The 72,089-nt window shown below is 42.0% G+C and overlaps 1 protein-coding gene across 5 annotated transcripts; it reads right to left on the reverse strand.

Annotated features, from left to right (window-relative positions):
- Nucleotides 1–6,730: 6,730 nt before the first annotated feature.
- Nucleotides 6,731–42,753, reverse strand: HMGN3 (high mobility group nucleosomal binding domain 3). 5 transcript variants are annotated; one of them, XM_070376231.1, is made up of 7 exons: nucleotides 42,590–42,753; nucleotides 19,246–19,296; nucleotides 13,375–13,404; nucleotides 10,077–10,127; nucleotides 7,762–7,878; nucleotides 7,542–7,641; nucleotides 6,731–7,214 (listed from the first exon to the last, which is right to left on the reverse strand). In XM_070376231.1, exons 1-7 carry the CDS (start codon nucleotides 42,602–42,604, stop codon nucleotides 7,201–7,203), a joined length of 378 nt encoding a protein of 125 aa, XP_070232332.1. In that variant the 5' UTR covers nucleotides 42,605–42,753; the 3' UTR covers nucleotides 6,731–7,200. The 5 variants fall into 5 exon arrangements, with proteins under 5 accessions (XP_070232332.1, XP_005897018.1, XP_070232333.1 ...); XM_005896956.2 differs by lacking the exon at nucleotides 7,542–7,641; XM_070376230.1 differs by lacking the exon at nucleotides 6,731–7,214 and having other exon boundaries at nucleotides 7,226–7,641.
- Between the last annotated feature and the right edge of the window lie 29,336 nt (nucleotides 42,754–72,089).

Raw genomic sequence — 72,089 nt, forward strand, 5'->3', positions numbered from 1 at the left:
AGAATCCGCCTGCAATGCAGGAGACTTAAGGGAGGTGGGTTCGATCTTTGGGTCAGGAAGATCCCCTGGAGAAGGGCATAGCAACTCACTCCAGTGTTTTTGCCTAGAGAATCCCACGGACGGAGGAGCCTGGCAGGCTACAATCCAAAGTATCGCAAAGAGTCAGATACAGCTGAAGCGACTGAGCAGGTACCCACAAGGATACAGTTCTTAGCTCAACAACAAGAAAGTACTTTGTAATAGAGCTGTTTGAGTGATAATGTCAAGACTGAAGGAACTCAGTAAGTCTAAGAAACTCTTTGTCATGTTGTAAAGGGGATTTAAACCTCCTTGGAAGGGAGTAAGATGATCTCAGGGGTTCTTCCCGTCTTCAGAGTTGATAACCTGGCTTCAAGCAACTCAATGAGACCCATCAACCTAGGTCTATTTATCTCTATGTGAATATTTCCTGTTAAATTATTAAGCAATTTGTAATCTAGAAAGAAAGATATTACACAGAACATGGTGTAATTTTTGTAGAAAAGTGAAGTTGGGTCTAAATTAAAAGAAAATGTGAGCACACAGGTCAAACTAGTATTGTCCCAAGAATAGTACCACAACCAAAAACGATGTTCCTAAAGCTATGATGTGCCTCCGTGCGTGCATGCTAAGTTGCTTCAGTCGTGTCTGACTCTTTGCAACCCCACGGACTGTAGCCTGCCAGGCTCCTCTGTCCATGGGATTCTCCAGGCAAGAACACTGGAGTGGGATGCCATGCCCTCCTCCAGGGGATCTCCCCAACCCAGAGATTGAACCCATGTCTCCTATGTCTCCTGCATTGGCAGACAGGTTCTTTACCATTAGCGTCACCTGGGAAGTCCCAAACTGGATTTTAAAAGGCTTTAGTTTAAATACAAACAACCCTCCTGCAACTCAGGAGACCCCAGTTCAATTCCTGGGTCGGGAAGATCTGCTGGAGAAGGGATAGGCTACCCACTCCAGTATTCTTGGGCTTCCCTGGTGGCTCAGCTGGTAAAGAATCCACTTGCAATGTGGGAAACATGGGTTCGATCCTTGGGTTGGGAAGATCTCCTGGAGAAGGGAAAGGCTACCCACTCCAGTATTCTGGCCTGGAGAATTCTGTGGACTGTATAGTCCATGGGGTCATGACTGAGCGACTTTCACACAAAATAAAGATGATTTAATTTTTGCACTAATTCCAAGGAATATGAGCCTGAATTGTGGTTTATATGTTTGGGTTACACTGTCCAATTAGCTTAATTTGGAGACACATAGAGCAATGATAACATCCTGAGCTTGATTCTTCTCTTGTTTATTGAAGACCACACTGAGTTCACCAAGTATTTACTCTGCCTTTACATATGTCACAAAGGTGAAAGAGACAATGGTCACTGTGCCCCAGGGACTAACATCTCACCTGCTGCATGGTTTGACTCCTAATACTTCCTGAACATCTATTTTGTATCATTTCACACTTTTAACACCCAATCAAGGGTACTATTTTTATCCTCATTTATAGACAGGAACTCTAAGATATGCAGAGTATAGACAGACTAAGTAACCTGTCCATGATTATACGGAGAGTGAGAAATAAAGACAGGATTTCAACCTAGGCAGTCTGGTTTCAGAGTTTACAAGTTTAACCAGTATTATATTGCCTTTGACACGAAGCACAGTTTTTCCTTTCGCACACCGAGACTGACCACCTATGACAGACATACCTGACATATGCACCAGCCCACACCTACAAGGCCCATTCGTATTCATCCAATTTCCATTCAGTTGGCATTTATGGAAAATCCACTGCATTTTAGGCACTGCATTACCTGATTTCATAGAAACTATCTCATTCACCACTAACAGCTTTGTCGAACAGATATGATCTCTATTTTAGGGATGAGAAACTGAGCAGAAGTTAAATGACCTGGCTGGCTTCACAAAGGTGAGCAATGGTGACCTCCTTAAGTCCTGTGCTTTTAGTAGCTTCATAAATGTCATTTTTAATGGTGTACAGTCAGTGGATTTTAGTACAGTTACAAGGATGTACAACCATTTTAAAATTCCAGAACCTTTTCATTATCTCCCCCGAAGGAAACTGTTTCCATTATCAGTCAGTTCCCACTCTCCCCTCCCACCACCTACCATGAGTCTATTTTCTGTCATTATAAATTTGTCAATTTGGACATTTGGCAGGCATGAAATCATATAACTGTTTTTTTGTGACAGCCTTCTTCCACTGAGCGGATGTTTTCAAGGTTCATCCTTGTGACAGTATGTATCAGTACCTCATCCTTTTACATGGTTGAATAATATTCCACCGTGAGGCACATTTTGTTCATTCATTCATCAGTGAATGGACATCTACACTGCTTCCACTTTGGGGAAAATAAAAAATACTGCTATAAACATATCATGCATCAGTTTTTGAGTGAATATGCTTTCAGTTTTCTTGGGTATATACAGAACTCCTGGGTCATTTGGTAACTCTTCCACTTTCTGAGGAGCTTCCAAACTGTTCCCCAAAGATGCTGCACCATTTTACGTTCCCACCAGCAACAAATGAAGGCTTCAATTTCACCAGGTGCTCTCCAACACTTCAATTTTTTAAAAGTTATCCTAGTGACTGTATTGTCTCCTTATGAGTTTGACTTGCATTTCCCTAATTATTTTGAGCATTCCTTCATTTAAATCTTGGCTATTGATACATATTGCTGGAGAAGTGTCTATTCAACTCCTTTGCCCATTTGAAATTTTAAAATTGTTTATTGTTGGGTTTTAAATTTTTATTATATGTTCTGGATAATAGGTACTTATCAGATTTATTATTTGTAAAAATTTTCACCCATTCTGTGGATTATACCTTTACTTTCTTGACGTTTTAAATTCTGATGTACAATTTATCTAGTTTTTTATTTGGTTGCTGTGCTTTGGATTTCATACTTAAGAAACTACTGCCTAACCAAGGTCATGAAGCTTACTCATAAATATAATCCTAAAACCGGCTTTCACCTTCTCTTCTCATACAGGAGACAGATGTATAATCCCATATTCCCTTTGCAGTTTTAAAAGAGCCTGAACCTCTACTTGGCACTGGATAAAAAGGCTCATTTTTACTGAGGCATAGGAGCATCATATTAATATATTTAAAGAATTCACAAATTTTCTCCCAAATTAATTTATGAAAAGTGCTTATTACAGGGTAGTAAATAAATTGTGGCTACTTATAATTATTATCTTAATCATTATAATTATTGAAAGATATTTTATGTCAGTGTTCTGGATAAAATAATAGAAAATAATAAAAGTTCAGAGCTCACAATTAAGAGAGAGGCATTCAAAGAGATACATTAGCATAGGTGACAGCTAAAAATTGAGATGGCCTCCTTGTATCTGCTGCGATTGGAAACCTGAAGGACAGCATTTGTAGCTCTAGCTGAGAAAAACATCTCCTAAAATTTGAGGAAGGAAAAAAACTTCCGTTTCATAAACCTGTTTCAAACTCCTTAATCATTTTAACGTCCACCAAAGATGTTATAAAACAGTTCACCTGCTGTTGGGCTGATGTATCTTGACTTTTCAGTTCACACGATCTTTTCACAGAACATAAAAATGAGAATTACAGAGCCACTTGCTTCTCAAAGCCCACTTATTCCACTACAATCCATGGGCCGGCCTCAGGGAGAATTTTAGGACTACCACTTACGACTGGACAAGCAGTGCACCGCTCAACCTTAAGGCCATGCCATTTGACTCAAAGTCACTGTGGATCCAAAGAGTTATGATTTTCCAGCAGGTTAGGCAGACAAGTGGGCTTTCCAGGTGGCTCAGTGCTAAAGAATCTGCCTGCCAGTGCAGGAGATGCAAGAGACACAGGTTCTATACCTAGATCGGGAAATGGCAACCCACTCCAGCACTCTTGGCTGGGAAAATGGGTTGCCATTTTCCCTGGACTAGGAACTGGTGACCCACGCCAGTATTCTTTCCTGGGAAATCCCATGGACAGGGGAGCCTGGTGAGAGTCTGTGGGGTGGCAAAGAGCTGGACACAACTGAGCACCGCACAGCAGAACACAAGCAGACGAGCATTTTGGAGAACACATATTTTTCTAACTTGTGTACATTCACTGAAGGGGTAAGCAATGTGGCAGTGGATGGGATTCCCAAACCTTCATTGCATCTGCTGGCAGCGCACTCATACCCTTGGCAGCATATCCTTAGGTCTTCAAGTTCTTGGGGAGCAACGCAGGCTTCCTGTGTTATTTTGGTAGCTGTCTGCTCTATAGTATTCCCTTGCTTTGTCAATGTGGCAGTAATAATACCCATTAACTTTAAGAGACGTATACCAATGGCCTACAGAACCCCTGATCTTTGTGTGTTTGAATAAAAAGTAATGAAAGCAGTGGCCATGGCAAATAAGGATTTAAAACACACTGATTTCCCAAGAGAAAAATATCACAATTCATAGAAGACATTAAAGTGATGTTAAACATAGGAAAAGCTGTTTTACTAGTAATAAGTTTAAAAATTAAAACAGTACAGCATATTTTTCATTTATGAGACTAACCAAAATAAGGGTGTTGACAAATGCAGGAAGAAATGGCATTTATATGCTGTTGATGGAAGTGGATAGGGACCACTTTTTTGGCAATGGTGAGAACATGGAATGTATATTCCATTTGATTCAGACATTCCACTTCTAGGAAATTATTTGAGTTGAAATATGTAAGTAGGCAAAACTTTGTGTACAAGAATGTTTACTGCAGTATTACTGGCGATACTGCACTGTTAGAGATAATCTTTGTATCCAATACAATTTATTGGTTGAATTAAATTCAAAATAGAATGTGTAGTATGACTCCTTTTAAAATTATATGCACATATGTACACATGCGCACACAAGTGCTTGTATCTGCACATATACACAGTAAAACAGAGACAATGATGGGACAGTGACTATCTCTGGGAGATATGAAGGGGGAAAGGAGGAGTTTGACTTTATATATCTTTGTAATGTTATTTTTAAAAAGATCACCAGCAGCACTTTAGAAATTAAATGTAAACCTATGAAGTTTATACTTCACTTCGGAACTGGAAGCTAGCCAGAAATATACTTCAACTGTGTATTAACTGCATGATGAAAATATTTTTGTCAAGTGATCATAGGATACCAGCTATTTTCCTTTGGGGTAAAAGTTCTTGGCATATCTAACACTCATCAGTCAAGGTACATTTCATAATCAGAAACCAAATAAACTATATATGAGATTATCCTCCATATAATACAGTTCCTATCTGCAGGAGATTAATGCCAAACTTGGGACAATGACACAGGTGTAAATTCTGAGGAGGGAGCTTGTTTTTGTTGATAAGAGAAAAGCATGGAAAGCCCTAGGAACAACAGCCTTTGTGCAAGAGTCCCAGAGCAGCACAGGCAATAACTATTCTCCATTTCTTCATCTAAGAAGAATCCGCAGATTTCAGCTTTTCTGGGGTGTTCATGCATTTACCCAACTTCTCAGGAATGCAAACAAACAAATTTGCATTTAGAAAACAGCTCTTCTGCATATCCTTCCAGAAACAAAAAGACATTGCTATGGCCCGAATGCTTGTGTCCTCCCAAAGTTCCTATGCTGAAATTCCAACTCTCAAAGATGCTGGCAGTAGGAGGTGAGGCTTAACTCATGAGGCTGGAGCCCCTATGAATGTCATCAGTGCTTCTAAAAGAGAGATCCCCAGCCCCTTGCCCCATGTGTGGACACAGTGAGAAGTCTCAGATCTGAGCGGGCCTCACTCGATCCTGCTGGCACTTGACCTCAGACTTCCAGCCTCCAGAACTGTGAGAAAGAGATTTCTGCTGTTTATAAGCCACCCAGTCAGTGGTATTTTGCTACAGCAGCTTGAGCAGACTCAGACGGATGCTATTCAAAGGACCAGGTTCATGTCCGGATTGTTCTCTTTCCCAAGGGCGTGGAGTAGGTCACATACTCTCCTACTTCTTAGCCTACAGAGTGCTCTAATACTACCTAAGCCAACATCTTTCCCAAAAGTGGTCACTTGGGAAAAGAGCATTCGAAACTGTGAAATTCTCAACAAATGGGAAAGTATTTTAATATGAATGTAACTTAGTATTGGCTTCTCAGGTGGCACTACTGGTAAAGAGCCTGCCTGTCGATATAGGATATCTAAGTGACGTGGGTTCCATTCCTGTGTTAGGAAGATCCCCTGGACCAGAAAATGACAACCCATTCCAGTGTTCTTGCCTGGAGAATCCACAGGGACAGAGGAGCCTGGTGGGCTATCGTCCATAGGGTCACAGAGTTGGACACGACTGAAGCAACTTGGCACAACACAGCACAACTTAGTATTATTTTGAAACTGGGAACATTTTCAAGGATGAGGCTGAGTTTATGGTTTTTCACTAGTTCTGGTTTAGCAGAATGCCATTCTATTTATAAGGATTTCAACAAAATAATGTTGCATTAAGTTTTATTATATGGTTGACTATTGCTGGCCACTTCTGGTATAAAGGTTATTAGAAATAATTCTACACTGGCACTCATAGATGATTCTATTAAAATAACATTTTTAAAGGCCATAAAATTAAGAAACAACCCTATATGAATTATTAGAGGGACCATCATGAGACAGACTGTACAAATTCTTTCCATCTTCTGCAGCAAGAAAATAAAACAATGCCTAAATTTAGCAAAGACACTACTAAGAGGCAGGTATTTTGCAGGCAGGAAAACCTTTTATTTTAAACCACAAATAATCAGCAGGTGGCCACAACTATCCATGTTTCATTAAAATCACATAAAACCTAGGTACAAAAGCACCACTGATTATTGCTCTAGAAAAACGGCATGAAAAAATCCAAATACGCACAGTAAAAGCACCACAGGATGCACAGGACTAAATTTTTAAAGCGAGTGCATGGAATACTGAAATCAATTTTACAGACAGCTTCCAATATTAAACTGGTATTTATTTTACTCAAGGATGATGGAAATTTCCAAAAAGCACAACTATGAGAAGGTAAAATGTCCATCCTTATATATTTTTGTATGCCAACTAGTAGAGTCCTAAAAAATTAGCATTTACAAAATACTCGGTAAAAATAGCTTTTAAAAGTTGTCCCAAGAGGTACATAAAATCAACCCCAATTTTCATGACCATTCATTCTCCCTCGTTAGCTACAGATTCAGTTTTCTGTGCCTGTGAAAAAAGAAAGGAAGACAAAAAAGACAAGAGTTACTATTAAAACTACCATAAGCCAAAGACGACTCCACCCGAGCAACATGCACAGTTTGGAACATCTGTTTTTAGCGGCTCTACTGCAAAACCGAGTTCAACTCTGGGTGTAAAAACAGACAAGGCAGGGATATATGACACAAACACTTGGCTGCATTTGTTGCTTTCTGCTTTGCAAACGACCACAAAAGCTTTGCCTGCGGGGCTCCCGCGGTTCACGATTAAAGAAAGAGAACACCACACCACTATCTGATGCTAGTCACTGCAAACGTGCAGAATCGGCTACTGTACCCTTAACTCTCACTGTTTCAATCTGCCCCTTTACTGACAGTGTGCTGGGTGGGGTACCTCTGGAGGCTGAGACACTAACAGTTGAGCGAGAGATGTGGATCTGCAATCACATTACAGGCAATAAAGAGACACATTATGAACGTGCGGTCGCCGGCTGAAGGATCCAGCAATTGCTTTCAAGACACTGATTCAATCAGCGGGAGGTGTTTGGGGCAAGTACCTCTTCAGTTTTAGTGTCACCATTTTCAGACGGTGCTGCGGTACCTTCCTTTCCAGCTTCCTGCTTCTCCTCCTTCTTCCCTTTAACACCTTTGCTAACCTTTGCTGCCGGTTCTTTCTAACAGAGGATCAAAGCACAGGGAGACAGAGTGCGTGAGACAGGGTGGGAGGTTGTGTACATTTAGCCAGCCTCCATCCAAACACAAGGGGAAGCACAAACAAGGGTGACGGGGTGGCTCTCAGGGGAAACCGGGAGCCCGGTTCTGCTGAGCTTTGAGTGGGTTACATGGAGGCTCCCGTGAAAATGTAACAGGCAACTCAGGAAATCCATTGGACTTTGACTTCTCCTCAAGTGTGTTTCTGGCGGGCATCCTCTCTTGATACAGTGAGAAGCGGTCCTGCCGTGGGGAGAGCAGCTGCAGGGGACACAGTGAAGTCAGGGCAGACCCAGCGAGAGCAAGCGCTGCACTTGAGGACCTGGGGCTAGAAGCTGGGAGAGCCCTTGAGAAGGAAGGCCCAGAGGAAGAAAAATTCCTGATTTTAAGACCAAGCCAGGACTGCCCTGGTGGTCCAGTGGTTAAGACTCTGCCCTGGTGGTCCAGTGGTTAAGACTCTAATGTGCTCCCAAAGCAGGGGGCCCAGGTTCCATCCCTGGTTTGGGAACTAAGATTCCAGATCGCACAGGCCATGAAGTGTGACCACACCCCCGTCCCCCCACCAAAAAAAGACCAAAGCCACAAAAATAACTTCTGCTTCACAATCGCCTTTTCACGCCTCAATATACATCATTTCAAACAATGCACACGCAACAAGGGATGACGCTCTGAAGGGCAGAGTAAACAAAAGCCGTTTGGGGGTAAACTTCCTACCCCCGATAATTCTGCACTGCAATTTCCTCATCTGCCAAACAGAATATGTATCCCTACCTTAGTAGGACTGATGTGAGTGTCTATGTATAGGATGAAAGTGAAAGGCGCTCAGTCGTGTCTGACTCTTTGTGACCCCATGGACTACACAGTCCATGGAATTCTCCAGGCTAGAATACTGGATCGAGTAGCCTTTCCCTTCTCCAGGGGATCTTCCCAACCCCAGGGATCGAACCCAGGCCTCCTGCATTGCAAGCGGATTCTTTACCCGCTGAGCCACCAGGAAGGCCCACGCATAGGATGAGGGTCTGACATAGGACAAGAGGCTATCCAGGTGACTCAGTGGGTAAAGAATCTGCCCGCAATGCAGGAGCTGGAGGAGAATGTGGATTCAATCCCCGGGCTGGGAGGATCCCTTGGAGAAGCAAATGGCAATCCACTCCAGTATTCTTGCCTGGAGAATCCCCATGGACAGAGGAGTCTGGCAGGCTACAGTTCATGGGGTCACAAAGAGTCGGACATGACTGAAGCGACTGAGCACACACGCACACAGGACAAGGGCTATGTAACTGCTTGTATTCATTATTTGCTGTGTGTTTATTACTGTGTGTTAGTCGCTCAGTCATGTCCGACTCTTTGCGACCCTGAGGGGTGTTGCCTGCCAGGATCCTCTGTCCATGGGATTCTCCAGGCAAGAATACTCAAGTGGGCTGCCATTTCCTTCTCCAGGGGATCTTCCTGACCCAGGGATCAAACCCAGGTCTCCTGTTTCCCTGGTGGCTCAGCTGATAAAGAATCCACCTGTAATGCAGGCGGCCTGGGTTAGATCCCTGGGTTGGGAAGATCCCCTGGAGAAGGGAAAGGCTACCGACTCCAGTATTCTGGCCTGGAGAATTCCATGGACTGAATAGTCCTTGGGGTCACAAAGAGTCAGACATGACTGAGCGCCTTTCACCTACACTTACCTGCATTGCAGGCAGACTCTTTATTGTCTGAGCTACAAAGAAGCCTTAATTTTTCGGTAGTATTGATTAATTATTAGTCAGCAGACTGGCCTCCTAAGACCAGTTCTGGGAAGCCAGAAGCCCCTCACAAGTCCTCCACCAGCTGTTGGCAGCAGGCCCAGGCTCACTGTTCCAGAGAACCATCTGAACTGTGTGTCTCATGAGGCAGCTACCAAACTCCACCTTGGACATGAGGCTTCTCAGAGTAGCATATGCTCTGACTTCCTTTGCTGTATGGACCAAACGGAAAACAGACTCCCAGCAAAGTGTAAAAACTGTGCTCTCTGCTTTTTGAGAAAGCCTGTCTCCAGCTCGGGTGAGTTTTCTAGTCCAGGCACTGAGCCTGAATCATTAAATGTGATCTTTCCTCGGATGACTCTTGGGATATGGAATTATAATTCATTCACTGTTGAAAAAGCCAAAGCGGGGGAGGGAGCACCTCTTACCTTAGCAGATGTTTTTCTTGGTTTAGGTTCAGGTTTGGGGGGAGCAGGTTTCTGCAAAGATAAATGAAGTTATACAAATACTGAAAAAGACAACCCTCAGCACCAAAAGAAACAGCAACAAGACCGCCAAAGACAACAGTCCATTTTGACTATGATGTTCATTTCAAAAGAAAAAAATGTCCTATTTTCAGCACCAGCAAAAAGACCTCCGCATTTCATGACTATTTTTTTCATCCTGGGTTCTCAAGTCGACGAAAGGTGAGATCCGGAAGTCAATTCACTATTCCCTGGGCCAGAACAACTCTCTGGGAACACGTTTAAGCTTCTGTCTGATGTCTCTTTATTTCCTTTTATCACAGCAATGCAGCAAGAGGAACGACTCAGGCCCTCGGCCAAATGACTCTGTGAATTTGGTTCACACCGGCCTTCCAAACAGTCTAGAAATCCTAGCACCATCACAGGCGAAGCCCATCTGGGAATGAAGAGAGCTGCCCATGAAGTATTCCAAAACCAGTTCCAAATTCTCCCACCTCTGATGCGGGTTTCAAATGCCTGTCTGAGCTTGAGCTTCTTCCTACTTTTCTCTTCCAAGGCCAGTTCAAGGTGAACAGAATCTCCTGGCCACCCAGACCCTGGGCTCCCTAGAGTCTGTTATTAGGAACACAATTATGATGAGGCAGTGCTCACCGTGTGTGTGTGTGTTCAGTCACTTCAGCCGTGTCCGACTCTTTGTGACCTTATGGACTGTAGCCCACCAGACTCCTCTGTTCGTGGAATTCTCCAGGCAAGAATACTGGAGTGGGTTGCTGCGCCCTCCTCCAGGGGATCTTCCCGACCCAGGGATCGAACCTGTGTCTCTTATATCTCCTGTACTGGCAGGCAGGTTCTTTACCACTAGCGCTACCTGGGAAGCTCACAAGGTATACTGTTAGCTCCCAGAGTTCCAAGATCTTTCACAGACCTTACTAGCCAAAGGGCCCACCAGGCGACTTCTTTTTTTCTGGCCTTGTGTGTTTCTCCCCACTCCTGGGAGCAGTGGCCCCCTGCCCTGTGGCCCCAGGTCCCTCCACACAAGGCTTCAGCCTGGCTGCTTCCTAAGGACCCGAGATGGGTACAAAGAGACACGGGGGCAGTTTAAACCTGTGGTTTTTCTAAAGCTATCTTAGGGCAAATATTTCTCTCGCTCATGGAGCTAGGAAAAAATTATACCTCTCTCCTGGCACCAGGGAGCATGGTTTTTAAATAGAAAACACTGCCCAGAGTACCTCCTCCACGCCCCCACCCCATCCCCTCCCCCCATGGAGAAACACACGTTCCCCCAGTGCCTCCAGGCGTCCAGGGCCATGCCGAATCTGGCCCTTTCCATCAAGGTCATAAACTGAAATTATAATCACTTCAATTCCGGAAGACTGGTCGTCGGACATAACCTCTCAAATAAGAAAAGGAAATTGAGCTTGAAAGGCAGGGGCTGTTTTCCTTAATCCTCTGACCACCATAAATTTGCTCCCCAAATATATCAGCTTGCATAGCTCCTAAATTTTCAGGATATAAAACATTTTACTTCAGGCTTTGATACACTGTACTAACATGTCCTTGTTTTCTCAATTTACAGCAAGACGGACCTTTTCCCCCTAAACTCAGCATTGGTGTTTCAATGGGACAGGAAATGGTGATGTTTTTGTAGTCTGTAATCCCACCGGCTTCCGAGGCTCTGCGTCAGCACCGCGGGCCATACTGTCAGTGGAAGATATTATATTGCTGGACCCTGGTGCTCAACAGAGGCCTTGTTTTATTTTTTGGTTTTTGACTTAAAGGTCTGCCCCCCCTTGATAGGCTAGACATCCATGCAATACAATGGCTTTCAGCATAATCTACAGGAAAATCTAAAAGAGTTAAGACACAGCTTTTCAACCACAGTGAAAATCACACCACCGGACAAGTGTAACATCTTTTGTGTTGGTGTATTGTGTTGGTATTGTAGCAAAATCTGGATTAACTATGTACACACACAAACACACCGCCCAGGTCTTAACCTTCCAGGTGACTCTGATGCTGCTTCTTAGCTTGGGCCTCATGTGGCGCTAGTAGTGAAGAACCTGCCTACCAACGCAGGAGACACAGGAGACGTGATCCTTGGGTCAGGAAGATCCCTTGCAGAAGAAAATGGCAACCTACTCCAATGTTCTTGTCTGGAGCACCTATGGACAGAGGAGCCTGGTGGGCTGCAGTCCATGGGGTCGCAAAGAGTCAGACACACCTGAAGTGACTTCCACGCACACATGTGGAACACTGGCTCAACCCAACCTAAACCCATACTTCCGAACTTGAGAATGGTTCCAATACCTTTTTCTTTCCTTTTCTTTTAAATTTGTGAAACAAGTTTAGCAAAAATATATTGAGAAGAAAAGCCAGAAACTGATATATATTTTTTTAATTTGTGAAGTTTCCAATATCCATTTTGGCTTGGATTCCCTGCATTGTGCCAGGCACAGGTGTGGGCTGAGAAGAAAGCCAGGCTCCCTTGAAGGTCCCAGTGCCATCTAGTATGGGCTGTGAGCCAAGAGGTCAATGCCTTTCCCCCTGCATCTCAGTGGGCAGCGCACGTCCCCCTCCAGAGAGCTGGGCTGACTGGTCTTGGCAGGAGGAGGCCGGGCACACGAACAGGCTGGGCGGAAGGAGCACCGGATTCAGCCAGGAGCATGGCAGGGTGAGGAAGGCTGGGGCACAGTCTTGTAAGGCTTGATCACTGCCCATCCAAGCTTCAATGCTCTTAACCCACGACCCTTCCTTGGGCTTGGCCTGGAGAGGGAGACCCCAGGTGGCAGACTGGAAATGGTTCCTTTTTTTTTTTAAAAGATTCTCTGCTTCTGAAGTGAGGCTACAGCCTATGGATTCAGAGGACTTCCAGAACATTCTGACTAAGGTATGGATTTTCTCTTTCTCATGGAGAGAGAATCAAGACTTCTTGTCTCCTTTGGTACATTAGGTACAGAATAGGAGATGAGGGCTTTGCTAATAACGTCACTCTACATCACACGGCTCCAGCCATATCAAACAACTTCCTGGGCTTCGTATGCTTGCTCGCTGGGCTGGCCACCTTTCTTTACCAGCGTATTTGACTAAGTGAATTGCTTGGCAACACTTGTCAAACCTGCTCGAAATCCTGACCCAGGTAATTTCCAAAAAGGAAATTAAACAAAGCTCGAGGGAAACACCACCTTAGTCTTCATTCTGCTGCCGTGGATAGGAGGAGTGTGTGTTCGTAAGAGCTAACAACAGTGGGGGCCAAAGTACTCACCGCTGACAACCTGGCAGACCGTCTGGTGGGCTACAAAGGAAAAGAAACACAAAACATAATTCTTCGTGATTTTGCACAATCAAGCTGATTTTTTAAAAAGTTCATTCTTACTGTCTTACTTTGTTGACAGAATAGTACGCATGAGTCCCATTAATCCCCCACCTCAACCCCCGGTGAGCACAGTTAAACATACCCCAAGTGCCCTGAGCACTGGAACATTCCAGAAGTGTCTGTAAAGAGATGCAGGTGCAGTGTTCAAAGAAACGGCCTCTCACAGGGGAGGGCACCGTGGGCAAGGCCGGGGAGATGTGTTTAGGCTGCAACCCAAAGCACCATCTACTGTGTGATAAAATGGGCCGCGGGGGCACTGAGGCGCTACTTCAGAACCAGTCCAGTCTGACTCGCATTCCTCACGAATGGAACCGAAGCTTAAAAATTTACACAAAAAGAGACTTATATAATTGTGCGGAAACCGAAATAGGAGTCCCCTCCCTGGTTACTATGTTAGAAAAGAGAAGGACTACAAATCTTAGGCAGTTAACAACCACAGCTTCCTTTTACCTGTAACAAAATAAACACAATGATTGATCTATGAAATGCACATCGCTGAAAGATTTAAATAGAGTAAAAAGCTCTTTTCATTTGGAAGTTTACAAATTTAGAGGACCTGTTGAGATTAGAATTTTTCAAGGAAATCTTTTTCCTCAAGGATGGTGCAACTTCACAGCAAAGGAGATGGTAAAGAAAATTACTAAGAGCAGAAATGTTCTACATATTTCAGAAAAACGCACATACAACTGATACTCTGCTCCTCACCCACCAAAGACAGAGCCTCAAGGGATTTCACTTTCTACAAGTACAACTTCCTTTCTTTATAAGTGTTCCAGGAGCAAATACTCCTCCCGTTCTCTTCGGTCCATCTAGAACAGTGTATCACCTAACATATAGTAGATATGCAAGTACACTCATAAAAAAAAAAAGGAACTCAAGCTTTTCTCTAATTTGCTGCCTTATTCGGACTCTGCCTCATGACAGTAACTTAAAGGTCTCAAATAATCTTTTTGACGGTCAGTGCAAATGATCAGCAGAAACCTGGCTCACAATTCCAAGGAATCATGGAATTCTCAAGTCAGTCTGGGTGAGCTGGTCAAGGCCAAAGGGCCTTGGAGTGTTTCTTGCCATCTCCACATCGAAGAATTTTCTTGCTGAAAATAGCCAGAGGAAGCTAAAGCTGTCTTTCTTTAAACTACAGAAGGAAATGAAGGGCCAGAGCCTCCAGGAATAATTTTAACCCTGGGTTCGCGTGCACAGCTCAGAGCTGGACTTCAGGTGGGTGGGCAGAAGTGTCGAGTCAGAAGACCGTGCAGACATGTCGCTGCACAGGGTCAGGGGGTGCACAGCGCGACACACAATGCGGGTCTTCCCTCCCGCCCCTCGTCTGTAACCCTTCTGCACGGAACCATCTTCTCTAGCACTTCTGTAGCTCTGATGCCTCTCGGGGGCCCTCAGCAAACACGGAAGTGACTGGACGGGGTGAGCAACAGACACGCACAGCAAGAGTGAACTCGCAGGGAGCGGTGCCAAGGCCACTAGTTACTTAGGATCCAGTTTGGAGCCTGAAAAGGGGCCAACAGGTTAACCATTATTTACAACTGCCTCCCTATCAACCAACGAGCTGTTCTGAGTAAGAGCTCATTGAAGGTAAGCCAGATCCTGTGAAAAATTTCCCAACTCGATGGTTCTCTGCTCCCTCCCTCTCCAGGCAAGAGGGGAACACACGAAGAGGCAGAGTGATGTCACACCCCCACTCCCACCCTGGGATTTCCAGAGGCATTCCAACAGGGCACTGGCCTGCCAGCTGTTCCCATCCAAATGACTCACTACCTTTTCATAATTCAGGTCCAGTACAAGAGTTTCAAAATAAAAAGCCTACAGAACGCATGCAAAACAAAGTCTGCCTTTCTAGGCTATCTAAATGGAGCCATATCTAAAAAGCATATATTTTACAGTAAAATGATTTTATGACTTCCTGCCTAAAATTTACCAGCTCTTCTTTCTATGTCAGGGAGGGAAAAAAAAAAAAAAACAAACAACAACTTCTCTTAAATATTCTTCTCTTAAACCATCCTAAGGGATGCTCTTTCTCACTGCAGAGAGGGGAGGCTGAAACAAACTTTCGCTCACAGTCAGTAGTACTGACTTTGCACCAAGTGTGTATACCTTCCTGGAAAGTTTCATCACATTTCACAAATCTTCCTACAAATGACCGGACTGTATTTACTGGATATAAAATAGACCAGGCTGCTCTTCTCCCTTCTTTCAAACACTAGAATTCAAAGTATTCATTTGAGACTCACATTGTGGGGCAGAACTACTATTTTAAAAAAAGATAAGATGTAAAATAAAAGATAAGATTTAAAAAAAAAGATAAGAATTTCTCTCAATAAACAAGGCTTTACTATATAGCACAGGGAACTATATTCAATATCTTGTAATACAGTGGAAAGAATTTTAAAAAAGAATATAGATGTATACATATATGTGTATCACCAAATCATTTTGTTATGTGCCTGAAACACAATATGGTAAATCAACTACACGTCAATTAAAAAAAAATGTCTTTCCGTTTGTTGATTGTGAATCCGCAGGAAAAGTGGCCAAAAGAGCAGTTCTCAGGGGAAAAAAGGAAGGCTTTTAGAATGATGGGTCGTTAAGAGTTATAGAAAAAACGTGAGGGTTTGTTACTGCGGTACACAGGTGCTGGACAAAATGGAATTATTCAGTAGGCATTGACTGATCACCTGATAAACTCCCTAGGCTGGACAAAATTATCGTGAGGGCTACTACGAAAGATATGGAGTTTTTAATGTCCTGCAAAAGCAACACAGAAGTCTGATCTCAATATGACAGAATTCCCTGGGAGAGCTAGAGACAAGCAGAATCACTGGACTTAGCTGAATACTGCTCAAAACATATACGCCATTCCAGTGGAACTGAGAAGTATATTTACTTTTATGAGACTTCTTAATGCTTCTGTGCTTCACCATGCACTTCCAAGCAAAGCCCACAAGTCAAGTTGCTTTTAACTTTCATAAACAAATGAAGAGCTAGGTCGAATTTCCCTTCTTTGCAGAATTGAGAAGTGGAGCAGGATGCGTATCAGGGTCTTGACTGGAGGACGGAGAAGACAGAGAAAAGGCACTGGGTGACCAGATTCTTTTTTTTTGGGGGGGGGTGGGCCATGACGTGTGGCACGCGGGATCTTATATAGCTTCCTGACCAGAGATTGAACCCGGGCCTCCGGCACTGGGAGTGCAGAGTCTTAACCACTGGACCACCACGAAGTCCCATGACCAGATTTACAATGACCCCAAAAGGGGCATGAGGACAGGGGATTTTGAGTCAGAAGACTCAGACGGCTTTCCTGGTGCTGCAACTGACAAGGTGTGACACCTGAAGGAAAAGTATGTTATTTCTCTGAGAACCTTTTCCGCTCTTGTTATATGGGGATAACAACTCGTGCCTCTGTTGACCAAAACAGTGCTTCTCTGACATAAATTACTCCCTCTGATTGCTTTTTCTTCATAGCAGATTTCTGATCATTTTATTTTCTCTCTCTTTCTCCCTTCTACAGCGGAAGCTCCATGAAGGCAGAGAGACTTTTGCTCCTTTGTTCACTATGCAATCTGCACAGCCTGGCGCATTCAAGTGTTCCATACGTCTTGTGGTTGCTTTGGTCGGAATGCTGTTGCTGTTGTTCAGTCGTTAAGTCAGTCGTGTCTGACTCTTCGCAACCCCCTGGACTCCAGCATATCAGGCTTCCCTATTCTTCACCATCTCCCAGAGTCTGCTCAAACTCATGTCCACTGAGTCAGTGATGCCATTCAGCCATCTCATCCTCTGTCACCCCCTTCCCCACCTGCCCTCAATCTCCCCCAGTATTAGGGTCTTTTCCAATGAGTCGGCTCTGTGCATGGCCAACTATCTCTATGGAAATCCCGAAGTGCTCTCTCCCCTTATTCCAGGGTTAAATTAAGGGTCAGCTCAAACAATGGAGGTGAAAATCTGCCCAGTGTAATGACGGTAGCCTATCACTTTGGTCATCTATTGTCCAGATACTATACTCTGCACTATGCCCTTCAAATACCGTGGAGAAGATTTTTAAAAGGGGATCCTCCTTTGTAACTGATATTTATTGAATGTAGACTAGGCTGGGCATACTCAGTGACATAACTAGAAAACCCCATCAATTCAGCGGGGAAAATCAATCAATATATGATCAAATAGTTCTTATCCCAAAGCACTTCTAATTAACCAACCTTTTCACTTTTTAAACAATTGTGTTGGTGTCCTGAAGACAAATCATAAGTTTTAATCTGGTCCTGATTTAAATGATAGGAAGAGTCTTTTCTAGGAAAGATTTCTGATAGCAGTAAGATAATACATGCAATCAAATAGAACATTAAAAATAATAATGTAAAAATGTAAGTAATAAAAATTCTGAGGCTAAAAGAATATGCATAAGACAACTGTATGAGCAAAAATCTTGTTCATATATTCTAACCAGCTTGCTTTTAGTGTTGAAAGGAGGGAAAAGATGTTTTCACTATCCATGATCTGTTGTACGTAATGGTTTCTAGGTTTTCTGACAGATCAATTTAAATAGCAGTCCCCAAGGAGAAACCCAAATGCATTTGTGCCCAAACCTAAAAACATTAAGGCGTATTACACTTAGTCAACTGTCCTACAGATTACATTTCACCATTTTCCAGAAAACTCAAGCGCTGAAACTTTGGTATAACATTTTTTTGTTTGTTTCTACCATTTGTTTAGTGACTTGACCTTGGATTGCCAGTTTTACCTCCCAAGCTCTGCTAGACACTGAAAACTGGGTAAATGCATGGCGGGGACTCGGCTATAAGCAGTTCTGTTTGTTCTGCTTTTGAATTATTTCTTTACAGATTCTGTTGAAGATTTTCCATTCGGCCGAACAAACTTCCTTTTACAAATCATGTGTAGGGGTTTTGCTCTCATGACAACCTCTGAATTATTAACACAATATGAGTCACCCAATCAAAGAATCTGTAACTAGATATTGTTTTCGTCTCTCTCGTGACCCCTTTTAGTTTATAAGTTCAAGGGTTAAGAGCTGCAGTGTTTCCACACACTGTAAAGCTCTGTGCAAAAGGGAATGGCTGTCATCACAGTAACCATCTCATTTGCTACTTTTCTAGCTCATCTCCTTTTAGAAGTTCATGATATTGCCATGGAAGGTCAAATGCAAGTATCTCTTCCAAGTTCCTAGCCTTTTGGAGTTTTCTGTATTTTCACACAGAGCTTCTTTGACTTATTATCTAATTATCCCAAACCCTAAGAATTTTCCTGGTTAAAAATAAAAAACTTTAAAATTCTGACATTTTACGTATCTTTTGTAATTTTTGACTTTAGAAGACGACCGCTTTTAGGCAAATACTCAGAACCCAAACGGTAATTTATAGTTCACTCACTGGAGTGGAGAATTTATTAAATCAACAGTCTTTCATTTCCTTACTGTGAAAGGCACACTTTGTTCTCCTTGATGAATTTACCTATTATCTCACTCTTTGCCCAGGAGGAATTCTCAGTATCTGCTTTAACAGACAGCAGTACTCACAAGCAGAAACATAAACACAGTAAGTGGAAAACACCTCCTGAGTGCCCCTGACTGAAACCTGCCCAGGCCCAGGGCAGTGACACAGCCACAGGTCTGTCTCTGGTTTACATAGTCTCAGCAATCCGGTTTAGAAGAGGAGTCATTCAGACGCAGACAGTCGTAACAACACTAGAAGTTCCAGTTAATGATTAAATACGGGATGTCAAAGATACACTTACCTCCTGTTTAGTTACTTTGGATCCATCCTTCCCCTCTGTATTCTCTGGAGACTAAAAAGAAAATATTTGGGTGAATTGTATTTAAGTTGGAAAATGCATATTAAAAGACCACATAAGCCAATGATAATCTCCAGGGAAAAGAAAATTTGTAAAAGGATACGTTTTACACACACACACACACACACAGAGCATTTATCTGCATAACTGCTCTAATATTAAACCAGAATTGTTGCAAGAACTGATCTGAGCCCCTGTTCTCAATGTACATTCACTTGAAGCAATTTTCATTGATTTCTCTTGCCACCGGGGGAAAAGAACAGGGAGCCAATAGTCACTTTGTTCCCTAAGATGAGAGCAGGAAAAGCCCAGGCCAAGGGCAAAACTGTTATTTTCACCCCATACTCGCCTAGCTTTGATTCTAGCCCATTTCCTGATAAGACCTGACACATTTATCATGAATTCCCATTTTTCCATCAGTAACTCCAGGGTCTCTCCCACACTCCCGGCCCCAGCGGAATGGCCCAGCACCCAGCCACCCTAGCTGATTTCTTTCCAGAGTTTGATCCATCCCCCCAGGCAGCATCTGCCCACTCTTGTGATAGCGCAAACCTGACTCCTTTCCAGACTCCATAAATACACTTAGATTTATAAGGCAAATCAATTATGTCAATATATTTTTATTGGCTATACAATAAACAAGATGAAAACAATAATAATCAGAAAATTAAAACTATTTGACACAACACAGGAATAGAGTGGGTTTCCCAAGTGGCGCTAGTAGTAAAGAACCTGCCTCCCAGTGCAGGAGACTTAAGAGAGGTGGGTTCAATCCCTGGGTGGGGAAGAACCCCTGCAGAAGGGAACGGCTACCCACTCCAGTATTCTTGCCTGGAGAATCCCATGGACAGAGGAGCCTAGCGGGCTACGGTCCATAGGGTCGCAAAGAGTTGGACACAACTGAAGTGACTCATCGGACAAGCACGCAGGAATAGAGGAGTGGCTCAGACAGTAAAGAATCTGCTTGTAATGTAGGAGAACCAGATTTGGTCCTTGGGTCGGGAAGATGTCCTGGAGAATGGAAGGGCTACCCACTTCAGTACTCTTGTCTGGAGAATTCCATGGACAGAGAAGCCTGGTGGGGCTACACTCCATAGGGTCACAAAGAGTCGGACACAACTGAGCAACTAACACACACACAGGAATAGAGTTCCCAGGACAAAAAAAATACAAATAGCAAACTGACATTTGATACAATGCATGGCTTAGGAATGGAGAAGGCAATGGCACCCCACTCCAGTACTCTTGCCTAGAAAATCCATGGACAGAGGAGCCTGCTGGGCTGCAGTCCATGGGGTGGCTAACAGTCGGACATGACTGAGTGACTTCCCTTTCACTTTTCACTTTCATGCACCGGAGAAGGAAATGGCAACCCACTCCAGTGTTCTTGCCTGGAGAATCCCAGGGACGGGGAAGCCTGCTGGGCTGCCGTCTATGGGGTCGCACAGAGTCGGACACGACTGAAGCGACTTAGCAGCAGTAGCAGCATGGCTTAGAAAAGAAAACAGCTATGTGGTAATGCCTAGTCTGATAAAATGAGAAAAACATTTAAATACTCCTCAAACCCACTGTTTGCTGGTGTTAGTGACACTGTAAATCAATATATTTTCAAAGAACAATCTGGCAATATAAAAAAGACACAGAGGACTAATCATGTAATGACAGAGTAATTCTGATTTTGGAAACTGGAACCAAGACTCAGAGAAAGCAACAAGAAGCTTTGTAAAAATACCGTTTTGTTTGTACTCTTTCTAATATGAAGTAACTGGAAACGACTCACAGGATCAGTAAATAACAGACAAATGTTTAGATAAACAATGTAATTATTAATGTTATGGGATTAAAAATAGTTAAGCTATGTGAACATATGGAAAGTCCACATAAAGTAAGATTAAATTTAAACACTTAGGTTACAGGAAAATCCCTGGCAGACCAGTGGTTAGGACTCCACACTTTCACTGCTGAGGGGCTGCGTTCAATCTCAGGTAGGGGAACTAAGATCATGTGAGCTGCACAGTGCGGCCAAAAAATATTAATAAATAAATGCTTAGATGATAAAGTAATATGTAAAAGTCAGGTCAGAAATAGATAAAGTCTTTGAGAAAGACAAAAGCTTTTCTTCTATGCAAACAACACAGTAAGCCTCTTCTTCCCTGGGACTGCCTGTTACCCAGTCTACGGATTTCTCTCTCTTCAGAACCTCCCAGATCCATGGAGTTCTCTCCTGTTTCCCCATCAAGCAACTATTTTTCCCCTCATCCATGGAATCCTCTCTATCAAGGAAAACAGAGCTTCTCTTTTCTCTCCCCACTCTCTGGCACAGGAATGTCTGGCTCATAGATCTTGTGCTGTATCAGGTGGCTGAGTTAGAGACAGAAAAATCTCGGATAATCTAAAAGGTGAGCCATTTGGCTTTGTCCATTTCCCCAGTTACCACTGTGACCCTTCTGGCCACAAACCAGACGCTGTGTTGTCTGAAGTGCTGGGCTCTCATTCTTACTTATCAGGCCACACTTACTTATCGGCCCAGATCTGATCTGGGCTACCCTCTACCTGGAACTGACAGGCTTTTAAAGAAGCAGCACACAGCTACTACTAATTTGTTTTTTGGCCATGTGGGATGTTAAGTTTCTTGACCAGGGATTGAATCTACCCTCCCTGCATTGTAAGCGCTGAGTCTTAACCACTGGACTTCCAGGGAAGTCTCCACACAGCTTCTACTGACATTAAATGACATTAAAATTTTTTTTTTTTCTTAAACTGGTATCATCCACAAATTTTTTTCCTTAGACTGATATTAACGACATTATGTTCAATATGCTTCCCGCCAGTGGATTTGTGACAGCAATATGACTGATCACTCTCTAAACTGACCTAATATTGTTCGTATTGGATGCAAATTATTGAAAAAGAGAAACTTGGAAACAACCCCCGCACCCCCCAAAAGAAGGCAGGTATAACTGAATATGTTAATTCTTCCAGATGAATGAATGAGCCTAAGACTGGAAACGGGAAGAGAGACAAATGTAGAAAAGCTGGTTTGTCTGGCAACTACTCTACGAGATCACTCTATAAACAAGCACATAGCAAACTGGTAGGCAGGAACAACCCAAATGATCTTCACCCTGGGATCAGTGGGGTTCTGCGGCACACATGCAGGTCCAGACACCACTTCACTCTTGGCTCCCTAGCTCAGAGCCGTGTGATCTGGGACAGTGACCTGATCATGCGACTCCGTCTCTTTCTCTGATCAATGATAGTGACACCTAACTCAAAGGGTCACGTTTACAATCAAGCGAGATACTGGGGAGAGCATTTCATAGACTGAATGGCTATACAGACGTTATACAACAAAACATATAAGACCTTCAGTCAGTCAGTTCAGTTGCTCAGTCGTGTCCAACTCTGTGACCCCATGAATCGCAGCACGCCAGGCCTCCCTGTCCATCACCATCTCCCAGAGTTCACTCAAACTCACGTCCATCGAGTCGGCGATGCCATCCAGCCATCTCATCCTCTGTCATCCCCTTCTCCTCCTGCCCCTAATCCCTTCCAGCATCAGAGTCTTTTCCAGTGAGTCAACTCTTCTCATGAGGTGGCCAAAGTACTGGAGTTTCAGCTTTAGCATCAGTCCTTACAAAGAACACCCAGGGCTGATCTCCTTTAGAATGGACTGGTTGGATCTCCTTGCAGTCCAAGGGACTCTCAAGAGTCTTCTCCAACACCACACTTCAAAAGCATCAATTCTTCAGTGCTCAGCCTTCTTCACAGTCCAACTCTCACATCCATACATGACCACTGGAAAAACCATAGCCTCGACTAGACGGACCTTTGTTGGCAAAGTAATGTCTCTGGTTTTCAATATGCTATCTAGGTTGGTCATAACTTCTCTTCCAAGGAGTAAGCGTTTTTTAATTTCATGGCTGCAGTCACCATGTGCAGTGATTTTGCAGCCCCCCAAAATAAAGTCTGACACTGTTTCCACTGTTTCCCCATCTATTTCCCATCAAGTGATGGGACCAGATGCCATGATCTTAGTTTTCTAAATGTTGAGCTTTAAGCCTACTCTCCACTTTCACTTTCATCAAGAGGCTTTTTAGTTCCTTTTCACTTTCTGCCATAAGGGTGGTGTCATCTGCATATCTGAGGTTATTGATATTTCTCCCAGCAATCTTTGATTCCAGCTTGTGTTTCTTCCAGCCCAGTGTTTCTCATGATGTACTCTGCATAGAAGTTAAATAAGCAAGGTGACAATATACAGCCTTGACGTACTCCTTTTCCTATTTGGAATCAGTCTGTTGTTCCATGTCCAGTTCTAACTGTTGCTTCCTAACCTGCATATAGGTTTCTCAAGAGGCAGGTCAGGCGGTCTGGTATTCCCATCTCTTTCAGAATTTTCCACAGTTTATTGTGATCCACACAGTCAAAGGCTTTGTAGTAACAATTTTTATTTGAGTATAGAAGTAAAATAAAGAACCACCTTTTAATCCTGAAATTCTAGACTTCCATATTTGTGACTGAGCCGTATCTACTAAGGCATATTTGTCTTAATGAGTCTGTAAATTATCAAATATGATATATTAAATTCAATAGAGCCTTGAGGTTTAACGCAATTCCTTACATCCAGATTCCCTGCAACCTTGTCATCTGCTTCTGTTACACAGAATAACAGGTATACAATTTCAGAAAGACCTACCACCTTCAGACTGTCTTATCACACACTGCTAACACTTAGCCACGAGGCTGGAGAGAGCAGGAGGTCATGGTATAAAGGAATCAAAAGAGAAGCCTGAAGCTTTCATCCGAGATTTTGAGGAATAAAAACGAAGAAAAGGGAGAAATAAGGCTTGGGGGTGTACATAGATGATCTCAGATATACTTCAACCACCTTGTGAGCAGAAGGGAAGAATGAAGTGAGTGAGAGAGGATGCAGGGGGTTCCAAGGCAGACAGGTTCTTGCCCACTCCCCTAGACAGGGTTGCTGCTGCTGCTGCTAAGTCGCTTCAGTTGTGTCCGACTCTGTGTGACCCCACAGACGGCAGCCCACCAAGCTCCCCCATCCCTGGGATTCTCCAGGCAAGAACACTGGAGTGGGTTGCCATTGCCTTCTCCAATGCATGAAAGTGAAAAGTGAAAGTGAAGTCGCTCAGTTGTGTCCGACTCTTCGAGACCCCATGGACTGCAGCCTACCAGGTTCCTCCGCCCATGGGATTTTCCAGGCAGGAGTACTGGAGTGGGTTGCCATTGCCTTCTCTAGACAGGGCAGACTCACGCTAATCTACTTCGAACGCAGAATGGCCAAGAAGGCAGAGAACCACGGTCTAACAAAAAAGCTCTTCACATATCTGAGGCTCCTTCAGTACCCAAGTGGATGGCGCAAGTCAGCAGGCACCTGGATCACTGAACACCTGGTAACCCAATGGAAAAGGAGACTCACCCGAGAGCACAAACTGTGTACGGCAAAAATCAACAGGTAGTTGAACTTTTTAAAACTGCCAAATTCTGAAAATGAAAGCAGGCTCCTTGAAATTAAAAAGAACTCAAAACGTAAAGTCTAGACCAGGTACAGCAGAAGAAATAATGAATTGTCATGGAGTGCTGAGGAACTAGCCCAGAATGCAACAAACAGCAATAAGGAGATAAACAGTATGAAAGACAGGTTAGGAGACATGGTGGTTAACTGCAAGGATCCACATACGTTTAACAGACTTGCAGAAGCAGAGATCAGAGACGCTGGTAGGAAGGCAAAGGCATAATGGGTGAGAATTTTCCCAAACTGAAGTCATGAGTCTCCAGATGAAAAACTCACACCAAGGAACAAACTGGAAACAAAACAAAGCAAACATATACAATGAGACATAATAAAACTACAGAAAGTCAAAGAAAATGAAGAAAGTCATTAAAAGTTTCCAGAATTAAGAGATGGATTATTTTCAAAGAATTAACTTCTCACCAGAATCTGTAAACAGCAAACTCCAGAGAAATGTTCAGGAGTTGAGGAAAAGTGTCAGCCTAAAATTTTACACCCAGCTATCATTCAAGAGGAAAGGTAAAATGAAGATATGTCATAAATACTAAGAGAGTTTACTGCCAACAGAGTCTTTTTTTCAACAAGGATCTAAAACTAAAGGATCAAATTCAGCAATAAGAAAAGAGAATTGAGATGAAAGAAAAACGTATAAGAAAAAAGTATAAAATATATTGGCAAATCTATTAATTGTAGATACTAATATCTATTTCACGTGTGTTTAAAATATTTCAATAGAAGTCATAAACTAGTGTTGCCCTATAAAATTATAAAATGTAATTTTAGATTTTTGAATAGCCACATGAAGAAAGTAAAAAGACAAAGGTGAAACTAATTTTGATAATATATTTCATTTAGCTGAAGATACCTAAAACGTTATCATTTCAACATGCTATCAAGATTCAAATTATTAATCAGGTATGTGACAAACGTTCTTCACACTAAATCTTCAAATCCTGGCATGTATTTTACATTTACAGCACACTTCCACTCAAATGCCAAGTTTTCACTAGGAATCAGTTCATTCAGTTCAGTCGATCAGTCATGCCCAACTCTTTGCGACCCCATGAATTGCAGCACACCAGGCCTCCCTATCCATCACCAACTCCCGGAGTTCACTCAAACCCACGTCCATCGAGTCGGTGATACCATCTAGTCATCTCATCCTCTGTCGTCCCCTTCTCCTCCTGCCCCCAATCCCTCCCAGCATCAGAGTCTTTTCCAATGAGTCAACTCTTCACACGAGGTGGCCAAAGTACTGGAGCTTCAGCTTTAGCATCAGTCTCTCCAAAGAACACCCAGGGCTGATCTTCAGGATGGAATGGTTGGATCTCCTTGCAGTCCCAGGGACTCTCAAGAGTCTTCTCCAACACCACACTTCAAAATCATCAACTCTTTGGTGCTCAGCTTTCTTCACAGTCCAACTCTCACATCCATACATGACCACAGGAAAAACCATAGCCTCGACTAGACGGACCTTTGTTGGCAAAGTAATGTCTCTGCTTTTCAATATGCTATCTAGGTTGGTCATAACTTTTCTTCCAAGGAGTAAATAAGCGTCTTTTAATTTCATGGCTGCAGTCACCATGTGCAGTGATTTTGGAGCCCCAAAAAATAAAGTCTGACACTGTTTCCACTGTTTCCCCATCTATTTCCCATCAAGTGATGGGACCAGATGCCATGATCTTCGTTTTCTGAATGTTGAGCTTTAAGCCTACTTTTTCACTCTCCTCTTTCACTTTCATCAAGAGGCTCTTTAGTTCCTCTTCACTTTCTGCCATAAGGGTGGTGTCATCTGCATATCTGAGGTTATTGATATTTCTCCCAGCAATCTTGATTCCAGCTTGTGCCTCTTCCAGCCCAGCATTTCTCATGATGTACTCTGCATAGAAGTTAAATAAGCAGGGTGACAATATACAGCCTTGACAGACTCCTTTTCCTATTTGGAACCAGCCTGTTGTTCCATGTCCAGTTCTAACTGTTGCTTCCTGACCTGCATATCGGTTTCTCAAGAGGCAGGTGGTCTGGTATTCCCATCTCTTTCAGAATTTTCCACAGTTTATTGTGATCCACACAGTCAAAGGCTTTGGCATAGTCAATAAGGAATACCTGACCCATATTTAGAGGTCATAAACTTTATTGTATTTTCACATATCCAGGTTGTTGCAAACATGTTTAAAACCTTCTAATAACTGAATCGAATATCAGCTTTTAAATTTAAATTGATGAAATTAAAATTTTTAAACTTGGCTCATTCTTTCTCAGTGGCTAACAGCCTCGTGTAGTTAGTGGCTGCCATCCTGGGTGGCACAGGTCTAGACAATAACAACCATAAAAGATGAGAGGAGGGGGAACACAGCATCCCCATCTCCAGCATGGGAGGGTCCTGGTTTTGTTCTGGAGGATTATACAGACATAGAATCATTTAAGATCATACTAAAATAAAAATTTAAAGACAGGCATTATGTTTTTTAAGAAAATAAAAAAGAATCTATACACTTAAAAAATCAGGAGGGGTGAAATAAAGCAAATTTTACACATCAAAGACAGGAAAGAAAAGAGGAAAACACATGATAAATAGAAACCACAAAATAAGTCATTAGAAAAAGTCCACATATATTAGTTATCATAATATACCTAAACAAATTACACTCATTCATTATAATGTCAAATAACAAAAGAAATAGCATGCAATATGTGATTACTTGTAAATTTCAAAACATGCACAAATCAATATTATGGATTTATATATAACATACACATCATGAACATCTAAAATCATGACCTGCAAAGATATACAATCAATTCATGATCAAGGTTATCTTCAGGAAGGTTCACAAGGGAAGGGAACCAAGGGGGTGTTTTGAACTTAAACTTTATAACATTTTATTCTTAGAAAGATCTGAAGCAAAGAGGATAAAAAATGGTCAAATGTGTGAATTCTGAATGATGGGTAAATAGGCATGTTATATTATTTCCTGAATTTCTTTGTATTTAAAACTCCCAAAGTATTACCAATATTCAGGGGGAAGAAGGGTGGAAGTAAAGCCCAGGTGGCAGTGCCACATCTGCCAACACAAATTCCACAACTATTAGTGTTTCTTGTGTTTCTTACAAGTCTGGGCAGACACCACCTCTTCCTCTTCTGGCCAAAACATAATTCATAGTCATTTCATTTGTGCTGATATGAAGGAATCTGGAGTCGGGCAAGATGGGAAGCCAAGATCATTAGAAACATGAATTCAGAACTGTCCTCTTGAGCGGGCGTGGGAGGAGAGCTGGTGAAGGAAGCCAGAGTTCCTTCAGCAGCTGACCAACTTCACCGTCTCCACTCTCCCATCTTACAAAGATGCCAGAGTCCTGCATCTGAGGACACGAAAATGTACCGAAGGGGACAAAATCATACTTCCTTAAGACTGCAACAGGACGAGGAGTCCTTCTTGGGAAGCGAAGGAAATGAAATTTGGAATTTTCATTCTGCAGACCATCCATAGGAATCAACAGAACAAATGCCCACGTATTGAGATTCTCGTTGAATAAACAGCAGTTACTACTTTACTCAGGGGCTCTAACAGGGACCATCAGCCCAGCTTTCTCTCTCCAAACTCAGGAAGGTATCTGCAAAGATGAGAGAATCAGTATGCCCCTCAACAGCTGCTTGGAAACAGCGCTGGACGGTCCTAGCCTCCAAATTTGTCACTTCTGAGAAAAATACTGAGGGTGTGGCAGGAAGCTGGGAAGTATAGTACCTCCTGGTGCCATCTTTTTCCGCTGTGGAAGAAAGACAAGAGCTCGGGATTCTTAGCAACGAGTGCTGGACCTTGTGTTAAAGTTCCAAATAGTCTTCACGGGTAAGTGCAGGCTCTCGGAGTTTTCCTTCCAAGACATTAAGTGACAAGGGTTGTTTTCTAACTTAAGTGATTCACTGAGATCGTATAGTGTGTACACAATTCAAGTAACCATTAGCCAGCTGCCATAGAACAAATCCAGATTCAACTGCTGGATTATCTATGCTGATGCAGGAAAGTTGGGAGCAGATATAACTGCAAATAAACAATCACTTCTTTTCATCTAGGGAATGTATTACTTTGAGCGGACTCTTATTCAACTCGCTGGTCAGTATGTTTAAATTAGTACCATTTCTCTTTTAAAATTAATTTTTAAACATTTTCTTTTAAAACTAATTTACATTTTCTGTTACAAATCTAAAGCTGGAGAAAATAAAGCACTCCAATAGTGAGCTGGTTAGCAAAGAGGACACTTAAGGACAAAAATCCAAATAACCCACCCAGAGAAAGACTGAAATGTGTCTATAACTAAGTTTTCACTCTTCTGCTAAAATTGACACATAATTAAATTATTTAAGGCAGCATTAATTTCCGTCCACAAATAAGGGCACTGTCTGTGAAATTCTCATGAAGTTTTCCAAATAACACATATTTCCCTTAAACTCAAACATGCACGTATTTGACATACGAAACAGACTCTGAAAATTTTATTCAAAGCCATAAGGACCACTGTTTAACATCAGCATGGCAGTTTTTCATTCATTCTCTAAGTGTGTGTTTGAGATCTTCCAATACGGCCATTTCCTTCTCCAGATCTTCCCAACCCACGGATTGAACCTGGGTCTCCTGCACTGTAGGCAGACGCTTACTGTCTGAGCCACCAGGGAAGTCCAGCCACCAGGGAAGTCCAATACTGCCTTGCTTGTTAAAATAACCCTTAAAAAATCCAGTATCTGGGGATGAGAGGTCACATGCAAATGACCTTCGTTAATAATGAAACCAATGTCAAATTTCTTTCTTACTTCCTCCTTGGCTTATGTCTATTAATTTCATCAACTTCTATAAACCCAAATAGCTTGTTAAGGCCACGAGGCTAGTATGTCTTCCCAAAATAAAATCTTGTTGTTCACGATAAAAGTAATGGAGTAAGCACTCTGCTTTAAAAAGACTCTCGATGAACTGAAATAAACAGCAATTCTCTCTTTTCTGAGGGATACTTTTAAGGAAAGTATCTCATGGATTCCATTACAAAAGATAGCGGAAGGCAAAGAAAAAGCTGTGTTTAAGTACGCTCAGCAAAATTTTCTTTGTATGAATGTACATAATTTAAAAATGGAAATATATCATTAATACAAAATAACTTAAAAATTTTACGCAGCTCTTTGGTCTGAGCTGCCTTTTTCGGGAGAGTCACCTCTTCCCATGTTGGGTGAATGGGATGGTGCAGGAAGCTCCTGGCTGAGGCTGGAAGCCTGACCCCAACCTGGCTTGTATCTTATGTCCCTGGGCCTGAGTTTCTTCATGAGGAAGACCAAGAGGCTGGATCCAAAGATTTCACTCTCCTGACTTAGTAAGATACTCAAATATATACTAATCACACTATGGAGTGTATATCACAGGTCAGGTACTGAAGCCTTGGAAGGGATACGAGAAGAGACCCAGAGCAACCATCATCATCTCAACAAACACGGACTATACTGCACTCACGTGCGAGGCAGTGATCTAAATGAGTTAAAATCTCCTTCACCACAATCCTGTGAGGTGGGTAAAGAGCATCATATCCACTGTATGAATCAGGAACTGAAGCCAGAGAGGTTTAGGTAACTTGCCCGAGACAACACAGCTGGTAATCTCGCTGGTAAGTGTAAGAGCTGGGATTCTGACCAGGGGGACAGGCTCAGAGTTCATCCTCTCATCCACTACAGGCTCTAAGTGCTTTCTTCTGGCTTTGCTAGATTCAAAACTGGGTGCATATCTGGGACTTTAGGGCAGCAGAAGGGTTCCAGTCTGGGAAGTATCTTAACCCGTAGACCTGAGCAAGCAGCACATAATATGTAATGGAGTGTTTCCTCCTCTGCCTCATTTGTGCTGCTGCTGCTGTTAAGTCGCTTCAGTCATATCCGACTCTGTGAGACCCCATAGACGGCAGCCCAACAGGCTCCCCCATCCCTGGGATTCTCCAGGCAAGAACACTGGAGTGGGTTGCCAGTTCCTTCTCCAGTGCATGTAAGTGAAAAGTGAAAGTGAAGTCACTCAGTCGTGTCCGACTCTTAGCGACCCCACGGGCTGCAGCCTACCAGGCCCCTCCGTCCATGGGATTTGCCAGGCAAGAGTACTGGAGTGGGGCGCCATTGCCTTCTCCGTCTCATTTGTGGGCCTCAGAATAACATGGAGAACGCAATGGCAACCCATTCCAGTACTCTTGCCTGGAAAATCCCATGGACGGAGGAGCCTGGTAGGCGACAGTCCATGGGGTAGCAAAGAGTCAGACATGACTGAGCGACTTAACTTTTAGAATAACAAGAAACAATTTCCCATTAGAAATATGACATGTTAATTGCTTCCAAGTTCTGGCTATTTGCAGTGAACAATCGGGTGTATGTATCTTCCCAAATTACGGTTTTCTCTGGACATATGACCAAGAGTGGGACTGCCAGATCATATGGTAGCTCTGCTTTTAGTTTTTTAAGGAACTAAATGTCCATTTGAATGGATAAATATGTGGGGACTTCCCTAGTGTCCAGTGGCTAAGATTCCTCTCTCCCAGTGCAGGGGGCCCAGATTTGATTACTGGTCTGGGGAACTAGATCCCACGCACTGCAACCAAGAGTTCACAGGCCCTAACTGGAAATCCTGCATGTCACAACTAAGACCCGCAGAGCCAAATAAATAAAGACTTAAAAAAAAGAAGATGTGGTACAGAAATATACAATGGAATATTTCTCAACCATAAAAAGAATGGACAATGACATTTGCAGAAACATCGATAGAGATTATTACACTAAGTGAAATATCAGAGAAAAATATTGTATGACATCATTTATATGTGGAATCTGTAAAAATGATACAAATGAACTTATTTACAAAACAGAAACAGACTCAGAAACAAATTTACAGTAAACAAAGGGGAAAGGTGAGGGTGGGATGAATTAGGAGTTTGGGATTAACATATACACACTACTATATACATTAATAAAACAGATAAACAACAAGGACCTACTGTCTAGCACAAGGAACTTTATTCAATATTTTGTAATAAGCTATATAAGAAAAGAATCTGAAAAAGAATAGATATATGTACATGTATAACTGAATCACCTTGCTGGATACCTGTAACTAACACAATATTGTGAATCAACTATACTGAAACATAACCTATACTGCAAATAAATAAATAAAAATTTTAAAAAGACTAAACCTATCATAAAATAAAACAAGATAATTCTGAAAAAATGAAAATATTACATGTTAAGAGGCATATAAATTTACTATTCTAGGTTTTTAAATGTTCATATACATGGCTACAAGTACTTTTATCTTACTATTAAAAGTAAAGACAAAACACCAAATCATTTCTATCATTTTCATAGCACTTAATGTTTTTCTATGTACATTCAACTTGTTGCTGTATTTGATCATCTCAACAGCACTGAGATACACAGGGACTGTCTCAATATTCCCATTTTACAGATGAAGAAAAGAGGCTCAAAGAGGTCAAGCGACTTGGCCCCATTAAAGAGTCAGGGAGACGTGTGACCATTAAGAGGGGGAACAGTAAAATTAAAAACTGTAAATAAAAGAAGAGATAAAGGAAAGCAATGAAAAGTAGACATAAAAGATACAGTTCAGAAATGTATTCTACGCCATATATATGGAAGGTCAGAAGTCTTTCAAGCTTCACACTTAAGTCTTTGGTGTATTAACCTCCCACATACACTGGGTCTAGGACTCACAGCAACTTCCCACAAAGTAGAATTTAACTAATTGTGTCCAGTATTGTAAAAAGCCACAGTTTATACCCAAAAAGAGAAAGATAGAAAAGAAAAAAAAAAAACCACCTTTTGGGGTAAACTTTGTATTTATCTTTGGATGGGATCAAAATAATAAAGATACAATTTTAAAACAATGTCACTTCATACCTTTTAAAAATAACTTTTGTAATTACACATTAATCAGCTGGTAGTCCAGAACTCTGAAATAAAAATCCGTTCTGTTCTAGGTCCAACAGCTTTTCCAAGCTATGAGGCTTTCATTCTTTATTTGATGAATACCAAACACAAAAGCACCTGCTTGTTTTTTAAATCCAGTGCCTAAGCAATGGAGGCTTCATACACGTATTACAACGTGTCAATAGTACTGTGTAATATGCAAGTGTTCATGGGGCTCTCAGGTCTCTGAGACTCAGATTCCTCATCTGCAAAACTGGGCTAAAAATATATTCTACCATGTTGGGTTACTGGAGACATTAAATGAGATGGTGAATGCAAAGTTCTTAAACAGTCAATGGATGTTCCATATCGTGAGGCCAGTATTTTTTTTTTTAACTGTAGTATAGTTGTAAACTATACTTTGCAAAAGACCCTGAAGCCAGGAAAGATTGAAGGCGGGAGGAGAAGGGGACGAGAGAGGATGAGATGGTTGGATGGCATCACTGACTCGATGGACATGGGTTTGAGCAAGCTCTGGGAGTTGGTGATGGACAGCGAAGCCTGGCGTGCTGCAGTCCATGGGGTCACAAAGAGTCGGACACGACTGAGGGACTGAACTGAAACTGATGCAAGTGTATTTACATGTTTCTGGTGACAGGTGAATATCCCTGTTATCTGAAATATAACAACAAAGACAATATATCTTGGAAATAGTAAATCCACCAGTTGATGGTGGAATTAGAGAAAATATGAAGTTTTAGACTTTCAATACTCGAAGATGCCAAAACTTAGGGATGGAAACTTCACATAAATACCTTGCATAGGAGCCTGCAGTCCATTAGTTTCTGAAATACCCAGAAGGCTTCATGATAATGGGCATCTTTCAGAAGCCAGAGGTCTGGACCCTGAGGGCAGCCTTAGGCTGCAATCACAGATAATAATGACTTGTGGAGTAACTTCCTCTGACTGGTGCCTAGGAGCAATGGCATCAGCCTATATCTTAATAAAGACAACATTTTAAACAGATGGACACACATATTTACATAGCTTGAGTCCTTCTTGTTTCATTCAGTGGGCGCCTTTATTTAAATACCTATCACCGACTCAATGGACATGAATTTAAGCAAACTCCGGGAGCTAGTGAAGGGCAGGGAAACCTGTCACGCTGCAGTCCATGCAGTCGCAAAGAGTCGGACACGACTTAGAAACTGAACAACGACCACCACCTGAGATTACTAGAAATGAACGTGTACGGGAAGTACTGTGGCGTCACAGTTAGGCCAAAATGCTTGAGGGCTGGGGTGGAATTCCTAGTTCTGTCACTTCCAGCTGTGTGACCAGGGGAAATGCCTTCATCTGACTAAGTCCCCGTTTTCTCACTGTGTCTGGGGCTGAGACCAGCTGCAGGCTCCATGGTCTGGAAGCAGACCCGTCTCGGCCACCCCCTACCTCTGAAGATGTCATTGTGGAGAACACACCTGACCGGGTGCTTAGATGATTCAGGTTATTAATGCAAAGTGCTGGGAACAGTGCCTGAGTCATAGAAAGCTACCTAAATGTTATTTATTGTGGCTGTCAATATCATACTCTGTGAGACGAGGCCAGCCTTGCAGAACTGCAGGGAGAATAAAATGAAATAATATGAAATTACTCCATAATGCTTCCCACCCAGGTTTATTTCTAACAACTTCACATATTTCTATTTAAAAGAAGGTGCCTAATGACTATAAAGCACAAAGCTCAGCCAGGCATTCAATAAATGGCAGCTATTTAACTTTTAATGGTAATAAATATATGCATATGTTGTTACTGGTAAGTTTCTCTTGAAATATTAAATTTTGGAACCAATTTTGAGATTTAAAACCTTTTTCCTCTTCTTCCCTACTTCTGATTATGCATATCATTTACTTTCTGTGACTGAACAAGCATTTGCTTTGGGCAGATCTAAATGGCCCTGTTTTCTGGATATGCCCACAAGATATAAAAATACTGGACTCAATAAACACCTTGACCAAGGACCAATACATGATTCAATTGAACTCTTCTAAGAAGGCAGTGAAATGCACAATAAATGAGCAGCCAGTGGGGGGAAAAATTCAACATTTTGATTTGGTTTGTTATCTTCAACACTGATTTTGAAATTACTCAGGAGACTAATATCATATTTCAACACACTAGGTACTCTGAAAGCAGACAGCTTAAATGGTGTTTATGTCAGTCGCCATTTCCAAAGTGTAACCTGCAGGAAAGTGGAATATATTTAAACTTGGTGTAAACAAAGGCAGTGGTCTAGGGGAAAAAAATGTAGGAGAAGTGGATCACCTGATAACTGATTTGCCAAGGGAATTTTAATGTTATATGGCGATATTTTTAAGCATAATTTTTTCTGTGAGAAAAATCAACCATGTAAAAATGCACCAGATGAAAGCCTGTGTTCTCTTAAAAACACCACATTTGTTATCTGGTTGTTGAACACCGACTCCTATAATTGCAGTTAATTGGACATACAGGTGCGATCTATGTGCCACTGGTCCTCCTGTAAAATGAAAGCTGGATTACTACAAGGCTATTATTTCACTGCAATTCTCTTAACAATTAAAAATTATCATTCAGTATCCTATGATAAACCACAATGGAAAAAAATATATATATATTTCTATGTGTAAAGATAGATATATGCACATAAAACTGAATCACTTTGCTATATAGCAGAAATTAACAGAACACTATAAATCAACTACACATTCATTAAAAAAAAAATACCTGTCTCGCAATATGGAACATCTACTGACTGTTTCACACATGCTGGCCCTGTGCTAAGAACTTTGCATTCATCATCTCATTTAATGTCTGCAATAACCCAACAAGGTAGAATATATTTTTAGCCCAGTTTTGCAGATGAGTCTCAGAGACCTGAGAGGCTTACAGAGTTAAGCAACCTACCCTAAAACATACAGCTAGTAAACAGTAAAGCCAGGTCAAACTGGACGATCTCCCCAACAAAGACATGAAGTAATTCAAGTTACTACTTTCTTTTTTTGAAAACGATTCATTCATGCACTCGTTCAACAGTTATAGTACCTGTGCTAAGTGCTGTGGTGGGAATTAAAAAAAAGGCCAGAGCCATCAAACACTTCATGGTCAAGTGAAATTAGAAGGACTACAAAATTAATTCAAAATTAGGTAATCAAATAATATATGTCAATTTAGAAACATGGTCCTCACTTTTAAACATCAGAGGGTGGTTACAAGAAAAGCATGGGACCAGGAAGTCACAGAATCTTCACTAATGAGGGCACCTACTGTGCACAATCTAACCTCAACGGCTATTAATATAACAGGCCTTGAATTTACGTTTCTTCTACTTCAAAGAAAGCAAGACTTCACAGACCACCTCTATTAACAAACTAGCAATGATCCCCTTAAGATAAAAAAAAAAAAAAACAAAGTAACCCCCAACCCTTTTAACCAAACAACTTTTTGTCAGTGTTTTTTCTTTGGACATGCAGTCTGGCCAAACTTTTGAATGTTTAGAACTCATGGTTTTTCTTGTGGCTCATTATCATTTCTTGCCATGAATTATAAATACTGTCATATTTATATTACTTACCCTCTCAGACTGAAAGAGCCTTAAAAACAAGGGCCTTTACTCATTCATTTCAGAAAGAGTTTGTAATGTCAATAATTCACTTACTTCCCCAAGGTGATGGTACTCTGCATTAACATGATGCTTGATAAATGTTTATTTCACATGAAGTGAGTGAAGGGCTGAATAAAATGTATAACCCTGACGTTTTGGAGCCTTTACTCAAATATAGGTTTCATTTAAGTATCAACTCAATTAAACTCAGCAAGTATTTATGGATGGCATACTATGTGTCAGGCCCTTTCACATTCAGACTGGATAGCTCAAAATGGCACGTGTGCATGCTCAGTCGCTTCAGTTGTGTCTGACTCTTTCTGACCATATGGACTGTAACCCGCCAGTCTCTGTCCATGGGATTTTCCAGGCAAGAATACTGGAGTCGGTTGCCATTTCCTCCTCCAGGATATCTTCCCAACCCAGGGATAGAACCCATGTCTCCTGCATCTCCTGCACTGCAGGCAGATTCTTTACCGCTGAGCCACCGGGGAAGCCCAAACCAATTTAGAGATTCAATTCAAGCCCTATCAAAATCATGCCAGGCATGCTTGTAGGAATTTACAATCTGATTCAAAAACTTGTATGAAAGCCAAAACAATTTTGAAAAAGAATATAGTGAGAGACTGACATTACCAGTATCAAATCTTACTATACCATAGAAATCAAAATAATGTGGTATTAATATATGAATAAATATATAGATTATGAACACAATTCAAGAGCACAGACATCCAACCTTTACATTTATGATGAACTGATTTTCAACAAAGGTGCCTAGGCAATTCAGTGAAAAAGGATGGTCTTTTTAACAACTGGTGCTGTGATAAGTAGATATCCACATATACCAAAACAAAAATAATATAAAACTGAAACCCTTATCTCACACTATTTACAAATTTAACTCAAAATGGATCATAGACCTAAATATCAGAACTAAAATTATAAAACTTCTCGAAGTAAATATCTGTGACCTTAGATTAGGCAAAGATTTATTAGACAGGATATTAAACGGATTTCATCAAAATTAAAAAAACTTTTGTTCTTCCAAAGACATCAAGACAACATTTTTTAAAAAGCCACAGACTGGAAGGAAAGATCTATAAATCATTTATGATAAAGGACTTGTATCTAAATATATAAAGAACTCTTACAAATCAATAATAAGACGAAAATCCAATTTAAAAATGGGCAAAACATTTGAATAGACATTTCACCTAAGGTATCTATTATGCTAGTAAACACATGAAAAGATGCTCATCATCATTACTTATTACAGAAATGTAAATTAGGCTAATTAAAAAGCTATAACCAAAAAACCCCAACAATTAGCTATGAGCACAGATACAGAGAAAACTGGAACCCTCATGCACTGATGATACAATTACCATCAAAATCAGTTTGGAAGTTTCTTAAAACATTAAGGACAGACTTTCATATCACCTGTCAGTTCCACCCTTTGGAAACTTCCCAAGAGAAAATGAAAATATGTCCATGCAAGGACTTACATATAAATATTCATGACAGCATTACTTAAAACAATTCAAAATGAAAACAATTCAGATGTCTATTGACCTGTGAAAGGATAAACAGAAAGTCGAAAATTCATACAACGGACTACTATTAGGCAATAAAAAAGAATGGAGTATGGATACAAGCTACTCTGTGGATGGACCTCAAAATCACTGTGCTGAGTGAGAAAAACCAGACACAATTAGACTACATATTGTTTGATTCCTTTTATATAAAATTTCCAGAAAAAGCAAATCTATAGAGATAGTAATCAGTGGTTGCCTAGGACTGGGGGGGAGTAGGGACTATCTGCAAACCATGGAGAAGACCTTTCTGGAGTGATGGAAGTGGTTTAAAACTGGACTACAGAAATGTTATACAACTCTATAAATGTATTAAAAGTCACTGATTTGTATACTTTGTATAGATAAATGGACTCTATGGTAAGTACATCATACCTCAATAAAGCTTTTTTTTTTTTTAAGGAAATTACAGCCCCATCCATATTGCTTGAGAGTTGCTCAAGTGTCAGTGTCACTCAGCACTGCACAGTGACACAATCAATCTTTTTTTAAAAAAACAGACTTTTAAAAAATTCACATCTCATTATTCTTAATAATATACATGTATTTGACTTCTAGTTAAACTAAACATTTCCATGTATTGGGTTTGTTATTTTCTTTAAAGGATATACATCTATTTCATAAGGACATCTTTTCATCTTTTTTAAAGTAGCATGCTTTTTTCAGTGGTATGTGGTAGACATATTTTTTCCCAGTTTTTCATTAGTTTTAAAGTTTTGTTAACAGGGTTTTCTTTTTCTTTGCCATATGACATATTCATTTTCATGTAGTCAAATTTATCCGTATTTTCATTTACAGAGTCTGTCTCTGATGTTATAATACGCAATCTCCTTTTGAAAGATTAATCAGAAACCTTGAGTATTGTTAGGTAAGCATCCCCTGTTCCAAGACCAGCGTTACTAGGCCTTTCCAAGCTGGAGGCAAACGGACTTTTCTGCCTTAAACCTTTAGGGTAAGGATGGACTAGTGCTGACCCCCAAACTCCTGGGAAATTGTCTCATCAGAGAAAACTTCACATGTGATACACCTGACTTTTCCAGTAGTTCCAGTGATGAGGAACTGGAAAAATAAAAAGAAGGATGTGAAAACGTGCCCGCTGCTGCTAGTCATGCCAGGACCATGGCTAGAGGGCTCACTGGCTGAGGCCTCTTTGGAGACCATCAGGTCATTCCCTAACAACGTGATCACTGCATTCAACGTGATCAGGCATTCGTGGATGTCTGCCCGGAACAGTCTAGAACTCAGTCACTCACTGTCCCACCACCACCTGAGTCCAGGAACACTACCATTTTCCCTGCTGCTCCATCCACTATTAGTGGGTGGTCACTCCCTACCCATCAGGTAATGAATACAGGAAACACAACTTTATTTAAATCTCACTGACTCAGGAACACATGTAACACTAACTGAAGAACCCGTTACTCCTGAGTGCTATACTCATCGAAAAATACTACTGCAGTTCCAAAAACCACTTGCTTTCATGTAGCTATGACTACCATACAAAGATACAGAGAAAACTCATAAAGGTAAGAGAGGCTCAGGAGGTACTGCACAACACAGGGACTACAAATAATATTTTGCATTAACTGTAAATGGAACATAACCTTTATAACGATAAAAAATTTTTTTAATAATTGTATTTTAAAAAAGAAATGCCATAAAAACGTTTTATATTAATGTGGACACTATGGCCTTTAAGGCATATACATGAGGCCGGGTCATGTTAGATACAATCAGAAGAGGCTATTCAAATGCCTGAAAACACAAAATGACTGATTTTTTTTCTTTGTATATATGAGTCTCCCCCACACACATACACTTTCAAGACTGGCCCCAATTCAACCTCTTTCCTTATCTATCCTACAGTTTTTGGAATCTATACTATATATTCTGGGACCTGTATACAGGTTTAATATTATTTAATTGTTTTGTGCCCATTACTCATCAAATTAAACATAAGCTCCATGAGGGCAAACTTTGTATTCCTATGGCATTCAAGCAGTACTAGGGTTCCAGATGCTTCTACTGACTTTGTTAGTGCCATTTCTTCCTCTGCAGCCTCAACAGTGCTCATTAAATAACATTTCTTGATTTCTGGAAAAAGTTGAAAAACAGGGGCCAAGAAGGTTAAAAAAAAAAAAAAGTATTGTGAGGGCACTTTGAAAACTTACAATGTAAAACAGGCAGTGCTTTAGCTAAGAAAAATACCACGGAGTAGTATGTAAATGCTTTGGCAGATACCCCAGCTTTACAGATCTCGAAGAGCACAGCACAGATTGTCTCTAGTTCTCTTCTCTGCACCTAGGCAGGCTTTATCTAATGACTATAGTTTCCTATGTAAGTTTCAGGGAACCCCAGGGCTCCATGAGGCAGTTCCGGGGTTCTATGGGGCGGCATCAAGGTTTGCCTGGTGAACACAATGGCCATGGGAGCCACGTTTAATTTGTGGTTGCTCCTATCCAAGTAACAACCCAGGTCTTTGAGCCGTATGTATAAATGAAAAGAATTTCTATTAATCGAGGAGAGGTTTCCTATCTCGGAAGAAGACTGACACACAGGTGCCAACACACAGGTCGGCCCTTGGTCCCAGGATGCCTGGCTAGCTTCTTCTCTGCTTTCTAGGGAAATAAAACAATAATCAAAAGCCAGTTTCTCTACTGTTCTTCTGTTCTTCCCTTCTGTTCCCTTGAGAGAGGAGGGCAGTGAGAAAAAGTGAAGAGTAATGGTTTCACTAACTCTGACTCCTGGACAACAGGATTCCAGCACATGAGGATCTCTTATAATAAAGAATTTGTACAATCTATTTGTCTACATTTGTTAATAATTCCCAGAATGGAGATGATATCAACTCACTCTGGAACCCAGTTCTTGGTGACTCTACTAGAATTCCCAACCTCATCATTAAACCAAAGATAAAATGCCGAAAATGGTGGCATCATTCTAATGTCCTCATTGTAGTACTGGAAAAACCGTACTTTCATAATAATTAAGTTTAACTAATGAATCCGAAGTATTAGTACTCATCCATCTTCTCAGGCTGGGCGTTTCTTTGCATTTCAAATTCCTCTTCACCGCCCATGAGTGAGTAAATAAAGAGAATGAGTAAACAATGTCTGGAAGTAAGGCCTTTACCTACAGCATCTAATTAAACCTTTGGTACTAGTTATTGGTAGCTGACACCCTTAGGTAATTCCTGTCTTAAAGCCCCAGTTCAATGGCAGTACCACCATCTCTCAAGGAGTTCTGAGGTTCAAATAAGACGTTAAATCAAACTCCGCCCACAGTATGAGGCATATAGTATGTGCACAATAAACTCTTAGATTTTTTTTATAAACTTTTAATTATAATATTTATTTTTCCAAATGGAGGAGACAAGTTTTCCATCAACTTCTAAAGACAGATAAAAAGTCAAAAGCCTCTGTATTTTTAAAGCTTCAAGATTTTGAAAATGAGATCACTTACAAACACAAATCATTCCACCATCTTTAACTGATACAGCAACATACTATTTGCCTTTTTGCTTCCAATTTAATATCCTCACTGCTTAACACTGTTGGACACGCGAGGCCAGGCGGTGGGAGGGTGCAAAGTATTTTCTCAGCAACAGCCGCCACACTGCAGTTTCTCCTCGGGGTGAAAGAAAGCCTTCCCTCGCTTCCCTGGGACAATGACAAGTCGCAGCCGGACTCAAAGGGAAACGTGCGTCCCCGGTGCGAGTCACTTGGGTGTCCCGGGCCTGCGCGGAAGGGGACACATAATAGTCCTGCAGGAGGGACCCCAGGTCCCCCCTCCGCACCCAGGGGTGCGAGAGCACGCGGAGCCCGCCTTCCCGGACCGAGTGTGGGTTTGGGTCGCCGAATCGGACCCGGTGACCCCTGCCCTTTGCAAACACAGTTGCGCGCGCCCCCGGCGGCGTCCCGTTCCTGCGCAGGGCCAACTCCGCGAGTCCCCGCCGCCAACTGCACGCAGGTCCAGCCGCCCGGCCCTGCCCGACACTGGACTGGGTACATACGGGTCTGCAGCGGGGGCGGCAGCGGGGTGAGCACTATGTTAAAACATGGCTTTCCCTCTCCCGTGGCCTGAGCGCCTTCGCGGCGCACCGGCGTGGGCATGGCCCACAAGGGAATAACCCCGACATCTGCCCGACTTACTGGATTCATTTTCGATCTCCCTGTGCGTGTTACTTGTTACTCCTCCCCTCCGCCCGCTCCCCCCGCCCCCGGTCTCGCTGCTTTTTCCTGCACACTAACCTCAATCTGGCAGTTTTGGAAACAGAAAACTCCCTTTCTGGAAGCGGGGGGGTGCAAAGCGCTTTTGCGTCTTGTTCGAGGTAGAAACCATTCCGGCTAGAATGAGTTCGAAAAGAAAGGAAGTCGCGTCGCCGCAAAGAAAGTAACATCCAGAGATCAATGAGGACAGAGGGAGGCAGCAAGATCTGCAACAGGCACCTGAAAACAAGCCTGAAGGAGCAAAGAGAATCGCCGCCCCCGAGTTACTACCGAGTGCATTCCGCGCCATCCATAGCAATGGCAAGATCTGCTCTTCTCACAGTCTGAAGGCCTTTGAAATCTTTTGGGGGTAAGACTTACCTTTCTCTTCGGCATAATGACTGTATTCGTGCAGCTTAAAAGTAAAGCAACGGGCTGGAACTACTGGCACCGCCGCTGGATGCTGCCGCCGCCGCAGCTGCTCACGCGCAGGTCTTGGCGTAGCCCGGCCTCCGGGACCTCAACCTCGGCGGCTCCCTCCAGGGGCCCTCTACTCGCTGGTCTCCCCGCTCCTCCAATAGGGAGCCCCGGCAGCCGGCCGCGAGGCCCCATTGGCTGCGGCAACGTTCTAAATTCCACGAGGGCACGCCCACCTCCGCGCGCACGGTACGCGCTGTTGTAGTTTCCACTTCACCGAAAAATCTGCCTGGCGACTGAGCATGCCCAGTTCAACTAGTAACCCCCGCAAGCCACGGGATCCTGGAGTTTCATTGTTTTGTTGCTCCCTATTTGGATCGTTATCAGTAGGAAGTGTGGGCCTTCGTAAGAAGGAAAAAGAGTAAGGATGGACACATTAACTTTATAAGGTAAATGTATACGCGGCAAGCATTTTGTGTTTCCTGTAAAAGCTTGTAATGAGTGCTGTGTGGTGCAGAGCTTTGAAAGTGGGAAGGTACTCTGCTCTGAGACAGTCTGGCAGTCTCTAAGGGTCTCAGTTTCCCCTTCTAGATTTCTAGTGACAGTAAACCCTAAAACTGCTTAGGAATAATTTCCTAAAATCTGATTTCATATTGCTTACAAATTCAGTCACCAGCAAACTAAGCTTGAAGGTGAATAGGGTGTGTTTACTATGGAAATTAGAAAAGACTGAACAAGATCAGATAAGATTATTTTATTTTTTGAAACATATTTAAATGACAATTCAAATATGCACAATTTAATGTTTCTCAAAGTTTTGCAAGGCATCCAATGGATGCCTGGATTAAATATAAAATATATAAAATAAAATAGAAAGTATTTTAATATAAAATAAACACTCTGGATTTATTTTATGAAATTATTCTTATCCAGATACCATAACCAGTGATAAAACCTCAAAAGTAGAGAGAACTAGAGATCAGTTTCCTTCATAAACACAGACATGAAATCTTGAATAATATTTTAGTAAATTAAATAACTGTAAATGAAATGTAAATTTTAAAAATTGTGAATCACCTTTATGTTGAATACTTGGAATCTATATAATTTTCTACATCAGCTTTACCTCAATTAAAAAAAGTTCTTTTTAGGAAGTCAAATCCAGCAACATTTAAGAGGATAAGCCTTCATGACCAGTGAAGTTTATCCTGGGAATGCAAAATTAGTTTAACATCTGAAAGTCAATCAAAGTAGTTATTCTTTGAATAATAAATAGTAGTATTATAATAATAAAGTAGTATTCTTTATTAATAGAATAAAGGAAAGAAAAAACAGTTTTTCAACAGATACAGGAAAAGCACTGGTGAATGGTTAAACAAACTTTAGTAACTATATACAATAGAATACTACTCAACTTGATGAAGAGGAATAAAATATTCCTACCTGGATGAATGTCAAAAACAAAATGCTTTGTGAAAGAGGCAAGTATAAAAGACCATACTGAATAATTCCACTTACATGAAAATTTTTAAAGCAAAATTACACAGTTTTATAATCATGTTGGAAGGCAAAAGTTCACATTATAGGAAAACACTAATGAGACCTTACACTACAAATATGGCCAAATCCACTTTAGTTACACAAAGGCTACAAATATATATTAAATAGCATCATCAAGTAATTAATTTTAATGCTTGACATTTTTCTTTGTTAATTTTCACAATAATGAATTAGTATCCTAGAAAACTACAGAAGTGATCAATGACTTTCTTTTTTGTAATATCTTTAGGAACACATGGATTTTTGGGCATGGATATTTTTTTGGCATGCTTCAACCTGTAGCCATTATTACTTTTTTTGATACTCATATTGCTCCAATGTGAGAGACTTTTTTCAAATTACTACTTGTATACTTTTGACATGATCCCAATTGTTTTTGATAGACTCCTTATTTTCGGGTGTTCAGTGGATCACGATACACTCAAAAGAACTGAGATAAAACCAGTTCTTTGCTTCAGCACTGGATGAAATTTGTTTATAATTTTACCATGGCAAGTAATTTATAATGAAATTGTTTTGAAAGACAGTTAACTTGCAAAGTGCTTTTTATTTTTATTTTTTCAGTTAAAAATTTTTGTTTTGGCCGAACCACACAGCATGTAGGGTCTCAGTTCCCTGACCAGGGATCAAGCTCTGCATTGGAAGCACAGAGTCTTATCCACTGTACTGTCAGGGAAGTCCTTGCAAAGTGCATTTTAACCCAATGAAAACATTTTAAAATAAGGTATGTGTGGGAAGGATGCTGAGTAGCTCTTGAAATCTGGCTTGAATTGTTTTTCTTTATGGAGATAAAATGATGTCACAACAAAGGTGGGACTGGAGTGATTTCTTTTTCCCCCTCTGTGATGAAAAGTGATTCATGAAGTTGGCTGCTTTAGCTGATGTTTGTCAAGACTAACCACTCAACCAACAACAGCAAACACAATTGTGACTGTTTTTACTGCATATAATTAAATAGTGGAACTGGTTTATGGAATTCTCCAAGCCCGAATACTGGAGTGGATAGCCATTCAATGAAAATGAGCATTGCTAATTGGATAAAGAGGGTTGATTGTGGGGACCTTGGGTCCTTTGAGCCCCAGAATTCATTTCCAAGTGATGAGAATAATGGCTTTAGTTGTAAAAATAAATAACAGCATTGGTTCTTTTTACTTTGAAGGCCCTTGTACCTGCCTGAGCAGGATGTTAGGGAAGGAAGGCTCACCCTGTGCCTTCAATAGGCTTCACTGGCAGACCTAGGGGTGAGGAGGCAGGCAAGGAGGATAATTTTGCAGGTAGCTGCGATTCCAGATTAGGAGGTAAAGACAGCCAAGCAGAAGTGAGTATGCCCTCTGCAAGACAGTGAGAAGGCCAACCTGGTAAGAAGAGACTCCTTGGTTTATCAGTAAATTCCTTGACCAATCAACCTCTAAGACTGTAAAGTCTTCTCTGTAGGCTGTGGATGCTGTTTTAGCCAAGATAGACAAAGGATAAATGAAGGGGGTTACTGCCGGAGGAAGAAGGAAAAATGAGTGAACAGACCTCTTTTCCAATTCCAGCTCCTTTCCCCTTCTTTCCTTCCCATAATGGTTGGAATCTTACATGGACCCCAGCACTTTTCAAACACCAAGGTGAAACCATATGTGGTACCATGACTGTGATTAAAGAAGATAGGGGAGGGAGAAGGGAAAAGAAAAAAGGGCTGCTGCTGCTGCTGCTGCTAAGTCTCTTCAGTTGTGTCCGACTCTGTGCGACCCTAGAGACGGCAGCCCACCAGGCTCCCCGTCCCTGGGATTCTCCAGGCAAGAACACTGGAGTGGGTTGCCATTTCCTTCTCCAATGCATGAAAGTGAAAAGTAGAAAATACTAGACTGTATGTCACATGATAAAGGCAAGTCATGTTTTAGAAAGTGTTTCCATTTTCCATGTTTCCACATAAACACATGTCACACTTAGATACATACATGTGGAGTGTGTCTGTGTGTGTGTGTTCTAGGTTGTGACTTGAAATTTATTTTTAGGAGGGGTCTTGGTGAAAAACCTTGAAGCTACTGCACAGCCCTAATAAATATTCATTGGAAGGACTCATGCTGAAGCTGAAGCTCCAACACTTGGGCCACCTGATGTGAAGAGCCAACTCATTGGAAAAGACCCTGATGCTGGGAAGGATTAAAGGGAGAAGGAGAAGGGGATGACAGAGGATGAGATGGTTCAATGGCATCACTGACTCAATGGACATGAGTTTGAGCAAACTCCGGGAGATGGTGAAGGACAGGGAAGCCTGGCCTGCTGCAGTCCATGGGGTCGCAAAGAGCTGGGCACAGCTGAGTGAGTGAACAATCTTAGCCCTAATGAATCTTGTGGTTCTGGGGGCTCCAGCAATTTCTTCCTCTGGAGGAAAGATGCTTCATCTTCAAGTCTTGGAAACAAAATTTGAAAGGGAGGGGTCACCTCCTTTTTCTGTCCTTCCTTCCCTCTTTCAGGCAGGCACAGGCAGGTTTTGCTCGAAGTAATGGCAGCTGTGGAGAAATCAGAAGCAGAATCATATTTTGTTGCTCCTGACATCTCTAATTCCTGGATAAGTTACTGTTCTTCAGTAAATAGGCCAAAGAATTCCAGAAGTAAATGAACAAGAGGTGGCAAAAGAGTACTCCTTTGTTGGTGGTGGTGGTATTGTTATCAGTCAGGTCTCTAATTGGACTGAGTGCTTTTTTTTGAAGAGACCACAGTTTTTAGAAAGTAACTAGAACAGTCCATAGCTTCCCAGGTGATGCAGTGGTAAAGAACCCGCCTGCCAATGCCGGAGGTGCAAGAGACTCAAGCTCGATCCCCTGGAGTAGGAAAGGGCAACCTGCTCCAATATTCTTGCCTGGAAAATTCCAGGGACAGAGGAGCCTGGTGGGCAACAGTTCCTGGGTCACAAAGAGTTGGGAGTTCTTTGTGACGTCTGTGGGGTTCCGTCACTCTAACCCCAGTTTACTGAATCAGAATCTTTTATGGCTGGATTTGGGAACGTACGTTTCAAACAAGCTTCTTGTATTGTTTTTTATACTAGAATTTGAGAATTCTAGTCTGGGCCTGAATGCTGGTACTTAGACTGTATATCTGTGAAAGCCTCTAAAATTAACACACTTCCAAAGTAGGACCTTCATTCTGTGGGCGAAAGTTTCCCTGCCAGACCTCATCTTGTGCTCGGGCTTCATCCCTGCTCAGTTCCAGTTTTGCCAGGCACTACCTACTTTCTTCTCTAGTTGCAAGGAGAGTAAAAACGTCCCACCTTGAGATCTTAGAAAAGCATCTCATCCCAGCTTCCCAGGCAGCTCCTCAGCCTCTGGCAAGGTTAAATTCCGTGGCCTCGCACCCTGAAAGGGTACCCAACCTTAGCAAAACCCCACAAGCCATGCCTCCAAGGCTCTATTATTTCAGCATCTGGACAAGCACACCTTGTAACTGCATTAACGAGGAGGCCCAGGGTGTTCTGTGATCTTCCAACAGTAACCCCCTTTTTGTTTTCTCAGCCTTCAACAAATGTGGTTTACACAGTTTTCCCAACCTCCCCCCACCCCCCAGTCCTTTTCAGGTTCAATCTCTGTGTTATTTACCTCTCCTTCTTCTTCTTGCTGCTGCTTAAACTCACAGGAGTGTAATTAATTTGCTCTTTGTAGTTCTCCAAAGACTATTTGGGCAGAAATTAGCCATGCTCTGTAACTAGAACCAAGGATTGGGCTGCATTTGTTCAGCCGTCCCTTTCGGCTTGGATTGTCCACGTGTCCTGTGCCAGAAGCCAGCCAAGTTCAAGGTGGTGAAAGTGGGGAATCCCAAGGTTCAAGGCAAGGACACAGTCAAGTCAGGACACATCTTATCCCTTTAAGGCAGAAGCCACAGCCTGCCAGGTGCCCAAGGCCAGCTAGGGGTTGTTGTCAGGCTCCCAGGCAGAGTTGTACTTTTTTTTTTAATTGGTGTCTTTTAATTTTTATTTATTTATTGTTTTGGCCTCACTGTGAAGCGTGCAGGATCTTGGTTCCCAACCAAGGATCCAGCCCGCGTCCTCCTGCATTGCAATTGCAGAGTCTTACCCCCTGGGCTGCCAGGGAAGTCCCTTGTGTTGCACATTCTTGCAAACTATGGCCAGGGCAATGCACTCTCAAACAGACCCACCTCTGCCCTCCCAGCTGGGATCTTGGTACCCATTTCTGATGTCTTCTGCATTTTCTTTAAATCTCAATATCCTTGCGAGCTTGTACAAAACATCCAATAGCTCCACCCCCATCACTACTCACAGGGCCCCCGTCTTTTAGGGCAGATCAAACCATTTCCTTTCCTCAATGGTAGCAAAAACAAAACAAAAACACCATCCAAGAAATAAAAATATCTAGGTTTAGGGAAATGAGACTCAAATGAATCATTCTGGAAAACACCATAGAGCAACTGGAGATGGTCTTCAGGTTAGCTTGGTTATACTACTACTACTACTACTACTAAGTCACTTCAGTCGTGTCCGACTCTGTGCGACCCCAGAGACGGCAGCCCACCAGGCTGCCCCATCCCTGGGATTCTCCAGGCAAGAACACTGGAGTGGGTTGCCATTTCCTTCTCCAAAGCATGAAAGTGAAAGTGAAAGTGAAGTCACTCAGTCGTGTCCGACTCTCAGTGACCCCATGGACTGCAGCCTTCCAGGCTCCTCCATCCATGGGATTTTCCAGGCAAGAATACTGGAGTGGGGTGCCATTGCCTTCTCCTAGCTTGGTTAAGAGCTGCTCTAATTCTCAGGCATTAGGTTAGAGTTAATAGAGGCAATAAAATGACTTTGCCAGGTCAGAATGAGTTCTAGCCACAAGGCAATGAATTTTTTTACCCACAGTGGGAAACTAGCCTGAAAATGTGCCATAATCTTTAAGGTTGCTTTTAAGCATGGAGGGTTTTTATCATTGTTGTTTTTATTGTTTAAGTATGAGATTGTGCTATTCCCACCAAAAATCTCATCCTTTCTCATTCCTACTTTCACTTCTCCAGAATTTTTAGCAAATTTTTTCTTTTTTGTTTGTTTGTTTTCTGAATAATTCAGTTTATCCCTTAATAGGTCAAAATATTTTTGATTTAACTATTTTAAAAGTAAATTCTTTCACAGACATGGGAAACATAGTTACCAAAGAAACTGTGGGGGAGGGGATAGATAAATCAGGAGTTTGAGATTAACAGATATACCCTACTAAATATAAAATAAGTAAACAACAAGGTCCCACTGTACAGCACAGGGAACTATTCTCAGTATCTTGTAATAAAGCATAATGGAAAATAATCTGAAAAAGAAAATATGTATGTATATGTACAACTGAATCACTTTGCTGTACACTTGAAACTAACACAACATTGTAAATTAACTATGTTAATTGTTCAGTCATTAAGTCGTGTGCGACTCTTTTTCGATCCCATGGACTATAGCCTGCCAGGCTTCTCTGTCCATCGGATTTACTATACTTCAATAAAAAAAATTCCTCCTGCCAAATAAATAAATTCTTATCAGAAAGCCCTGAATTTGCACTTACAGAGCTTGAATTCCCAAGTCATTGAGCTATGATCATGTTACTCAACCTCTTTGAACCCTGGTTTCCTTGTGGTAGAATGAAAATAATGTTTATCTGAGCCGGACACTACCAGTTACCTGCCCAATATTCAAAGTGGTTTTCTTTCCTACTAACAGAATTCTGATTTTGGTAATAGCTGTCACCAAAACAAAACCTTTAGTCCCCCAGTTCTCCAGAAGAGAGAGGTTGCTATGTAACACTGTTTTGGAAATGAGATGTGTGGGGAAGTCAAGAGGTTGTAGTGTAAACACCACCTGTAACTGGGTGGACCTAGCCCCACTGCTGCCTTCTGCCTTTGAACCTCCCCTTTCCATTCTGGAAGTTGCTAGTAATGTCTGGAGGTGGTCTTATGTCCGTGAGGATCAGAGCCAGTTTAGAACTAAAGAAAAGAAAGGCAGCTAGCACTCTGTATTAGTCCTGGCTTGCTCTCCTGCAGACTGCTTACTGGGACTTCCCAAGTGACTCAGTGGTAAAGAATCCACCAATGCAGGAGACATGGGAGATGAGGGTTCAATCTCTGCATCAGGAAGATCCCCTGGAGTAGGAAATGGCAACGCACTCCAGTATTCTTGCCTGGGATAATCCCATGGACAGAGGAGCCTGGTGGGCTATATAGTCCACAGGATGCCAAAGAGTCAGACATGACTGAGCATACACACATAGAGACTGCTTATTACATATGGAAAATTCGCACTTTGCTTGTTCAAGCCGCTATAGCTGGGTGCCTGTGACATACAGCTAAACACAATCCCTCACTGATACACAACCTCATAGAATTGGTGTCAGAATTGGAGACTAAACTATGAGAATGCATAAAAGCCTGAAGCACAGTCCTTAACATATTGTGTTTGATGAAACTGTATTATCAGGTCTTCCCTGGCCCAGTCGTTAGGACTTTGCCTTCCAATGATGGGAGGAGGACAGCAGTTTGATCTTTTGTTGGGGAGATAAGATCCCACATGCCCAAAAAGCCAGAACAAAAATAGAAGCAATATTGTAACAAATTCAATAAAGACATTAGGTCAAAGCAAAAATCTGTTTTTTTTTAAAGTATATTATCTTCCCCCATAGATTGTAAAAGATAACACAAAAATTTTTTTAATTTTTCCAGAATCCCTAAGGGCCTGACTTTGGATGTTCAGTGTAAACCTCTTAAAATTAAAGTAGGTGGGGCCTGGGGGTATGTGAAAATTATAAACAAGCTTTATTGTTGCTATAGCACTTGCTGCCCTACCTGTGGCCTGCTGCTGAGTCGTAAAGGATGGATGTGTTGCCTAACAATCTCATCTTCGCTGCAGTGGGCCTCCATGCGTATAGATGCTAGAGTCTAAAAACCAGATTCCAGAGCCCACTGCAGCTTGGGTTCTGGGTATGCTTTGAATCTGGCCAATCAGATGCACTAGCTTGGATTTAGAAAGTCGAGACAAGAAGGCCACGCTTGTGTCTGTCTGTCCTGTCTGCTACTTTCTCTTGTCTTGTGACAGTATCAGCAGAGATACCAGGCACCAGTTCTGTGGGTTCTGAGAGGCGGGCTTCCTGGCACCCAGCCTGTGGACCTAGATGGTGCCAGGTGTGGTGTGGTCTGGAACTAGTGGCAATGCTGGTTTCCTGACGGAGAGAGAGAGTTTTCATCCTCAAGGAGTCCTGATGCTAGTGGACTCCTGATTGCAGGGGAGACACAGCTCCGTTGATGACCTGGTTCTGGGGTGTGACTTTGGGAGACTTTTCTGAAAGCTCAGCCTACAATCTATTTCTTTATTGCTCCACTTGTCCACGAACCACTGAATTTTTGAATCTCTCTCTTCCTCCTTGAATTAGATACAGTGGGTTCTGTTCCCTGCATCTGAACTCTGAGCTGTAGAGCTCCTATTCTTGTGTATGTGTGCTCAGTCGTGTTCCGATTTTTTTGTGACTCCGTGGACTGTAGCCCTCCAGGCTCCTCTGTCCGTGGGATTTCCCAGGCAAGAATACTGGAGTGGGGTGCCGTTTCCCACTCCAAGGGATCTTCCTGACCCAGGGATCGAACCCATGTCACTTGCACCTCCTGCTCTGGCAGGCGGATTGCTGCTTACCAAATATTGCCAGCTCTAAGAGGCGCCCTCTCTCCCCCAGATCTCGGCTTAAGGGAGCAGTTGTCGAGACGAAGACTGGCCATGTGTGTCCCTGAGTGACCACCTTGAGCAGAATCTTCTCAAGGCCCCTCCAATGGACATGGGACACAATAGAAAAGAAACCTCTTATTTAAGCTGTTGATATTGGGGGGTAAGTTTGTCACCATGGGATTATCTTATCCTGAAGTGACAGAATTTGGAAGAGTGAGCTGCTGCTTTAATAATAAATCCTAAATTACGTGGCATTTGGCTTAACCACTGGTCAAAGGAATCAAGGTAACTATTCTTGAAGGACTGAAAATCTATCCATGTTTTTTTTTTTTTTTTTAAATAAGTTTTTCCCTTGCCCCCTGCAGTCAATGCATGGAGTACTAACCACTGGGCCACCACAGAAATCCCTAGAAATCCATGTTCTCTAGTGGGCAAAAAGTTGGTAAAGTGTTGCCAGCAGTCAACTGGAAAGTAGAAGGCATACCTAACTTTAGGGAAGAGACTGAAAGCAAATTATTATTGTTACTGTTTATTTGCTTGCTATTGACTGCATGTGACAAGATATTGCAAGAAAGAGATATGAGGAGAAGATTGGTCAGTTTTGGTAAAGATGCATAAAAGAGATAAGAGAGTTTGCAAATTCAAGGACTTACAAGGTTGGAAAGGCAACGGCTTCTCAACCCAAACAATAAAAGATAAAACTGATACTTTGAGCCATGAAGTCTATTAAAACCCAGCTTTGCAGTGAGGATCAGAACAGTGAACATGGATTAGGGCGAGGTGGCTGATATCCCCTTCCGTTGGACCAAATGGCCATGACTTAAACACGGTTCAGGGGAAGAGATACTGCTCTCACTGCTGAGCTCAAGCAACCCACAATTAGGGAGGGAGGCGGAGAAAGAGGGAGAGAGAGCAGGGAAATATGGCAAAGAAATATGTCTAGAAAGGAAACATGGGGCTAAGAAGTCAAACAAGGTTTAATCTGAAAATCAGTTTTACTGTTAAAAGAGGCACCAACTTGGATTAAAGGCAGTTGGAGCTTCTTGAAACTTAAAATGATCCTTGATTCCTATCAAAATGGGTAAGAAGTATGCTGACAAGACAGCTCAACCTCTACAATAGATAAAATCGTTGACCCTGGGTATCCACTGGGCGACTGGTTCCACAACTCCTGTGGATACCAAACTCCACATGATCAAATCCCTTGTATAAAATGGTGTGGTACCTGTAGCCCTCGGATGCGGAACCCCCAGGTATGGAGGGCTGACTGTATTTTTCAATACCTACTTCAGACAAGGCCAAGAAGAAGAATTATGGAAAGGGAAGAGCCTCCCAAAAGGAAAATCCAAGGCCCCATGGAGATCCACAGACAGGGGACTCCTCCTAGGAAACTCAAATGAAGCCTCTTCAGGGAAAGTTCCTCACCCTGCCGGGGGGTCCTACACCTTCGGTGCAGACTAATATCCGGATTGTCATAGGCCAGTGACTGCCGTGTGTTTTCCATCTTTCTTATTTTTACTTTGAGTTTTTGAAACATCGTTTGTTTATTTGGCTGCACCAGGTCTTGGTAGTGGCACACAGGATCTAGTTCTCTTAGCCGCTGGACCACGAGGGGAGTGTCAGTAAAGCTTATTACAGTTATCCTGATCCTGCTCTACCACTGGAGTCTGTGTGTGTGTGTGTCTGTGTGTGTGTGTGTGTTAGGGGAGGCTTGGGTCTGTGCATCAAGAGGAGCTGCACTTGGCCCTGTGAGAGGCTGGTTGCACGTTCCTCTCTGATACAAACTCCCAGGCATCACCCAGAGACCCTGGGCTTTGAGCTTGATGTCATCACTGGGACTTCCTGGAAAGCGAGTGAATGAATGCATCTTACATGCAGGAAGGAGGGTAGAAGAATTATTTCATACCCAGAAGAAGAGCTTGTGATAATAATTAATACTGTTCACCAGTGCTTCCCTGGTCGCTCAGTAGTAAAGAATCTGCCTGCCAATGCAGGAGATATAGGTTCGATCTCTGGTCCAGGAAGATCCCACATGCTTCGGAGCAACTAAGCCCATGTGCCAGAACTATTGAGCCTGTACTGTAGACAACTGAAGCTGCAGCTGCTGAGTGCCACAGGAGAAGCCGTGCACGCCACCAGAGTAGCCCCCACTTGCTGTAACTAGAGAAGAGCCTGTGAAGCAACGAAGATCCAGCACAGCCAAAAATAAATAAAATTATTTTAAAAATAACTTCACCAAATGGATTTGCGTTACTGCTAATGGGCCCATGATAGGTTTATACTGCCCCTCCCCCTACTGTTAAAGTCAGGCGCAGCTACTGTAACTTTCAGTTCAGTTCAGTTCAGTTCAGTCGCTCAGTCGTGTCCGACTCTTCAAGACCCCATGAATCGCAGCACACGATGGACACGCACTGTCCATCGCCAACTCCTGGAGTTCACCCAGACCCACGTCCATCGAGTCAGTGATGCCATCCAGCCATCTCATCCTCTGTCGTCCCCTTCTCCTCCTGCCCCCAATCCCTCCCAGCATCAGAGTCTTTTCCAATGAGTCAACTCTTCGCATGAGGTGGCCAAAGTACTGGAGTTTCAGCTTCAGCATCATTCCTTCCAAAGAAATCCCAGGGCTGATCTCCTTCAGAATGGACTGGTTGGATCTCCTTGCAGTCCAAGGGACTCTCAAGAGTCTTCTCCAACACCACAGTTCAAAAGCATCAATTCTTCGGCGCTCAGCCTTCTTCACAGTCCAACTCTCACATCCATCCATACCACAGGAAAAACCATAGCTTTGACTAGACGAACCTTTGTTGGCAAAGTAATGTCTCTACTTTTGAATATGCTATCTAGGTTGGTCATAACTTTCCTTCCAAGGAGTAGGTGTCTTTTAATTTCATGGCTGCAGTCACCATCTGCAGTGATTTTGGAGCCCCAAAAAATAAAGTCTGACACTGTTTCCCCATCTATTTCCCATGAAGTGATGGGACCAGATGCCATGATCTTCATTTTCTGAATGTTGAGCTTTAAGCCAACTTTTTCACTCTCCACTTTCACTTTCATCAAGAGGCTTTTTAGTTCCTCTTCACTTTCTGCCATAAGGGTGGTGTCATCTGCATATCTGAGGTTATTGATATTTCTCCCGGCAATCTTGATTCCAGCTTGTGCTTCTTCCAGTCCAGCGTTTCTCATGATGTACTCTGCATGTAAGTTAAATAAGCGGGGTAATAATATACAGCCTTGACTTTGCTAATTAACTGTGAACAGAAGCCACACCTTTCCTAAGCAACATTTTTTAAGTTGTGGTTAAACACCCGGTAGTGTATAGTTTACCATCGTAGCCGTTTTGAAGTGTACATGTCTGTAGTGTGAAGCATACTCATGGGAATGTCTGTAAAACAGGTCTCAAGAACTTTTCCATCTTGCAAAACTGAAACTCTATGCCCATTAAACAGCGACTCCTCATCCTCCCTTCCTTTCAGGCGCATATAGCCACCATTCTGCTTTCCCTCTCTATAAATTTGACTGCTCTGGCTAACTCACGTAACTGGAATCAAGCGTACAGTATTCGTCTTTTGTGACTGCTTCTTTTACTTAGCACAGTGTTCTCATGGTTCACCACATTGTTGCATGTGACAAGATAGCTTCCCTTTTAAAGGATGAATAGTATTCCATGGTGTGTGTCTCTCGCATTTTGTTTATTCATCCATCCATCAATGGGTGTTTGGGTTGCTTCCACCTCTTGACTGTTGCGAATAGTGCTGATTTGCTGAGCACCATTTTTAAGAGCCCCTTTTCCTACTGTGACAAGCAAAAAGGCACATGTTAAGATGAGCGTTTCTCAGCCTGAGTCCCTGAGTTATTAAAATGAGTGGTGCTCCATGCTGGCCCACATTGAACATGTGCAGTGAACAAGAAATAAGCCTTTGTTGTTTTAAGGCACTAAGATCTTGGGGTCCTTTTTCCCCCCGTGAAAACTGATAAGGTTTTAACTTTTAAAATGAAAATTTAACTCCTGCAAAGTTTGCAGAGAGAGACATTGATCAGAGGTCCCCCCAATGTAACTTCATTTGAACCCTGTTCTTCTGTTGTATCTCTTCAGTTACACTTTCCTCTGGAGGTTTTGTTTTGTTTTTTTCATACTCATGACTTTTTCTTCAGCTGGCCGAAGCCTGGAGAAATTTCAAATCCCTTTTTCTCATTTCCTTTTCATTTATCTCGTTTCCTATACTTTGGTTTGGCAGGTTTTGCATCCTGTGTATTTGATGGGAGCAGGTTTGATTGAGCATCCAAACCGCCTGATAAGAGAAGCTAAGAAGATAGATGTTAATTCCTCCCCCCCCCACCCCCCACCCCCACCTCCCCGCCACTTGCATTAATGACATAGGGTCAATGTGATAGCTCACAATCCATTGGGACGCAGTCTCCCATGACTCTGTCATCCTCATTATGCACCTTCTCTGTCATATTCCACAATGCCTGATCCAGCTTCATTCCTCGTGTGCGTTTTGGCCAGCAGAAAGGATAAAAAGAAAGGGAAAGACACGCCCTCTCTCTTTAAGGCAGCTTCCAGAAGTTGCACATATCACTTCCACTTCCATCACATGGTAGAATTCAGTCATGTCAAACATAGCAGAGGAAACTGGGCAACATGATCTCTGCTCTGGGCAGTGATATTCCATGCCTTTGGTAATAACATGGGGGTCTTACTTCTGAAGAAGTGGAAAATAGATATTGAGGTATTATGCCTGTGGTAGACAGAATAATTATCCCCCAAAGATACCCACATCCTAGTTCTCAGGGTGTTCCTGTGCATATGTTACTGTTTATGGAGAAATGACGTTTCAGTAGGAACCTTAAGATGCGGAGATTCTCCTGGATCATCCAAGTGGGCCCAATATAATCACATAGACTCTTAAAAATGGAGAACTTGGGCTTCCCTGTTGGCCCAATGGTAAAGAGTCTGCCTGCCAATGCAGGAGACACGGGTTCTATCCCTGATCCAAGACGATCCCACATGCCACGGAGCAGCTAAGCCTGTGTGCCGTAACTACTGAGCCTGTGCTCTAGAGCGTGGGAGCCATAGCTACTGAGCCCACATGCCACAACCAGCGAAGCCAGACTGCCCTAGAGCCCATGCTCTGCAACGAGAGAAGCCACTGCAATGAGACGCCCGCGCACAGCACCTAGACGATAGCCCTGCTCGCCACAACTAGAGAAAAGCCCTTGCAGCAATGAAGACCCAACACTGTCAAAAAATAAATAAGTAAGTAAAATTATTGTTTTAAAAAAGAGGCAGAGAACTTTTCCTGGCTGTGGTTAGAAGGCAGGTCAGAAAGTCCATACAGGCTTTGAAGAAGAAGGATACCATGAGCTAGGGAATGGAGGTGGCCTCTAGAAACTGGAAAAACCAAGGGAATAGATTTTCCCCCAGAGCCTTCAAAAGGAACACCTTAACCTTAGTGCAGTGGCAAGACATGTTGGACTTCTGACCTGACTGTAGGATCATAATCTCCTTGTCTTTAGCCAGTAAACTTATGGTACTTTGTTACAGCAACAATAGATATTGAACACACTGGCTTCTCAGCCACAATGCCCTCTTTGGGCCACCCAAACAGCCGTGTCCAGTCTTTTCTTCACACACAAAACAGATTCACCTTCTAGGAGAAACCTCTCAAATTCCATCCATCTCTTCCATTTACATTGTCAGCTCAAAGTCCAAGACTCCCAGAGCTATTCAGTCCTCTCCATCAAGTCTGGATGTAGCCAAGTTACCTGCTTCCCGAACACCTACTGGTAGACAGGGCTCATTCTCTAGCACCTAAGTTCTTTGACTAATTCATCTGGCAGCCTTGATGGCAAAGTCTCATATCCAGAAGGCTCTCCCATGCCCACTTTCTCTACGTACTTCCTGACTCTGCCCTCGGAAAAGGTCTTCCTTGTGCTACGTCTTCCAGGGCCAACATTATGTGGGCATTGAAGAGCTCATACCATTTGAAAGCCGCTAAACTTCAGTATAAAAGCAAAGACATCATTTTGCTGACAAAGGGCTGTATAGTCAAAGCTATGGTCTTTCCACTAGTCGTGTATGGATGTGAGTGTTGGACTATTAAGAAGGCTGAGCAGGAAGGAACTGCGGCTTTTGAATTGCGGTGCTGGAGAAGACTCTTGAGAGTCTCTTGAACAGCAAGGAGATCAAACCAGTTGATTTCCTTAGGAAATCAGCCCTGAATATTCATTGGAAGAACTGATGCTGAAGCTCCAATACTTTGGCCATCTGATGCAAAGAACTGACTCACTGGAAAAGACCCTGATGCTGGGAAAGATAGAGAACAGGAGGAGAAGTGGCAACAGAGGATAAGATGGTTGGATGGCATCATAGACTCAACAGACATGAACTTTGGCAAATTTTGGGAAATAGTGTAGGACAGGGAAGCCTGTGTGTTGAAGTCCATGGTGTCACAAGAGTCAGACATGACTTAGTGAGTGAACAACAACAACAATAAACTGGTATCCCACCTCTTCTTGGCATGGGTTTGAGTGCCCAAGGATTGCTCTGCAGATTAAACAGTTTGAGGTTTTCTAAGTTTGCTCTTTCTTTGACAATCTATTTCTCCCAAATGCTTGATAGGCATTTATTTACTTTCAGTTGATTCCATTGGCAATTAACAATAGCCAGATGTGTCTAGATATAATTATTAAGCCTCAAGATTATTCTTTAGGGCTACCCTTGTAGCTCAGTGGATAAAGAACCTGCCTGCAATGCAGGAGACCCAGGTTCAATCCCTGGGTCAGGAAGATCCCCTGAAGAAGGAAATGACAACCTTCTCCAGTATTCTTGCCTAGAGAATTCCATGGACAGAGGAGCCTGGCAGGCTACAGTACATGGAGTCCCAAGAGTTAGACATGACTTAGCCACTAAACTACTACTAAGATTATTCTTCAAACCTTAAGATTATTAATTCATTGGGCATAAGGAAACAGAGGTGTTGGGCTGTGCCTGGCAGCTTCCCAAAGACCCTGATGGGTTTTGCTTTAATTGTTGACCTCATGGAAGCTAGACAGTGTGCTTCCTAGTTTACAAAGTTCTCCAAAACTGAGGTATAAGAGCCACAGTGACCTTCACCGTGGCCAACTGTCACACAAATACATCATTCTGACTGCCAAGGGGACCAGATGCCAGGAGAGTTCCTTAATATCAGGTCCAACCATGTAATACTAGATACAGTATAACAAGCTTTTGGCTTCTCTCAATGATGGAGAAAGCCTTGAACACTTGGGTTAAGTTCAGAAGGACTTTTGTAATCGATTCAAGATGGCGGAGTAGAAGGATGTGCACTCTTCTCCTGTGAGAACTCCAAAATTACAACTAACCACTGTACAACCATTGACAGGAGAACATTGGATTCCACCAAAAAAAGATACCCCATGTCCAATGGCAAAGGAGAAGCCCCAATAAGACAGTACAAGGGGCAAAATCACGTTTAGAATCAAACTCCATACTGTCCAGAAATGCTCAGAGGGCTCAAACGTAGTGCACTCCAGGACCTAGGGACCCCACAAGAGACTGAACCAGACCTGCCTTTGAGTGTTTGAGTGTCTCCTACAGAGGCATGGGACAGCAGTGGCCTGCCACGGGGACAGGGGCTCTGGCTGCAGCAGACCTGGGTCACACAGTGTTACCCACCATAGAGTGGTTGAGTAGACAACCCGCAAACTGGAGAAGAGTTGTACCAAAGTTCTTCCACTGTTGCAGAAGTTCTATGGTCCACAGTGATTTCCCAACCAGGGATCTGGCAAAAGTCCTGAGAACCACCAGGGGATTTGACTTTGAAGGCCAGTGGGATTTGTTACAGAACTTCCACAGCACTGGGGAAACACTCTTGGAGGGCACAAGCAAAATTTTGTGTGTACCAGGACCCAGGAGAAAGGAACAGTGATCCCACAAGAGACTGAGCCAGACTTGCCTGTGAGTGTCCAGGAGTCCCCAGCAGAGGTGTGGGTCAGCAGTGGCCTGCAGTGGGGTCAGAGGCACTGAATACAACCATCCTGGCATAAGCCCTTCTTAAGGAGGTCCCTGTTACTGCCATTACCCCTACCGTAGTTTGGCCTCAGGCCAAAATTATGGGTGGGAACACAGCCCCACCCATTAACAGAAAATGTGATTAAAGATTTACTGAGCATGACCCCGCCCATCAAAGGCCCACTTTCCCTCACTGCCAGTCCCTCCCATGAGGAAGCTTTCACAGGCCTCTTATCCTTATTCATCAGAGGGAAAACAGAATGGAAACCACAATTATAGAAAACTAACCAAATTGATCACTTGGATCACAGCCTTGTCTAATTCAATTCAACTATAAGCCATGCTGTGTAGGGCCACCCAAGATGGACGAGTCATGGTGGAGGGTTCTGACAAAACGTAGTCCACTGGAGAAGGGAATGGTAAACCACTTCAGCGTTCTTCCCTTGAGAACCCCATGAAAAGTATGAAAAGACAAAAAGATAGAACACTGAAAAATTAACTCCCCAGGTTGATAGGTGCCCAATATGCTGTGGAGAAATACCTCCAGAAAGAATGAAGAGGCTGAGCCAAAGCAAAAAAGAACGCCTAGTTGTGATACCTGTAGTAACAGGCAAGTTTGGCCTTGGAGTACAAAATGAAGCAGGGCAAAGGCTAACAGAGTTTTGCCAAGAGAAGGAACTGGTCATAGCAAACACCCTCTTCCAACAACACAAGAGATGACTCTACACATGGACATCACCAGATGCTCAATACTAAAAACAGATTGATTATATTTGTTGCAGCCAAAGATGGAAAAGCTCTATACAGTCAGCAAAAACATGATCTGTAGCTCAGATCATGAGCTCCTTATTGCAAAATTCAAACTTAAATTGAAGAAAGTAGGGAAAACCACTAGATATTCAGGTATGACCTAAATCAAATCCCTTATGATTATACAGTGGAAGTGACAAATTCCAAGGGATTCAAGGGATTAGATCTGATACACAGAGTGCCTGAAGAACTATGGACTGAGATGCATAACATTTTACAGGAAAGTGAAAGAAAGGGACAGTGAAAGTCGCTCAGTCGTGTCTGACTCTTTGCGACCCCATGGACTATACAGTTCATGGAATTCTCCAGGCCAGAATACTGGAGTGGGTCCTTCCCTGGTAGCTCAGTTGGTAAAGAATCTGCCTGCAGTGCAGGAGACCCCAGTTTGATTCCTGGGTTGGGAAGATCCGCTGAAGAAGGAATAGGCTACCCACCAGTATTCTTGGGCTTCCCTTGTGGCTCAGCTGGTAAAGAATCCGCCTGCAATGTGGGAGACCTGGGTTCGATCCCTGAGTCAGAAAGATCCCCTGGAGAAGGGAAAGGCTACCCACTCCAGTATTCTGGCCTGGAGAATTCCATGGGGTCGCAAAGAGTTGGATGCAACCGAGCGACTTTCACTTTCTCCTGCACTGCAGGTGGATTCTTTATTAACTGAGCTATTAGGGAAGCCCATAGGCAGTGATCAAAACCATTCCCAAGAAGAAAAAATGCAAAAAGGCAAAATGGTTGTCTGAGGAGGCCTTACAAAGAGCTGAGGAAAGAGAAGTGAAAGTCAAAGGAGAAAAGGAAAGATAAATCCATCTGGATGTAGAGTTCCAAAGAATAGCAAGGAGAAACAAGAAAGCCTTCCTCAGTGATCAATGCAAAGAAATAGAGGAAAACAATAGAATACTAAAGACTAGAGATCTCACAGGAATTTCATGCAAAGATGGGCACAATAAAGGACAGAAACGGTATGGACCTAACAGAAGCAGAAGATATTAAGAAGAGGTGGCAAGAATACAGAGAACTATATAAAAAGACCTCAATGATGCAGATAACAATGATGGTGTGATCACTCAGAGCCACACATCCTGGAGTGCAAAGTCAAGTAGGCCTTAGAAAGCATCACTCCGAACAAAGCTAGTGGAGGTGATGGAATTCCAGCTGAGCTATTTCAAATCCCCAAAGATGATGCTGTTAAAGTGCTGCACTCATTATGCCAGGAAATTTGGAAAACTCAGCAGTGGCCACAGGACTGGGAAAGGTCAATTTCATTCCAATCCCAAAGAAAGGCAATGCCAAAGAATGTTCAAACTACCTTACAATTGTGCTCATCTCACACACTAGCAAAGTAATGCTCAAAATTCTCCAAGCCAGGCTTCAACAGTACATGAACCAAGAACTTCCAGATGTTCAAACTGGATTTAGAAGAGGCAGAGGAAACAGGGATCAAGTTGCCAACATCCACTGGATCATAAAAAAGCAAGAGAATTCCAGAAAAACATCTCTTCTGCTTCATTGACTACGCTAAAGCCTTTAACAGTGTGGATCACAACAAACTGTGGACAATTCTTCAAGAGATGGGAATACCAGAGCACCTTAGCTGCCTCCTGAGAAATCTGTATGCAGATCAAGAAACAACAGTTAGAATCAGACATGGAACAGTGGACTGGTTCCAAATTGTGAAAGGAGTATATCAAGGCTGTATATTGTCACCCTGCTTATTTAACTTATATGCAGAGTACATCATGTGAAATGCCAGGCTAGATGAAGCACAAGCTGTAATCAAGATTGCCAGGAGAAATATCAATAACCTCAGATATGCTGATGACACCACCCTTATGGCAAAGAGCAAAGAGGAACTAAAGAGCCTCTTGATGAAAGTGAAAAAGGAGGGTGATTTTTTTTAAAACCTGATTTAAAACTCAACATTCAAAAAACGAAGATCATGGCATCCTGTCCCATCACTTCATGGCAAATAGATGGGGAAACAATGGAAACAGTGATAGACTTTATTTTCTTGGGCTCCAAAATCACTGCCGATGGTGACTGCAGCCATGAAATTAAAAGATGCTGGCTCCTTGAAAGGAAAGCTATGACAAATCTAGACAGCATATTAAAAAGCAGAGACATTAGCTTACCAACAAAGGTCCGTCTAATCAAAGCTATGGTTTTTCCAGTAGTCATGTATGGATGTGAGAGTTGGACCATAAAGAGCTGAGTGCCAAAGAATTGATGCTTTTGAACTGTGGTGTTAGAGAAGACTCTTCAGAGTCCCTTGGACTGCAAGGAGATCAAGCCAGTCAATCCTAAAGGAAATTAGTCCTGAATATTCATTGGAAGGACTGATGCTGAAGCTGAAGCTCCAATACTTGGGCCACCTGATGCGAACAAAGAACTGACTCATTTGAAAAGACCCTGATGCAGGGAAAAATTGAAGGCAGGAGAAGGGGACGACAGAAGACAAGATGGTTGGATGGCATCACCAGTTCAATGGACATGAGTTTGAGCAAGCTCTGGGAGTTGGTGATGGACAGGGAATCCTGGCGTGCTGTATTCCATGGGATCATAAGAGTTGGACATGACTGAGGGACTGAACTGAGAAGGACTTTTTGTATTTTGGACCCTAAACAAAATGGGAGTTTCATTCGGCTTCCGTTTCCTAAAGTATTGGGGATAGGAGCTTGTAGAACTTTACTTATGCCACTGGTCTTGAAGGGAAGCTTTGAGAAATGAACAGTGGTTCCCTGCCGGGGTCCAGCCCTGGCTGATCCAGGGTATTCGAAGCGGGGACGGTGTCGGCGAGGGTCAGGATACAATAGCTTCAATTAGATATTAATTAGAGATGTAAAGAGTAATAGAATGAGGATAGCTCAGTAGGAAAATTCAGTGGAGAAAAGAGGCTGAGTAGCTTGGTTTACGCAGGAGACCAATAAAACTTCAAGACAAGAAGTTTGCACCACTTACGTAGGCCGCAGGCGTCCTTCCGTTCTCCCGAAGGAGAGGAGACACTGAGGCCTCCCCGGTCGGATCTTAGAAGCCCAGGCATAATTAGTAAGCATGGCGGGTTCCGCGCTCCAGATGGAGACTCAGCCAGAGTGAGAGAGAGAGCGACATGGGGAGACCAGTATTTCGAGGAACTGATCCCAATTCTTTATTTTCCATGGTCTACTTTTATACACTGAGATGTTATGCAAAAGTCACGCAGGGTCAGCAGTCCTGACTTTTATTAAAGTCAGGTGCTTCATACAAATGTATACAGAGGTCTTAGGGGTGTTACATCATCTTCTGGCCAGGAGGCCTGCTGACAATTTATGACCCTCTCCTTGTGACAGTGGTCAGTCAACCAGAACACTTTTTTCTCCAAGGGTGATTATTCTTAAAACAGACGTCACTCAAATAAAGTTACATTCCTATAGGGTGAGGGTGTAGTGGGTTTTAGTTAAGGAAAGAATTTACTTAGCCTAAGGTCTAACGTGATTAATACCAAAGGTTAATACTTATTTCTTCTATATATTCATTAATGTGTGTAAGGGCAGGGGATATGGAGACTTAGCAACAAACATTGGCTCAACAAATGAAAAACCCTTCACCAACACAATTTCTAATCAGCCCATTATACTTATACTAATAGGTTTCTAACTTTTCTAAGGAACCTGTTTTTAGAAGGTTTAAAGCATCTCGTGCCTCTCATGGTTGGGAGGCTGTGAGCAATCACATGTGGCTGGACAAGCCTGTCAGGTAGGCTAGAGAACCTTCAGAGGAGTTTGTAGGTTGAAACACTCCTATCACGCCCAGGACTTATTATTAACAGGAGCTCTAAGTTAACTCCTTCTCCGAAAGAGGTGGTGGGGGACAGCCCCCCATAAAGTCACAGGTGTAGGTGAGAGCACAAAGTAGTAAAGTAGGCAGGCTCTGGTTATGGGGGTAGATGCTCGAGAATTTCCAGGGGGACTCCTGAGGCTCGATCCCGCCTTTGCGTATGTCGAGCCTCCTTCCTCATGACCTTTGCCATGGGCGGAGTACCTCACTCTGGCCCCCAACAGTTCCCGACAAAATTTTTAAAGCTTTAGTGTGAATGAGGTTATAAATAAATCAAATCTTATTTATATGGCAAAACGATTATGTATTTTTTTCCTATTCAGAGTTTTTTAAACTCAGTTTTCAGTTAACTCATCACTTTCTTTACTTGGAGTACAAGAATGCATCACTTCAGGGAAATGATCACACCACTTCCCAAGTCTCCTCCCTAACTCTGGGCCTTTATAACCTGTGCTCCACTCAGGGCCACCCAGTAGGGACATTAGAAACCCCTTTTGAGATCTTTAATCTACTCTGACATTTTACACTCTTTCGACCAACATCTCTTACTAGACCAAAGAGAAAAGGCTCTCAAAAGGCTTCATGTCTGCTCTAAGAGGAAACCATGGGAAATGGTAGTTATAAGCTGAGGATCAAGTGACTTTATGTAAGAAGGATTTGAAGATCTTTTGCCCCACAGTCTGAGCATCACTGTGGTTCCCAGTGTTGTAACCCATTTTTTTTCATTTATTATTTCATTTAATATTTTTATTGGGCTATAATCTGCCTCCAATGCAGGAGACCCTGGTTCAATTCCTGGGTTGGGAAGATCCTCTGGAGAAGGGATAGGCTACCCCACTCTAGTATTCTTGGGTTCCCCTTGTGGCTGAGCTGGTAAAGAATCCACCTGCAATGTGGGAGACCTGGGTTCAATCCCTGGGTTGGGAAGATCCCCTGGAGAAGGGAAAGGCTACCCACTCCAGTATTCTGGCCTGGTCACAAAGAGTCGGACAAGATTGAGTTACTTTCACTTTCACTTTTCATAATTGCTTTACAATGTTGTATTAGTTTGTGCTGTACAACAAGGTGAATCATCTATGCATGTGTGCTAAATTGCTTCAGTTGTATCTGACTCTTTGTGACCTTGTGGACTGTAGCTTTCCAGGATCCTCCATCCATGGGATTTCCCAGGCAAGAGTATTCACGTGGGTTGCCATTTTCTTCTCCAGGGGACCTTCCTGACCCTTGGATTGAACCTGCATCTCTTATAAAGAACCTGCATTGGCAGACAGGTTCTTTACCACTAGCGCCATCTGGGAACCAGCTATATGTATACACATATCCCCTCCCTCTGTAACCCATTTATAAATATTTCATTTTGGATACTTCCATGTCCCAAGACCCCTTTCAGAGTAACCTTCCTAGTGTGTTACTAGCCTGGAGAAGTAATCCTCACCTCAGATGCTGGCATGCCCCTCCTGCCTTAAAGGCTTAAATTGAACATAAAATCCCTGGATACCATTTATTTTTTTCCCCTTTTCCCTGGCAAAATTAAAATAAATGGCATTTTGCTCCAGATAGGATGTTGAAAGTTGTGACAAAAATCACTTTCATCTTTAAAGAGAAAAAATTTAGATAAACTAAGAAAATCATTTTAAAAAGATAAATGGTTGTTGAGTGCAAAGAAGTTTAAACAAACTAAATTCCATAGAGGGGACAGATCCTAAATATGTATATGTAATGTATACATATGTGTGTGTATATATATGTGTGTGTCTGTGTGTACATGTGTGTGTGTGCATGTGTATGCTCAGTGGCTCAGTTGTGTCTGACTCTCTGTAACCCCATGGGCTGTAGCCTGCTAGGCTCCTCTGTCCCTGGGATTCTCCAGGCCAGAATACTGGAGTGGGTAGTCATTCCCTTCTCCAGGGGATCTTCTCAACCCAGGGACTGAACCCACATCTCCTGCATCTCCTGCATTGGCAAGTAAATTTTTTACCCCTGTGCCACCCGGGAAGCCCATACATATGTGTGTGTGTGTGTGTATGTATGTGTGTGTGTATATATATATATATATATATATATGTAATAATATATATTCTATGTACATAATGATAAGAGCAATGTAACTGAATATTTTTTAAATCACCCAAAAGTGTTATTTTTCTAGCAAAAAAAAAGCGCTATTGAAAAATTATTTCTTAATTATTTAGTAAACTTTTTTTTAAACTTTTTATTTTGTATTGGGGTATAGCTGACTAACATACAATGTTGTGACGGCTTCAGGTGAAGAGTGAAGAGACTCATCCATATACATGTATATGTATCTATTCTCTCCCAAACTCCCCTCTCATCCAGGCTGCCACCTAACATTGAGCACAGTTCCACGTGCTATATGCTGCTGCTGCTGCTAAGTCACTTCAGTCGTGTCGGACTCTGTGCGACCCCATAGACGGCAGCCCACCAGGCTCCACTGCCCCTGGGATTCTCCAGGCAAGAACACTGGAGTGGGTTGCCATTTCCTTCTTCAATGCATGAAAGTGAAAAGTGAAAGTGAAGTTGCTCAGTCGTGTCCGACTCTTAGCGACCCCATGGACTGCAGCCTACCAGGCTCCTCTGTCCATGGATTTTCCAGGCAAGAGTACTGAGTGAGTTGCCATTGCCTTCTCCGCCATGTGCTATATAGTAGGTCTTTATTGGTTATTCATTTTCAATATAGCAGTTTGTACATGTCCATCCCAAACTCCCTAACTATCCCTTCCCCCATTAACTTAATGTTTTCTAATATTTAAGTTTGTTATTGAAATATAGTTGATTTGTAATATTACATTAGTTTCAGGTATACAATGTAGTGATTCACTACTTTTATAGATTATGCTCCATTTAATGTTATTATAAAATAATGTGGAAAAGGAAATGGCAACCCACTCCAGTATTCTTGCTTGGACTGTATTTTCCTGCGCTGTTTAAAATTAACCTTAGACTTTTGCTTGATATGAAAATATAACTTTTAATTTAGTTGCTGGATATTCATGACAAGATTGTTGACATTTTTCTTTTCAGCACTTGACATCATTAAAATTGTATCACACAATTTTTGTCAAGTTAAATAATGAAAGAGAAAGTATTTTTACTTAATTCTGAAAGTCCAATTCACATACAAAAGCATGAGGAACAAACATAAACAACTATGCCACTTGAGAAGCCCTTACACCACTCATAGAAAATATTTACAAAATGAATATTTGCAAGAAAGACATATTTCCCCTTGAATTGTATAATTTAAAATATTTTGACTTCTTATATGTAGTTTTATATGCATAAGGGATAAATTGCCCCCCTCTAAAAACGTTTTCCCTAAGTTGATTACAAAAGTCAGTGATCCAAAAACTCATTTAATAAAATTTCATTTTGGAGCACGCTTTTCCTGGGTACTTCGGGGATCACCTTGTGCAGTGAGGTCTATCTAGCCTTTGATCTTTAAATAATTACAAAAGTAGTTAATGGATGTCATGAGCTATTTTCGATATTGCAAAATGCAATCATACTATTGCTGGGCTTTCCCTCCCCACAATGTGCACAGTTTTATAGGTCTTTCTTCCATAAAAACAGGACATCAAATTGTTGCTTAATTACCTGATGAAATTGACATGTCCTTCTGGCCCAGTTACCTGCCTTACCCTGTGCCTCTTACCGTTTCACCCGTTTTTGCGTCACCACTGTTTCTAATTCCCCTTAGAGGTTTGTCAGAATTAAAAAAAAAAAAAAAAAAAAAAACAGAAAATGAAACATTTAATTATTGTTCACTAAGTGATTTTTCTAGACACAATATTTTGGAACACAAAGTTCATGGTTAAAAATTATTAGCAGACGAGCTCAGTAGTGAAAATGTTTCAACTGTTTATCTGGTTTAACATTCTACAGAGGTCTAAAGAGGTCAAATGCATTTTCCAAGGTCATGCAACTGGTTAATGACAGAGGCAGGACTAAGTTCCCAATTTCTAACTAAAACCTGTCATTCTTTTCATTAGTGCTGTCCTCAGAGTGGACAGCATTAAATGCTGTGCCGTAAATGGCACAGAGGTCATTTTCTGTGGGTGGAGGTTAGTGGCTGTCTTCACCGCCTAAGGCATGTGAGAGCTACTTCTGCTTGAGCTTGTAGTCCAGGGCACAGTCGTCAGCCCAGACACAGCAGAAGACTGCGAAGCAAAATACTGCTGCAGCATTTTTCACAGATCCCTGGAAAAAAGCTAGCGTTGTCCGTGACTGCTGAGTTGTGCTGTGATGATAGTAGTTCGCAAATGATGTCCGCAAGGCACTGCAGGTCTCCAGGATGCAATGTGCAGGATCAACGAGTTATTATATTTGGAACAGTTGTAGCATTTACTACATATGATAGCATTCTAAGGTGACAATATGGCAACTCAACAACCAAACACAGTTGTTTAATTGGACTTGAAGACTTCTGGAATACAATTTAAATGAAGACTAAAGGCCTACAGTCATAATGCTTGTTTTTATAGTTTATACTTGTTATAATAGTTTTGCTTTTGCCTCATCAAGACTTTGTTGACTATTATGGTATGGCTTTCCTTGATTTTGTTTTTTTTTTACTTCTTTGAACTACTGAGTTCATTAAAATAATTAATTTATCATTTATGCATTCATTTAATATGTTCATGGAGCATTTACTATGGGGCAGATTTATGCTAGATACTGGCAAAAAAAACAGACATAAAATGTAGAGACTATAGAACTTATATTACAAGTAAGTATAAAATTACCAATTGATGAGTGCTTCTTAAGGGAGGGTATGGTGATATCACAGTTTATTAAAGGCAGATTTGATGAAATTGGGGATAACAGAAAAGGGTGTCTTGAGGAAGGGATGATTAAACAAAGTTTGAAAAAATAGCCTTTAAATAAGTGAAAAAAGCAGAGAAGGGTCTTTCAGGCAGCACAGCATGTGCAAAGGCCCTGTGGCAAGAGGGTGGTTCAGTGAAATGAAGATCAGTGTTGCTGAAGTGCCGACAAGTTTGGAAGCTGTTAGACTGACGTGAATTAAGACCAGGTCATGAATTATTTATAGGCAGTGTTAGGCATCTTGGCTTTATTCTGAGGGCTGTTGAAAGCCTTGAAGGAGGTGGGGTGATCAAGGTTTATGTTTTGGAAAATCATTCTATACTGTGAGGAGAGAACAGATCGGAGAGGCAAGAAGGAGGTACAGTAGACCCCACCCCCTTATTGATGGGACTGTATTCCAACACCCCCGGTGGATACCTGAAATCTAAGATTGTACTGAGCCCTATATATGCTAAGTTTTTTCCTATACATACATACCTATGATAAAGATTAATATATAAAATAGGCACAATAAGAGATTATCCATAAGTTCATTTTCTATGTGAGTCTATTTCTGTTTTGTAAATAAGTTCATTTTTCTCATTTTTTTAGATTCCACATGTAAGTGATATCAAGTGTCTGACTGACTTTACTTAGTATGATAATCTCTAGGTCCATCCATGTTGCTTCAAATGACATTATTTCATTCCTTTTTATGACTGAGGAATATTCCCCTGTGTGTGTGTGTGTGTGTGTGTGTGTGTGTGTAATCTCACATCCTTTTCATTCATTCATCTGTTGATGGACACTTACATTGCTTTCATGTCCTAACTATTGAAAATAATGCTGCTATGAACATTGGGATACATGTGTCTTTTTGAATGATGGTTTTCTCTGGGAATATGTCCATGAGTGGGATTGGTGGGTCACTTGGTAGTTCTAGTTTGAGTTTTTTAAGGAACCTCCACACTGTTTTCCATTGTGGCTGCACCAGTTTACATTCCCATCAACTATGTAGGAGGGTTCCCTTTTCTCCACACTCTACAGCGTTTATTATTTGCAAACTTTCTGGTTTGCTGATTTTTGGATGATAGCCCTTCTGACCTTTTAACTTGGACATTTTTCTTAGCCATTCTTAATCCTCTACTGAATATAAAGAGTAAGCTTTGGAATTACTCTTTTTATATATAAATCACAGCTGTCCTGTATATTTGTGGCATTTACATTTCATGGGTGGGACAATAGGAAAAAATTAGAAAAAATGTCTAAAAGGTCTTCTTGAAACATAATAATAAAGTAAAAGTTAATAAAAATGGTTTAGATTATGGTGATGAAAGTAGAAATGCAGAAATACAGAAAATTGGGGGATGGGGAATCTCTAGGATTCAATGATAGGATTGAAGAGGGAGCGAGGGGAAGGTCTAGTTTACACAACAACATAGGTGATTCAGCTAGCCACTTGATTGGGAAGCATTGGAAGAACACCAGGAATTTGTCATCTAGTTGCTTATTTTGTGGAGTCTATTAGTGTATATGTTTGTGGGCATACATTTAATGAAAAGGTCTTGGATATATTGATTTTCAGTGGTAGATAGACTAATGATCTCAAAATTTCCACATTCAAACCTCTGGAACCTATGAATAAATGATGTTACATGGCAAAGAGGAATTAAAGTTACAGGTGGAATTAAGGTTGTTAATTAGCTGACCTTAAGATATTAATGGTAGGGGCTTCCCTAGTAGTCCAGCGGTTACACCTCTGTGCTTCCACTTCAGGGGGCATGGGTTCAATTCCTGGTGGGGGATCTAAGATTTCACATGCTGTGCAGCATAGCATGGGCAAATAACAAAAAGCAAACAAACAAAACCAAAAAGATATCAATGATAATCCCCAGAAAAACCACTAAGAAAACTCAGAAATATATAGTAAAAGATAAGTACACAAGGAGATTTTAATACTACACTAGAAAATATCTATTTGGCACAAAAGAAGGCAGTAATGGAGGAATTAAGAAATGCCAAGACATATAGAAAACAAATAGCAGAACAGAAAGATTTTACTATGCATAGAGTATTAGACATCTATAGACAATAAATTCTATCTTAGCAATAATTGCATTATGTAAATTAAATACTTTCATTTAATTTAATTTAAAGGCAGAGATTGGCAGATACATTTTTAAAAGATATAAACCAACAATATGCTGCCTAAAGAGACTGCCTTTAGATCCAGATATTAAATAGGTTGAAAATAAAAGGGTGGACAAGAGATAACTGCAAAAAATAATCAACTGAGACTAAAACTATACAAAACAGACTCAAAGACAAAAAGTATTACTAGAGACAAAGATGGATATCTTATAGTGATAAGAGGTCAATCTACCAGGAAGATATCATAAATGCAAACATACATGTACCTCCCAGAAACTCAATATATATGAAGCAAAAGCTGACAAAGGTAAACAGGGAAATAGTCAACACAGTAATATTTTAATTTAATACTTTAATAACACTTTGATAGTCAGACTTTAATGTCCTACTTGCCATAATGAATAGTTGAGTAGATGGAAGGTGAGCAAGGAAATAGATTTGAACTGGTTGACACTATCAACCAGTTAGATCTAATAGACATCTGTAGAGCACTCCACGCAAAAACAACATAATACACATTCTTCTCAAGTACTCATGAAATGTTCACCAGGATAAACCATATGTTAAGCCATTAAGTCTCAATAAATTTAAAAGGATTGAAGTCGTATAAAATATGTCCTTTCAACCACAATGGAAGG

This window comes from Bos mutus, chromosome 9, assembly GCF_027580195.1.
Source record: "Bos mutus isolate GX-2022 chromosome 9, NWIPB_WYAK_1.1, whole genome shotgun sequence".
Taxonomy (NCBI): Eukaryota; Metazoa; Chordata; class Mammalia; order Artiodactyla; family Bovidae; genus Bos; species Bos mutus.

What these genes read in the sequence shown, in the direction of transcription:
- HMGN3 (XM_070376230.1), bottom strand. An exon ending in CAAGAAAAACATCTGCTAAG is followed by an intron (nt 7,879 to 10,076) that starts GTAAGAGGTGCT and finishes ATCCTCTGTTAG; the next exon opens with AAAGAACCGGCAGCAAAGGT. An exon ending in GTGACACTAAAACTGAAGAG is followed by an intron (nt 7,642 to 7,761) that starts GTACTTGCCCCA and finishes ATGTGATTGCAG; the next exon opens with ATCCACATCTCTCGCTCAAC.